General features: G+C 44.5%; 2 protein-coding genes and 1 non-coding gene across 4 annotated transcripts; 1 reads left to right on the top strand and 2 right to left on the bottom strand.

The window, feature by feature from the left end:
• Positions 1-3,129: 3,129 nt before the first annotated feature.
• PLA2G2E (phospholipase A2 group IIE) lies at positions 3,130-8,231 on the top strand. The gene is made up of 4 exons (XM_032301211.1): positions 3,130-3,218; positions 4,595-4,807; positions 5,009-5,115; positions 6,978-8,231. The coding sequence occupies exons 1-4, from the start codon at positions 3,130-3,132 to the stop codon at positions 7,118-7,120; spliced, it is 552 nt and encodes a 183-aa protein (XP_032157102.1). The 3' UTR covers positions 7,121-8,231.
• Positions 8,232-13,824: 5,593 nt separating this feature from the next.
• OTUD3 (OTU deubiquitinase 3) lies at positions 13,825-43,769 on the bottom strand. 2 transcript variants are annotated; one of them, XM_032300655.1, is made up of 8 exons: positions 43,511-43,769; positions 36,029-36,177; positions 32,108-32,220; positions 28,964-29,086; positions 22,022-22,153; positions 21,446-21,542; positions 19,833-20,017; positions 13,825-18,863 (listed from the first exon to the last, which is right to left on the bottom strand). In XM_032300655.1, the coding sequence occupies exons 1-8, from the start codon at positions 43,729-43,731 to the stop codon at positions 18,690-18,692; spliced, it is 1,194 nt and encodes a 397-aa protein (XP_032156546.1). In that variant the 5' UTR covers positions 43,732-43,769; the 3' UTR covers positions 13,825-18,689. The 2 variants fall into 2 exon arrangements, with proteins under 2 accessions (XP_032156546.1, XP_032156547.1); XM_032300656.1 differs by having other exon boundaries at positions 22,046-22,153.
• A 17,292-nt stretch (positions 43,770-61,061) lies between these two features.
• LOC116566684 lies at positions 61,062-61,180 on the bottom strand. The gene has a single exon (XR_004275967.1). It is a non-coding gene; the product is annotated as a 5S ribosomal RNA (ribosomal RNA).
• Between the last annotated feature and the right edge of the window lie 7,300 nt (positions 61,181-68,480).

Genomic DNA, 68,480 nt, shown 5'->3' with positions numbered 1-68,480 from the left:
GATGGTGATGGTGATGATGATGGTGATGGTGATGGTGATAATGATGATGGTGATGGTGAAGATGATGATGGTGATGGTGAAGATGGTGATGGTGATGATGATGATGGTGATGGTGATTATGATGATGATGATGTTGATGGTGATTATGATGATGATGATTATGATAATGATGGAGATGGCAATGATGGTGATGTTAATGGTGATTATTATGGTGATGGTGATGATGATGATGGTGATGGTGATAATGATGTTGATGGTGATGATGATGATGATTTTATTTGTCCATTCTCACATTGTTATAAAGGAATATCTGAGACTGAGTAATTTATGAAGAAAAAAGGTTCTCTAGGCTGTACAAGAAGTATAGTGGCTTCTGTTTCTCAGGAGGCTTCAGGAAACTTACAATCATGGTGGAAGGTGAAGGGAAAGCAGTCATGCCTTACATGGCTGGAGCAGGAGGAATAGAGGGAGCGGGAAGGTGCTACACACTTTTAAACAACCAGATCTCATGAGACCTCTGTCAGGAGGACAGCACTAGAGGAATGGTACTATATCATTAGAAACAGCCCTGTGATCCAATCACCTCCCATTAGACCTCACCTCCAGCATTGGGGATTACATTTCAATGTGAGTTTTGGGTAGGGACAGAGATCCAACCCATATTAGTGATATTGATGGTGATAAAGATGATCATATTGGGGATGATGATGATGGTGATAGTGATGATGATGATGATGATAATGGTGATGGTGACGTCTAAGCTAAAAGGGACAAGTTTATACCAAGAGGAAAAAGATATCGCTGAAAGGCTGGCCCTGTTTCCTCCACTTACCTCCAGCCTAACAACCCTCCATCATGAATAAAACCTGTCAAGTAGGGACAGTAATCCCTTCAAAGAGCTGGGAGCCCTGGGCCAGCCGCATGCTATACCACAGTGGGATTGAGTGCCTTGAGCTCTTCGGACAGCATCTGCTTCCTCTGTGGCCAGGGAAAGGAGAAAAGGAGGGACCCAATATTTGTGGTTCCCAGGCAAGGCCTCCTGCAAAGGCTTTACACATTTCATTTCCTTTTCTTCTGGTCTGCGACCTTGAAAGGGCAGTCTGGTTATCTCCATTTTATGGATGATGAAGCTGGGCTCAGAGAAGTGATGGGACTGGCCAAGATCACACAGTCCCTAAGTGCAGGAGCCGTCACTCAAGCCTGGTCTTGCTGATGCTTTCTACAGCATTGTGCCAATGGGTGGAGACCATAAAATCAATTACCTTTCCCAAATGTCTGAACTGTCCTCCAAGTCCAAGTCCTACCAACACTCCAGCTTCAAACCTCAACAGAGAGCACCTCCGCCTGGAAGCCTGCCTGGCTTTTTCTGCTTGGCTCTGGCCCTACTGTCTTCACTTTTCTGCTACAGGTATAGACCTGCAGGGACTTGCAGAAGCCCATTCCTGGCCAGGCCAAGATTCAAAATGGGTCAAAAAGGGATCGTCTCAAAAATCTGGCCCTTCCTGGGAAACACCCCTTATGCCACCGCAGGAATGGCCGTGGGCCAAACCTCCCAGGGAATCGACGCTAATTTTCAGTTGTTTAGAAGGTAACTCCTCAGTGATTCACTGTTTGGGCTCTTGTAACCCAGGCCAGGAGAGCCAGAAGCTGCCAGGAGATCAAAAGGAAATGGTAAACAAAGGTCTCCCTTCTCAGGACACCATGACTCACAGCTGCTAGATGATCCTGGGCAGGTGGACTCACCTCTCTGACCCCTTCTCCCCGCAAGCCTTCTTTGAAGCAGGGTGAGAAGAGCCCAGCGTGAAAGGAGTCCCAGGAGGAGTTATGAACAGGAAATGAATGGAAGGGGCAGGAGACAAGTGTTTCCTGAGCTTTACTCTTTTTTTTTTTTTTTTTTTTGAGACTGAGTCTCACTCTGTCGCCCAAGCTGGAGTGCAGTGGCGTGATCTTGGCTCACTAAAACCCCTGCCTCCTGGGTTCAAGCAATTCTCCTGCCTCACCCTCCTGAGTAGCTGGGATTATAGGCATGCACCACCACGCCTGGCTAATTTTTGTATTTTCAGTACAGACAGGGTTTCAATACGTTAGCCAGGCTGGTCTCGACCTCCCGACCTCAAGTGATCCACCTGCCTCGTCCTCCCAAAGTGCTGGGATTGCAGACATGAGCCACGGCACCCAGCCTCCTGGGTTTTGCTTTTGTGTTAAAAAACCTTTTATCTGCCAGATGTGGTGGCTCACACCTGTAATCCCAGCACTTTGGGAGGCCGAGGGGGGTGGATCACCTGAGGTCGGGAGTTCAAGACCAGCCTGACCAACATGGAGAAACCCCGTCCCCACTAAAAATACAAAAAAAAAAAAAAAATTAGCCAGGCATGGTGGTACATGCCTGTAATACCAGCTACTGGGGAGGCTGAGGCAGGAGAATTGCTTGAACCTGGGAGGCGGAGGTTGCAGTGAGCCAAGATCATGCCATTGCACTCTAGCCTAGGCAACAAGAGTGAAACTCCATCTCAAGAAAAAAAAAGAAAGAAACCTTTTGTCACAAATCACAGTTGTGGGATCCCTCCCAGTCAGCCCTCCTCTCCTTACTCCAAGGCGAAACCTCCCTGGGCCTCTATCCTCCGGCTGGCTGGGGTCCGGGAATTTGTGTCAGGATTCCCTCCAGCCTGTAGGGTGAGACCCAGACTCGGTGGGTTTAGTCTCCTCCCCTGGAAGGGAGGCTGGCCCTGGGCCCCAGACCAGCTCCTGATGCCTGGGGCCTGCCGACGACACCGGGGCTGCGGCACAACCGCTGTCACAGGCCCTAAGCACATTGGACTGCGTGGACCCTTCCTCCATATAAAAACATTAAAAATTAAATGTTATGACTGTCTTGGTTTGAAGACAAATATAATCCAGGCCGGATGGTACTCATTTTTCTCCTACCTTGATAAGAAACTGAAGCATTCTCTCGGGGCTGCTAAAAGTAGCATGGGTGCTAGGCCCCGCCTCCACCTCGTGCTGGGTAAGTTGGTCCAGGTTAAGCCCTTTGGGTTGCCTGGGTTTAAAATCTAGCTCACCACGTGTGCATGTGCCTCGGTTTCCTCCTCTGTAAGATGGGGATGACTGCAGCGCACACAGGATGGGGCTATGGTCCTGCTCGAAAGGGGCCTGGTGCATAGCAAGCACTGGGCCGGCGGCTTGGTTGTGTCTGAGTTTTCCACTCACCTGTGCAAGAGGCAAGGGGGATGCCTTCTATTCCTGCAATACAGGCGGGAAAACCGAGGTTCCAAGCCAGGGAAAGGACCTGCCCAAGGCCACCTAATATGCCGTAGAACCAGGACTCCAAGGCCACACACCCAGTGACTCCCTGGCCCGGAACAGTGACAGAAGTGGACAGTCAGTGATCCCAGTCACAGACCAGAGCAGGAGGGTGGTTCTGCCTGGGTGGAAACTCAGAGAAACAGGATGGACTTGGCCCTGAGCACTTCCCGGCTGTGAGGACTGAACTTTCTCGCCTCTCTGGGCCTCGGTCAAGTGGGAATGAGAAAAAGACACCAAGAATGACCGGCACCCGCACAGCCGGCACCTCACAGCGTGGTCAATGGATGATTTTTTGGAAAGGGTGGGCGATGAAAAGGGTATGAGAAGAAAGAGCCATGAGAATACCTGCCACACTGCCTGGAAGCAGAGCCCACAGGCCCCAGCTGGCCCCTCCCCAGGCACTTGGCCAAACTGTCAGACCTGAAAGAATCATTGCATCACTGGCACTCAGGGGTTAATCACAGGGAGTGGACTAATTGGGAGGCGTCCTGTGATCAGAGGTGCCCCTGCTGCAGTCTTCTGCTGCCTCGTGTGCTCCTCAGCCCCTCACCTCCCTTCCCCGCAAGCCCGGGATGAAACCTCCCCACGTGCTGATGTTCCTTTGCCTCCTGGGTAAGTGACCTTCATGACCTTCAGCCTTCTCCTGCCCCATCTGGCAACCCCAAGCTCCTTGGATGCCCCTGAGCCTGGCCTACCGAGGGCATGGTGGATGCCAAGCACTGGAGGCCGCCCCCTTCCTGCCACCAGGGTGACCCTGAGGCCAGTTTTGCCTGAGCCAGTGATGGCAGGAGCAGAAGGGAGGAGAATGCAGCCTGGGAGAGGTGAGGGGCATGGGCCAGGAGCTGGCACGTCCTGGACAGCACACCCTGGGCTCCCTCTCCTACCCTAGCTTCCATTTTTGGCTCCAACCTGCCAAGGTGGGCAGGATTCAGCCCCACAGCTAAGTCGGGAGCATAGGGAGGAACTCGGGGAGGTCAGCTGAGGCAGTCAGGAGACACGTCCAGTGCCATCTGACGAGACTTGGAGGGACAGAGTGTTCCTGGGTGAGACAAGGGCCGACACCTGGGGAGGACTCATGGCTGGTGGGGAGCCCCTGGAAGGGATGAACGAGTGACATCGTTGTACAGAGAGGAGGAGAGTGGAAGGGGACATTGGAGGGGCCGACACACTGGAGCTGAGGACTAGGGGATGGAGGTGCCAAGGATGTCACTGGCAATATTATTACTTATTACCACAGTTGTTGTTGAGAGTGGGGTGCTTTGGGGAGGTCAGCTTAACTGCACAACTGGAGAAATGCCTGCGATCGGATTTGGGGGGACATCAGGGGAAGTTGGCTGCAGAGAGTGGGGCCCTCCCTCTCCACAGTGGCCCTGGCCACCGGGAACCTGGTCCAGTTCGGGGTGATGATCGAGAAGATGACAGGGAAGTCTGCCCTGCAGTACAATGACTACGGCTGTTACTGCGGCATCGGAGGCTCCCACTGGCCGGTGGACCAGACTGACTGGTGAGGAAGTGGACTGCAGGGGGCCTCCCTGGGGATGGAGGAGCTGGAGGAGCATCCTGAGAGAAGGGGGGACCTGGGAGGCACCTGGGAAACGCAGGCTGACCTCTCCTCTGGGCTGCTTTGGGCTTGGGGCCCCCAGAAACCCCTGATCCAGCCCAGCCTGGCTCATAGGTCCTCCCAGGTCGACCATGACCCTTACAGGTGCTGCCATGCCCACGACTGCTGCTACGGGCGTCTGGAGAAGCTGGGCTGTGAGCCCAAACTGGAAAAGTATCTTTTCTCTGCCAGCACACGTGGCATTTTCTGCGGTAAGTGGACCGCCCTGAAGTGACCCAGACACCCTGTGGTGAGGTGGGCAGAGGCAGCTGAAGGCAGGAAACCCCTCTGGGCCTTATCAGACCCAGACCCCAGTCTGGAGGCATGGGGTTTCCAGTCACCATAAAATAGTGGAGACCCACATGTTTACCGGGTACCCGGGCCAGAGAAGCCGGTGGCCCACCAGTGCAGTGCTCGGGTCCAGGCATCTCCCTACCCACAGGCACCTCCCAGCTCTGGCCTCTCGAAAGAAGAGCAGAGGGGGCTGAGTCTAGCCAGGGCCCAGCAGGGCCTCAGCAGGAGCTAAAGGTGAAGTCCCTAGGACAGAGCGAGCTGGGGCTTTGACTGGGGACAGCAGACGTGGTTTCCAAAGGCTGACTCCTCACTGGGACTGTCAGGCTGGTCTTATCTGCACAACTTTGCCATGTCCAATGCCCACTTGGACCAGTTAGCTTTCCTTTGGTCCCGGGCCCAGGAAAGGAGCCCAAACCAAGTGAAAGTGTGGAGGGACACCTGATGAGAGAACCAAGCTTTCTCCCTGCCACAAGGCCAGGAGCGGCCTGGGAGAAGGGCAGGGCCTGGTGGGCGGGTGGTGCAGCATGGAAGGGTTCGGAGGTCACAGGAGAAGACTCGGGTCTCTCAAGTGTGTCCTGGGGGCGGGGCAGAGCTGACCAGGACCACAGCGGCAGAGCTGGCTCCGTTTCTTCTGCAGCCGTCCCCTCGGCAGGGCGATGTGCTAGGTGGTGAGCTCCCTGTTGCTGGGAGTCCATGCGAGGCAGGAGCAGCCACCTGCCGGGTAGGGCTGAGAGGCTGAGTTAGAGGAGGAAGCAGATGGGTAGAGACGGGCTCCGGATCCTACCCTGGGCTTCACCTTTTACCAGCCTGTGACTTTGGACAAGTGATGTAATCCCTGGAAAGCCTGTTTCCTCATCTATAAAATGGAAAGGATCTTACCCACTTCCGCAGCTCAGTCCAGCTCCTAGAAAGAGCCCCCCAAAAGAGGCTGACCCGCTCAAGGTTGACCCGCTTAAGGTTGACCCACTCAGCAATAAGTCCCTTCCAGCCCTGAGTGTTGCTGACACAGCAGGCGTGGGCAGAGCCCTGGTGGGAGGCGGAGACCATCCTTCAAGCGGGGAAACGAGGCACCTGGCCTGAGCTGTGAGACACAGTCACGGGGACAAAGAGGAGCCAGAGCCGCAGTGGGCAGAGGTGACAGAGGCGGCTACAGCAGAAAGAGGAGGAACTCTGGGCCCCGACAGAGCTGATGCCAGCTGGCTCTTGGGAGGGCAGGTCAGGGCAGAAGTCTGATTCCCAGGCTGGGCAGGGCAGACAACTGGGGTCTCTCTACTCTGATGAGCACAGGAGAGGGCCCTGAGCAGACCCCAGCTTTGGTTCCAATGGCCTCCGACCTGGGCCCACGTCGCTCTGGGGCACACATAGCCATCAGATTGAGTTGCTGTCATTTCATAGCTGTCCTCTCTGCTTGATGGCCACAGTCTGCCATCAGCAACGCATCACACAGGGGTGCAGGGGTTGCCTAGAAATCCCCCTGGCTGGGGGCAATGACAGTTAGTGAACCAAGCAGTGTCCCTAAGGCAGGGGAGAGCTAAGAGCAGTCAGCGTGGGCTCGGGAGAGCAAGGAGGGACAGCGACGGCAAGCTCCCAGCCTCCCCTGTCCTGAGCTACAGTACGCCCCGCCCTTGTCTCTTGTCACCATCCCTGAAACAACCCGGGACCTTGGGCTTCCATCAGAACGGAGTGGTCCAGGTCATGAACGTGGACCTAGGAGCAGCCAAGAGCTGTCCCATTCGTGTCCTGAGCCTCTTTGGTTCCTGACTCACTTTGTCCCATCCAGCCGGCAGGACCGCCTGCCAGCGGCTGACCTGCGAGTGTGACAAGAGGGCTGCCCTCTGCTTTCGCGACAACCTGGGCACCTACAACCGCAAATATGCCCATTACCCCAACAAGCTGTGCACCGGACCCACCCCGCCCTGCTAAGGCTGTGCTCAGCCTCCTCCCTGCCCCTCAAGGTCCCACCTCAAGCTGCTGTAGTCCCAGGCCTGGGGAACATTGACGTCAAAGGTCCTCCCTCTGGAAAATTCCCTTCCTGCAAACCCATCCCTGCCTGAGAGTTCAGAGATGTGGCCTGGACCATCACTAGCCTCCCAGGCTACCCCTCCTCTGCAGAAAGAACCCTGCCCCAGGAGCCATGGGCCCTTCAGCACCCAGGAGACTGTCACCCACTCCTGGGATCTCAGCTCCCTCTTCTGAATAAGTGAATAATGTTTTCCCATAATTCTAATATTCTTCGATTCTTAGATTCTATCCATCGTTCTAGGATTTAATTCCCTACAGTTTCATCCATTCATTATTTCTCTCATCACCTACCTTGTGCCAACAATGTGCTAAGCCCTGGAATCAGTGGGAACAAGTCTGACACGGGTGGCCCCGCCTGCGATTCCAGCATCAAATTCTCTTCATTTTCCATGACACTAAGTTTCTGTGACTCTCTTTTTCTAACATCCTACAATCTTATTCAAGATAATGCAGTCTCTGGAAGGAATATTGCTGGCCATATGGTTTAATGTGAAAAGCATGAAAAATACCAACCTAAAAATATTGTCCCCACTGTGTCATCAGGCCTCAAATCCCCCCCACTGGCAAAGATTAAGAGTGAGAAGCAGCTTTAGATCGTCTTATCCACACCCCTTCTTTGATATACAGGCCCCTGGGGGCCAGAGAGGGGACGTTCTACCCGAGGGGGTGTCCTCACTCCCTCCCTGGCCCTTCGTTTCTTCACGACGTTGTCCTCAGCCACCCACGCTCTCGTATGGCCGTGTTAGCCAGGCCTGCTGGTTGTCATCTTGGAAAGACCAGCGTGTCCAGGGCAGTTCAGCTGTGAGGACACAGGAAGAGGAGGAGGAGAGTTCAACATGGAGGGGCTGACTCCAAACTCCTGATTCTGAAGCCGTGAAGAATGTAGTGCACCCAAGGATTCCCACCAGGAGGAATGTAGCCTATTCCGGAAGCAATTTATTTCAGCAGATGTTACTTCCAAAGATGGAATTATCTATTATACGCTGATGAACTCTTAAGGGACTGGGATTCGCCTGCTCAATGGCACAAAGCACCTGCCAATGCACTGAACAGGGCAAAGCTCACACTCAACAAATGTCCACTCCCCTCACCCTTCCCAGGGCCTGCGCACAGCGTTCAGGACTTCCAGGGCAGGGAGGAGAGCAAAGAAAATCAAAGGGATGTATCGTCGTGACCTTTAAAAGGTGAAGAAGCTCTGTGCTAGCAAAAGAAAGGAGGAGACGAAAGGGAGGACAGGCATGTGCACTTTGCCGTTGTAAATGACTCAAATCCTCCGCCAAGCATCACCAGAAGACCAGGTCTTTTTTTTTTTTTTGAGTCATAGTTTCGCTCTTGTTACCCAGGCTGGAGTGCAATGGCGCGATCTCGGCTCACCGCAACCTCCGCCTCCTGGGTTCAGGCAATTCTCCTGCCTCAGCCTCCTGAGTAGCTGGGATTACAGGCACGTGCCACCATGCCCAGCTAATTTTTTGTATTTTTAGTAGAGACGGGGTTTCACCATGTTGACCAGGATGGTCTCGATCTCTTGACCTCGTGATCCACCCACCTCGGCCTCCCAAAGTGCTGGGATTACAGGCGTGAGCCACTGCGCCCGGCCAAGACCATGTCTTAAAGCAAAACCAACCGGTGTGGGGGAGGAGAGCAAACCTCGTCTGCAGGGAAAGTGGTCCTGAGGCGCCCTCTGGTGTCAATTTCATTCAGGCCACTAGAGAGAAATTTGCCCTTAGCTTAAACCTCCATTTCCCTACATCAGGTGGGCAAAGCGTCCTTCTGGGCTAGTGAAATTGGTTCCCTCACATTTTCATTAAATAACTATGCTGAGAAAATGCCAAAGAAGGCCATACAACCACCTGAGGGTAATGACCTCTGCAGAAACAGGAAACACAGGGAGAAGGAGCTGATGCGGGCAGGTTGGAGAGAGGTGACATCCGGGGCATGACGGATTTAAGGCACCAATGGGACTGATGATCTTACAGTTGTGTAACTTTCCAACGAAACAAACATTGAAACCTAGGAGCAAGACTCCAGCGCAGGCTGCTGGGACCCCTGCCCGCCCCCACCCACTCAAACACACCCAAACCAGGCTGTGAGCTTTGGCCACAGCCCAGCTTTTACCCTGTGCTTTCCCAGGGCTCAATAAATGTTTGATGACTGCATCAAGGGACCTGTCTAAATCCCATTTGCCTATATCTAGAGAACAATCACTTGACTCCCAGCAGCAAACTTGCAAAGGGACTGAAAAAAGGAAAGGAGAACCCTGAACTTGAAGTCAGAGGTTCCAGGAAAGAGCTTTGTCCTGCCACTTGGCAGCAGTGGCTCTGCTTAGACCTTTGCTACTCAGTGTGGTCCATGGGCAGTGACGGCAGCAGCAGCAGCAGGGATCCTGTTCAAAATGCAGAATCTTGGCCCTGACCCCAGACCTCCCAAATCAGAGTCTGTAAGTAAACAAGCCCCGCCGATAATTCGTGTGCACATTGAAATCTAAGTGCTGATAAATGGTCACAGCCTCAGTCTCTGCATTTGTCAGATGAAACATTTCACCAGCAGGTTGGTTGTGGCAAGGTTTGAGTTAGCATGTATGATAGTGCACACATAATGGCTAGCACTTAATCACTGGTGTTCTATGAATGAATGAATGGTCGTAACAATAGCTAACATTTGCTGTTCACTCAGCATTTGCCAGGCACGGTTATTAAGTACTTTATGTGTGCTAATTCACTGGATGAGTGAACTAGGCAACGGGACTGTGTCAAAGCTGGGAGGGGACATTGTCACCTAAATGTTTCATAGTTTTCCTCTCCAATTTTGATGACAGGATTTGGATTGGTTTTGCTTTTGTTCCTATTTAGCACCTAACAAAAGCTATACATGAAATGCAAAAGTAAATAACTTGCTAAATAAGCGATCAGAAATCACAGTGAAATTCTCAAGTTCAATGAAGAGTCTGATTAGGATTTCATGGACATTTGTCTGCTTCACTGGGGTTCTTTGCAATGTCACCACCAGAGAACTGAATACTAAAATTCATTCTTTCTTCAATATGTTTAATACAAATTGTGCTTCTGGTTTTTTGCTGGATGCTGGAGATGGACATGAATCAGACAGTCAACCAGCAGGCAGACAACAGCAATTATTCTACACTAGCAAGTCATGTAACACCCCTAAGAAGACAGTATCAGGACTAATGGTTCTTAAACCCTCCATCCTTCATTGCATATCCATCCTGTCCACCAATGCCAGCTTCATTTTCCCAGAGCCTGAATGTTATTGTGTCACTCCTCTGCTCCAGAACCATCAGTGGCTCCCCACTGTCCACCAGCCCTTGGTATTCAAGGCTTAGTATCATCTGCTTTTCCAGCCTCTTTTATGCAGCCATATCTATTTAGTAAGCTCCTCTGCTTTCCTGCCTTTATAGCCTGGTGCGATAGCTTCCCTCAACCTAAAAGTCTCCCTTGCTAACAGGCTCATCACGTGAAGTGAATCTCAAATGTCACCTTCTCTTTTAGAGACAAGGTCTCACTCTTGCCCAGGTTGGAGTGCAGTGGCACCATCATAACTCATTGCAGCCTTAACCTCTTGGGCTCAAGCGAGCCTCCCACCTTAGCTTCCCAAGTAGCTGGGACAGCAGGTGTGTGCCATCGATTCTGGCTTCTTTTTTTTCTTGTTTTAGAGACAGGGTCTCGCTGTGTTGCCCAGGCTGGTCTCAAACTCCTGGCCTCAAGCAATCCTGCCTCAGCCTCCCAAACTTGGGATTACAGGCATAAGCCACCCTGCCCACCCCCAAATGTCACCTTTTCCGTGATGCAGTTTCAATTGCAGCAGATTTCACTCTCCGTGAACTGCCAAGCTGTGTTTATACTTTTCCTAGCACTGCTTATCCTGTTATTTGGGTCCTTGCGTGGTGGCGGCAGACTGCTCTGGGTTCAAATCTTGTCTCTGCTACAAAGCTGTGATCTTGGGCCAGTTATTTATTCCTGCATGTGTAAGATGGGAAGAACCATCAGCCTCACAGGGTGGTTTTCAAGTTCAAATGAGACAAAGTATCCAAAGTGCCCGGGGCATGCTAGCTCCTCCATCTATGCTTGGCCACCTTCTGTATTTTTGCTCTCCAATTGCAACTGTCACACAGTAGACGCTAAACAGGTACCTGTTGGACTGAATCCTGCGCTGATGTTCCCCAGAGGCAGAGGTAGATGGTGTAGCATTTTTCCAGGCAGGCTGCTACCTCTAACATTCCCAGGTCAGAATGGACACACAGGCCAGCTCCAGACACTGAAAAGCAGTCAAGAAGGCCTTTGTTGTTTTGGGGTTTTGAGACAGGGGTCTCATTCTGTCGCCCAAGCTGGAGTGTGGTGGTATGATACAGCTCACTACAGCCTCAAACTCCTGAGCTCAAGCGATCCTCCTGCCTCAGCCTCCTGAGTAGGTGGGACTACAGACAGGCACCCGCCACTACATCCCGGTAATTTTGTGTGTGTGCATAGAGACAGGACCTCGCTAGATTGACCAGACTGCTCTTGAACTCCTGGGTGTAAGTAAGCCTCCTGCCCCAGCCTCCCGAAGTTCAGGGATTACAGACGTGAGCCACCGCACCCATGCCTGATCTTGAGAATTCATTCAGCAAGCACAGCATTACCCTTCCAGTAGCAAAAGGCACATGAGAGGTGTCTGAAGAAGTTCCCAATCTTTCTCCAAACTAATTGTGCATCAATAAGCAGCTCAGTGATAACACCTGGCACATCCCACTCCTGGGTTTTGCTTGCACTGGCCGTTCAGTCCAAAATGCTTTCGCTCCCTATTTCTGCATCCCGTCTCCCCTTTCATGCCTCATCCAAATATCACTTCCTCCACCAAGCCTTCCGTGATTTCTCTGAACTCAGAGCCCTCTCATCAGTACCTCTTTCACGGCATGTGCTCTCTCCTGGGCCAGTGACATGTTCACTTTCATTCCTGGACAGAAGGCTTTTGGAAGGCAGGAAACATGACTGTTTCAATGCCCAGAAATAACGACCCACACGACGTAGAGGTTCACTAGATGTCAGATGGATTCTTGGCTGTTTGGATGGATGAATAAAAAGAATAGAAACAATCCTCTTGGGATACCCAAGTCCTTCTACCACAGTGAGGTTCAGACAAGTTTTCTCCAAGAAGGCAGGAAATGTTTCCTTCTGCCAGCCAGAATCTGTGAAGTGACAGACTGGCCTCAAGCCTTTGCAACCAAGTTTTAAATCTCTGCATCTAAATGGTCTGAGAGTGCCCATTCTGTCAGCAAAAACCTTTCTGTCCAGCCAAAACCACATTGGAGCAGGGCTTTTTATGAACTAAATCTCAAGACATACACACTCTGTTTCTGTGCATTGGAGGAAGGGAAAGGCCAGGAGCTTGTGGTGGGGTCCGGCTGAGGCAACTCTGACCACCCAGGTTTTCAGCCGGCTTTCTCCAAGGTGACCATGAGCAGTTACCAAGAAGGGACAAAGGCACAGCCACTTGTCCCTACCTGACTCAAGAACACAACTCTGTCCTTAAAGACTCATCCTATCTCCCACACAGGGTCTTACGAGTCACCTGGTCCAACGCTGCTCAAGCGGGAAGCCCCTCTAACCCCTAACAGTGGCCACCCTGCCCCAGCTGAATCCCCGGAATGGAATTAAGGCCATGGAAGCGTTCCAGTGTGGGGGCAGCACCTAGATTAGGACATCACTTTGGACCATAGCAGGTTTTCTGAAAGAATCTCAGTTGGGTTAATGGGACCTGTTCAATTGCATCCAGGTACCTTCATATCTTCAGACTGAATCTGGGCCTCATGGGCTCAGGAACCAGACAGTGTCTGTCTTCCCAGAGATGATCCGTCTCTTCAGTTGTGGACTGAAGAAGAATCGCACAGGGAAGATCACTTGAGAGACTGTGAGAGAATCTGCTTGCAGGTGCTGGAATATTCTTGACTTTCATCCAGGAAACCTTCCAGTCCTTTTTGGGATCAAGGCACCAGGGAGCCAATGCAGAAGGCTGCTTGTTGAGTACAAAATCGGAGAATGGGGAGTCTCACGGTCAAAATCATGATATGGTGAGGTCCGGGACACCTCGACTGGCCAGAGCCCTTGTGTGGATGGGGCCCCTGCTGGACGTACTGGGGGACTACCCTTGCTCTGGTTTCCTGTGGACCCTTCTAGGTGAGTCATGCCCCAGACGGTGCTATCTGTGCCTTGGCAGGGAGCCACCTCCTGGAATGGGGTCAAACAATCCTGAGAGTTCTAGAGGAGCCCAAGGTGGCTACTGACAAACAACTGCTCCACATTTAAACAGTTTCAAACTATCAAGAGATGCTCTCAGATATTAGGCAGAAATCTTGTGTGTGGTTCTTACGAATGGCCCCGCCATTATGTGTGGTAGGTGCACTTTCCTGCACTACAGCAAAAATCAGCTGTTCCAAGCTTAGCCAGATCCCAAAGGAGTGTACACCTAGAATACTCAATCACAAACACGAGTGCACTTGCATGCAAACCTCCCACACAAAGGTCTCTACAAAGGACACTTCCCAGCATTCCACTCAGTCTCCCTGCATTCACTCAAACGGTGGTCAGATGCTGATAAAAACAACTTAAAACTTTGTTTTTAAACTAGAATTTATTGGTATACAAAACTCCATTTCATAGATAAAGTGGCACATCTTTGCAGCTTCTATTGCACCGAGTATCGAAGATTAAAAACACAAAAAAAGAAACATTTGGTTTTGAAAACACTGCAAATAGCCAAGTACAGTACTTTGGTAAATAAAAAATAAAATGGTTTGGATGAACACAATCTGTGGAAAGAAACGATCTAGGGGGAGGGAACTATGGACGTCAGACAACGGTCACAATTCTCACCATCAAGCTCCATAGATAAGGCAAGACTTGCTAAGTCTATGGATCATGACCCCATGGAGGTCTTAATATCTCCAAACTGAAGCTAGAACAAGTATAGTGCAATTAGAAAAAGAGAAGGCCCCTTCTCCACAGACACAGCCGCCCCTCTGTAAAGGGGACTGACACACGCCAACACTTCTACATGGGAAAGGGGAGCCCCCGGGTGTGACATCTGACTCCTGGCTCTTCTCTCCTCTGAGCTTAGTGCTGGTGGAGGCCGCTAGAAGAGTCACTGGGGAGGCCAAGGGCCCTTCCTGCTATGAAAAGTGAACCGTAAGAGTGCGAAAATGTGGGGAATCTCTTACCAGCACTGCTCGAGGGGCCTGCCAGAGATCAAACCGCCAGCTGAGGTCTGTGGCTGGGCTCACATGATTGTCATGGAGGGTAGGCAGCCTGCTGCAGGCTGACACACCGAGGATGAGAGCCAGGCCACAGAGGGTCTGTCGGGCAATCACCGCCAGCCACAAGGACTGGCAGTGAGCAGAGGTTGCTCTGGATCATGGCTATGCCCTGCTTAGAATAAATTCCCTATGCAAAAGTTCGTAGTTTTACAGAAATACTCTTCACACTGGTACCAACCCCTTCTCAAGTAATTCTACAGGGATGCTAAACATTTTCATGGAGCCAAAAAACAGTCCTAACAAGGACGGTAAGAGACGGGCTCTACAAAGCAGCTGCTTCGAAGACATAGGTCAGAGCCTGAGGTTTTAAAGGAATTTCACCTTGGGACAGAAGAGGGTAGGGCCAGCCACAAGGCACAGCTTTCCGGAGGCCCCGTATTAGCAGCGCATGGGAAGCTCCGCACTCCACGTGCACTTGCTGACTGGTGCTCCACGTTCTCTCCACATTCCAAAAATGACTGTCCCCTTTCTAATATGTGATGGCAGATGTTATAATTTAAATATGCCATCTACAGCTTCAATTCAATGATGTCATTAGAAAAATACAATTTATTTTAGAGCCAGGAAAACACACCTTATAAAAAGTGCCATTATTACATCACCTCAGAACAACTGTCAAAGGCCCCAGAGTTTTAGCAACACTTGTTCTGAAAGCTGTGATGAATGAAACTGAGTAATGAGAATGGCAAAACAGACAAACTGCATCAGACTCTGAGTCTACAGATTTAACATGGCTAGACAGAGCCTTGAGGTAAGAAGGTGAAGAGCTATGCATCTACTCAAAACGGGAGTCGGAGAGGGCCACCCACGCGACACACTAAAATCAGGAAGCTCCGATCTCTTCCCCCTGCAAAGATCCTTTCAGTCACAGTAATTCTTAGTCACTTCTGACTAGGAATCCAGGTTTCCTTTAACTGACTGAATATTTCAGAGGTAAACTGATAGCATTCTATGCTGACCCAGTAAAACCCAGGCAGTCTACAGAGTTTCTCAGAATTAGAGAAATTGCACATTGACTACAGGGACTCAACTACAAGTACAGTTCAGTGCCAAAGTCCAGCTGATATTACCTGTGTAATAGTGAGCAACTCTCTCCCCGACTGACGGTGGCCCTCCTCCCATCCCACCCCACCCCCACCTCCACCCCACCCCGACAATCACATCATTTCATCATTTCACACCGAAGGAGCTCCCTGGGGGAAGCAGGGCAGACATAATAAATCACCCACAGAACCTGCTCCCTCCATGCCAGCTCCAGCTGCTCCACAAGGGAGATCCCACTTCCCAAGCCCTCAGAATCAAATTGGCATGGGAAGTGTTTTCAGAGCTTAATAAAGAACTATAGACAACTTCAATTAACATTTAAAATTCTTTCTGCCACAATTTCTCAACCATACATTGCTCCTGAAAGTGTATATTCACTATTATTGAAAAACGAAATATGCATACACATTCTACCTTTCTAGTATCTCCTAGTGGCAACTACAGTATCTAGAAGTTATGGTTCTATGTTGTTTTAATACATCTACCTCTCTAGTTCAAAGCTGTTGCCACTAAAATTGAATTTATGTTGACCTCTAAAAAAAAAAAATCTTTTAAAAATCCCTAAAACCTTTATATATAGTTTCTAAGAGCAGTAAGCAGCTTTGCACCACTGCTCCATCCGCTTTCTCCTGACCACACTGTAAGGCAATCCCATGTAACATGTAACACAAATCTCTACCAGCCAAGCTGTGACACAGGTTAAGACACATTCAGTTCCTAATAAAGAGTTCACAGGAGTACCTGTACTAGAGGAACAGCTCTGACAACAGTCATCCAGGACTAACATGCCGGGCCTCCACTCAGGAGGCCGGTGAAGTAACTTTCAAGTGCACACTGAGGCAACTAAGCATATCGATCCCAACTATCTCATGCGCTCCAGTGAGACTGAGGCAGTGAAGTCTAAACTCAAACCATTACCTAAGGGTATCACTGAAGTTGGATGCATGTATCCCATTACTAATCATTAACACACTAAACACAGACCAACTGTAAGTGAAAAGCTGTGAAATAGTAATAAAAGAAAATGACTAAAGCCATTTGATTATTTTTTTAAACCACCGTTAATATACTCCAGAAATGCTGAAGCCTATTATCAGAATTAGGTAATTTATAAATAAATGTTCCCCATATTCTTTAATAACTTTTTAGCAGCTTCTAAAACTTCTAAAACCCAACAGGGCCCAAGGCCACCTTCATTAACCAAGTTAAATAAGGCAATTCTATGACTTCTGACAATGAGTCTCTCTTAAGTGACTGCTAATCTGAATTTCTGGCAGACAATCTTATCTTTATGAGAGGATCTGGCCTTCTGCACTCAAGCAGTACAAAACAGACAGGGAAGTGTGTTCATTCAGAAACACCAAGCCAGTCAGGAATCTGCCCAGAGTTGAAAACCAAGACAACAATAGGTACTAAAGCACTGGCTCCCACCCCGTAGAGTAAGGCAACAGACACCTTTCGTTTGGGATGAGTAGAGTAACACAGCCTCAAGCTCAGGACTCTGTGATGTGCACAGAAAAGAACGCTCTACGGTTTTTTTAATCTGCTAAATTTTACAATGTACTATACCCAGGGAGAAGCCCAAACCACAATGTCCTAGGAGCAATTCCAAGAGACTACTGATGCTTCAACTACAAAAAGCCACTAAAGTCAAAAAACAAAAAAAAGACATCAGTAAAACTGAAGAAAGCAAATGGCCTGCTGATAAAGACAATCTCTGACAACTCCAGGGCCTGCCAACATTTTTCTAATTCTGAAACGTGAGGGGTGGAGAAGATAAAATCAACTCAGCATCAATTATTTGCCCAAGTATTAGGTTCCAATAGACAAAGACTGTCCAAGATGAGCCACCTCATACATTACGGTTTTTAAGTTCACATCCACATAACTCAGTTTTAGGAATGACATCTCTCCACTGCCCAAGTCTGTCTATTTCAGAACTGAAGAGTCATTCGAAGGTCTTAACCAAAGTATGTTCTCTTCCCTGATGGTCCAACAACTTCCGGCAGATGTTGGAGATTTCCCAACTTTGAAATGCCAAACAGGGCTTAAATAAAAAGAAATAAATGTGGCATTTTATAAGACTTAATTTCCACAATACTAAGTTTAGCGACCTGTGAGGTCAAGTTACCATGTATCTCTCTGAAGGCAGCTAAGTCTAGAATAGAAGGGAAAAAAATTGCTATTTAAAATGTGAACATGAAAAACCTTATTCTTCTAGGTTTCTCCTATAAAAACATTTAATTCTTTAGACTCCTCTTAGGCAAAACCCCAGGAGTTTTTCCTGTTACAACTACAGACCCTGCTCTACAAACTCTCAGAATTCCAGAACTGTAACACAAGCAGTAACATGCCATCTTCTCACTGTCAGGAAACAAATACCAAAACCCAACACCACGGTCAACTTCCCAACAGGACCTAGGCCTAATTAACAGTCAGCTGCATTTATCATATGGCTTGAGTGCAAATGAACTAACAGCACCTGCATCCCATCTGAAAGAATCAGGAAAGACAGAAATGCAGTTGTTTAATTTCCATCCTGACTGCAGGCCACAGCCCTCATATAACTCTAGGAAAACAATTCCCGAATTATTTTCTCAGTAACTTGGATTAGAAGAAAGTAAAATCTAAACATATTCCTGAGTTGGAGATCATTTATAAGCTACCCTATATGTTAGTATCTGTTTGAAAATGGAAGAGAAACTAAGGAAACTTGTCATTCTGAATTTCTAACAATTATTCTAAACTACATCATGAACGATTACAGCAAAACTCACCCCAAATGTTAAGAAAAGATCCTAGGGTCACTGAAGTCTTTTCAGGACAATAAAGCCACCATTTAAAAGTTTTTCCTGACCTATCTGCCCCTAAAACTTAGTATTTTAATTTTGTATTACAGAATATGAATGGCTTCACTGCATTTTCATAAAACAAAACATACCACTAATAAAACTTTGAACAAAAAAGAGGCAGCTCGAAGGAAACTAACTCAGGGTTGTGAGCTCATGTGTGAGCTTTGTTGGTTGTGTTTCATTTTATAAAAGGACGGCCTCAGTGGAAAGTCTGGCACACAGCACTCCTTTTCCAGCTGCTTCTTAAAACTCCCAGGATGCCAGAGAGTCAGATGTTGAGAGCAGCAAAGGTCTTCACCAAGGTGACCTGCGTGTTCGCCTCTGCTTCACTTCTGTTGTCCCTGTGGCTGCCTCTGCTCTCCAGGGCTTTGTGGCGGTGCCTCTCCTCCTGACGCTTCTTCTTCTCCAGCCACTGCTGTTCTCGCCTCTGTTTGTTTGTGACCTGAGAGAGAAGGCCACAGTGATGAGTAGGCAGCACGGTGGACTCAAGCTGCCAACTGCTAGGATGGAGATGGTGGCAAAGGGCACAGATTGCTTTTCAGCAGGAACAGGGAAAACCAATCTAAGAAGCCAAAATGATTTACTGTCCACTGCTGCTCAAATGTACATTGAAATTTGTATTTCCTTGCTCAACTAGCAAACAAAATCAATTCCATTCTTCTCATAAACCAACTCAAGAAGACCTAAAGAAGCCAGCCCTCATCCAGCGGGAGGTAACACACACGTCAGAGGACACCTTTCCCCAAATAATTTAATGTCCCAGGTAATTCTGACAAAATCCTCAGCAGCTGATTGCATCTTTGCCTCTGCTGTGGCTTTTTAACGCTGTGTGGCATTTTGAGCTCAGAACTTCCTGGTGAAAATCTTTAAAATGATTCCAAATTCAGTAAAATGGAAGATGTCACATACTACCTGTGGGAGTGAAGGGCGGGGAGGGAGATGTACCTTTCTGGGAAGCACTTGACAATTTAACAAAAGCCTTTAAAGATTCATATCCATAACCTTTAACCTGTTCATTCCTCTTCTGGGATTTTATCCAAGAAAATAATGCAAAAGCCAAAGATTTACACACAAAGCTGTTCTCTGCAGATCATGGCATTTATAAAAAACATGGATAAACAAAGGAATAGCCCGCATGTACAGTAATGTTAGGTGGGAAAAGGAGGTTTTTCATGTGTACACTGAGGACAATTTTAGGGTATATTTCCTTCCAATTGTCACTGCATACACCAAACAGGACAGCTGAGGTCATTCCGCTTCTTGATCAATCGTTATGCATTCCCCAGATTTTCCACACTAACTACTTTTATAAATCATAAGGAAAATACAAATAAAATGAATCTCAAGTTCCCACCACTGTCACAGAATTACACTGGCCCACCCCCTGCCCTTTCGACCCCATCTCACATACCTTTGGGACTTGTTTTTTATTTGCTTTGTTTTCTTCACTAGGGCTGGCCCGTGCCTTGTTATTTTCGGTCCTGCCTTCATTTAAGCCCTGATTTCCAAAGATCCTGGCACCACTGCCACCCTCCTCCCATAAAGGGCCACACTGCTTCGGCACTCGACCACTGGGCTCAAGATTCTCTTCTGCACCTTCCAAAGAAAGATATTGCATTAAAATTGAAAAACAAAGAGAGTTCCACAGGGTGATTACTGTATTAATGATTTCAAAATTACCTGGGTCCCCAGTTCAGTCAAATGGCAATTAAGTTTCCTTGAGATAAATTCTAATGTCAAGACAGTGGGAAACATAGGAAGAAAAAACTGGTAAAACTTGGAAGATAAATTTTAAAATAACCCACTGACCAGCCTTTTGATCAGCTTCCTACCAGCAGAGTGCTTTATTAAATTATGTTTTAACATGAATTTTTATGGGAAAATCTTCCATTTGCACCCCAAACCCAGAAAAGAAACAGGCTCTGTCTGAAGCTATGCTGTCCAATGTATTAGCCACCAGCTATATGTGGTCATTTACATTTAAATCAAAATTAAACAACATTTAAAATGTAGCTCCCCAGTCTCACTGCACACGTGATAGGTACATACTATTCTGAACAGCACAGATCACTGGTGGGTACTGTTTAAAGTCATAAAGACCAAGTTACTCACAGATTTCTAAGAAAGTACAGCCAGTGCATAGTAGATAATAAAGCACCCAATCACATGGAGAACTATGATGCCAGAAAGAGTATCTGGCATATAATATCTGGCAATCAGTATTTATTGATATCATTTTAAATAAATGACTTGAGAAATTAACAAGATGTTACATCTCTTTTTTTTTTTGAGACAGAGTCTCACTCTGTTGCTCAGGCTGGAGTGCAGTGGCGTGATCTTGGCTCACTGCAACCTCCGTTTCTCAGTTCAAGCAATTCTCCCGCCTCAGCCTCCTGAGTAGCTGAGAATACAGGCGTGTGCCACCACGCCCGGCTAATTTTTGTATTCTTAGCAGAGACAGATTTCACCATGTTGGTCAGGCTGGTTTGTGATCCTCGCACCTCAGCCTCTCAAAGTGCTGGGATTACAGGCATAGGCCCCCAACCCAGCCCGGCCATTACATTTCTTTTCTTTTGTCTGAGTCACAAATTAAACTTGGTTCAAGTTAAAAAACAAAATCAAAATTATCACAAGTTAATAGAAATCTAAATATTTCTATCAGAAAAACAAGGCATTTCTCTCTCCATTTTATTGTGGTTATCATTTTAGTCTTCTAAGGGGATCTTATGTCTAAACAGGACAATTCTTCCCTGATGCATCCCCCAGCACCCTGTATTCCCACCCCATTATGTACTATCACACCATTTTACCATCCACCCTCCACCCCTAAACCATACTCTCCCTGAAGCAGGGCCAGGACCTAATAAAAAATGTCTACACACACAAGGTGCTCAATAAATAACTCCTAAATGAATGACAGAACAATTACCACCTGTGACTTGTGTGGCCTGATTAAAAATAAATATTTGGAAAATTACCAACACAACCATTTTGAAGGCTTATAAATATTAGTCATGGACTTACTATTTCTCTTCCCCTGGTTCATCTGAAGCATGGCAATTATTGCAGATTCAATATTATAATTTTCAGCTTCCAGGTTTTGGACTATTAAATTAAAATCCTATCCAAGAAACAAACAAAAAAATCACTTCAAAACTCTGGGTATATTTTTCTACCTAGCTCTACTTCAATAATCATAAAGATGTAATAGTGAGAATCAACACAAGGTTTCAGAAGCTTGTCCATTTAGAAAATATCAATTTTCACTAAGGTTGGTCCCTTGAAATAACCATTTAATGCACATTTATAAATGAATTCCCTTTATAAGACTGCATTTGTACTACTGTAAACACTAGTCAGGAAAAATTAAACCCACAAACTTCCTGAGAATTTTGAGCAGTACTGCCTGAAGTCTAGCAAACAAGAGGGAAGTGAATAAACAGCTCTCATTGAGCCATACAAGCTAATCGAACTACAAATTTCATGGGCCTGTTTTGGCCCACAAGGTGCTAATATGCTGGAGGTGCTATGAAGCTAGGACGTAAGCTAGGCACAGCAATGCTTGCTTCTGAATCACTCCTGCATAACAGAAATACTAACTGAACATCCAGTGGCATTACAAACTTTCTGGACAGCATCCTCCACTTCGTCTCTCAGGTCGTCTTCAGAGTCTACTCCCTTTGTCTTGATCTTTTCTCTTTTATTTGATTCATCTTGATGAAGCATCTGAAACTAAAGGAAACAAATAATAATCAGGGAACTATGTTGAAATCAAAGTATGTGCAAAATCTTCAACCTAAGACACTCTAATCTCAAAAAATTCAGATATATAGGGGAAAACATCTAGAAACAACCTGAAGAGAACAGCAATGACTAGGCTACATTTTATCCACTCATTGTGCTTCAAGTCACAACACAGGAATTGAAAAGAAAGGTCCAAAAGACAGAATAACTGCTCAGCAAGAAAGGCATTAGCACTCCCAAGGTTTCTAGATGTCAACACTGTCAGTGACTGCTGCCTCTGACAGCACACTGTTGTCTCAGCTGATTTTCAGAGCCGTGAGCTTCACAGAAGAGGATCCTCTATACTCGTACCTGATGAACTTTTGCACAAAAACGTACTGGTCTTGAAGAAACCTACATACAACTTCCCTCTGGTCCCCAAGCCTTATTTGATCATCAGCACACTTAGAGGTACTGAAGCTCTTGTTTCAGCAGGACAGCCGCAGGTGAGCATGACTCATCTAACCTCTGGTCCATACTACCACACTCAGGGAAACTTGTCAATCCAAATCCTAAAGCCACAAAGAACAGTTCACTTGGGGTCCATGAGACCTTTACAACCTGGGCCTTAAACCAGAAAAGCTAAAATCATCCCTATGTAGCTGCTCAACCACCTTCTTCTTCGGTTTCCCATTGATGCAGGGAGATAGATAAATGGGCAAAGACAGTTCTATTTCTCGAATGTAAGAGTTTAGTGGAGGCCAGCAATGTGCAGTATATTCCTTAGAATGTTAATACAAAGCATTCTATTATAAAATTAAACCCTAACAATTTGACAAAGAGTTACAAGAGTCTTTGACCCAGCAGTTTAACAGCTTTGACATCTAGCCAAAGGAAATAATATCAAATACAGAAAAGATTTATGGGCCTGGCACGGTGGCTCATGCCTATAATCCCAGCACTTTGGGAGGCTGATGGGGGTGGATCACTTGACATCAGAAGTTCTAAACCAGCCTGGACAACAAAGTAACACCCCATCTCTACAAAAAAATACATAAAGTGATTCAGGCATGGTGACATGCACCTGTAGTCCCAGCTACTCAGGAGCTGAGGTGGAAGGCTGGCTTGAGCCCAGGAGGTGGAGGTTGCAGTGAGCCAAGATCGCACCACTACACTCCAGCCTGGGCAACAGAGCTAGGCCTTGTCTCAAAAAAAAAAAAAAAAAAAAAAAAGAAAGAAAGAAAAGAAAAGAAAAAGAAGGAAAAGGGTTATGTAAAAGTGCTCACAACAGTGTTACTGATAGTGGTGAATAACTGGAAACCACCCAAAGGCTTTATAATATGGATGTGGTTAAATAACCACTGTAAATACATGGAATGATGTCTTCGTTCCCACTAAAGGAAGTAGCACAACAATCACTCCCACCATTATTACTTCACAGTATTTTGGAGGTAACAGCCAAAGCAATTAGCCAAAATAAATTATAAGATTAAAAAGAAAAAAGAAAAGTAATCTCTTTGTAGATGATACAATTCTATAACTGAAACAAACAAGAGAACAAAAAAACTACTGCAAACCAAAAACATATACCTGATAAGAATCTAGCATGTAAATATATACATAGCAATCATACACCTGATAAGAATCTAGCATCTAAAATATATATATATTGTGTGTGTCTGTGTGTGTGTGTGTGTGTGTGTGTGTGTGTGTGTGTGTATTTTTTTTTTTGAGATGGGGTGTTGCTCTGTAGGCCAGGCTGGAGTGCAGTGGCGCGATCTCAGCTCACTACAACCTCTGCCTCCCGGGCCCTGGTTCAAGCAATTCTCCTACCTCAGCCTCCCAAGTAACTGGGATTACAGGCACAAAAAATTGTGCCTGTACCATGCCCAGTTAATTTTTTTTGTATTTTTTAGTAGAGACGGGGTTTCACCATGTTGGCTAGTCTGGTCTTGAACTCCTGACCTCATGATCCACCTGCCTCGGCCTTCCAAAGTGCTGGGATTACAGGCATGAGCCACCGTACCCCACCAAATCTAGAATATATTTTAAAAAGCTTTTACAACTCAAAAACAAAAAGGCAGAACCCAATTCAAAAACAGGCAAAAGGGCCAGCAGCAGTGGCTCATGCCTGTAATCTCAGCACTCTGAGAGGCCAAAGTGGGCAGATCATGAGGTCAGGAGTTCGAGATCAGCCTGACTAACATGGCGAAACCCCATCTCCACTAAAAATACAAAATTAGCCAGGTGTGGTAGCACACGCCTGTAATCCCAGCTACTTGGGAAACTGAGGCCAGAGAATCACTTGAACCAGGGAGGCGGAGGTGCAGTGAGCTGAGATTACACCACTGCACTCCAGCCTGAGCAACAAGAACCAGACTCCATCTCAAAAAAAAAAAAAAAAACAGGCAAAAGACTTGAATAGGCATTTCTCCAAAGATATACAGATGGCCAAAAAGCACATGAAAAGATGTTCAATGTCATTAGCTATTAAGAAAATGCAATTCAAAACTTTAAGATACTAACTAGGATGACCATTTAAGAAAAAAAAAACAAGTGTTGGAGATGATGAAGAGAAGGCAGAGCCTTCATATATTACTGGTGGTAAGTAAAAGAGTGCGGCTGCTGTGGAAAAGTTTCGCAGTTCCCCCAAAAGTTAAATTTAGATTTCTCATACAACCCACGAATTCCACTCTGAGGTATATCCAAAAAGACTGAAAATAGGTTATTTGTACAAACACTGTACACAAAGACTCACAGCAGCACCATTCTCAATAGCCAAAAGGTGGGAACAACCTAAACACCCATTAACAGATGAATGAGTGCACAAAAAATCATCTCTCCATACAATGGAATATTATTCAGACATAAAAAACAATGAAGTACTGATACATGCTACACCACCAATGAATCTCAAAAGCATTATACAGGGTGAAAGGAGCCACAGAGAAAAAGTCACATACTATACAATTCCATTTAAATAAAATGTCCAGAATAGGCAAATTCATAGAGCAAAAAAAGGCAGACTGGTGATTGAAAGGGGAGAGGGGAACTGGGAGTGACTGCTTACTGGGTATGGGGTTTTCTTTCTGGGGTGATGAAAATATTTTGGGACTGTTCAGAGGAAGTGGTTGTACAACAACCATTGTGGGTGTACTGAGTACCACTCAACTGTATACTTTCAAGTGATTCATTTTATGTTATGTGAATTTTGCCTTAATTTTTTAAAAGAGAGGGAGTTCGGTGGGATACCTAAAGATGTAATTAACATTGTGTTAATTAACAGCTCTCATTGACAAATGATAACCAGCTAGAAAATATAAAAGATCTCTTTACAACAGAAAGAAAAACCACAAAACACCTAAGAATAAACTCAACAAAAAATGGGCAAGATCTATATGAAGAAAATGTTCCTATGGATGACAAAGTCAATTAAACAATAAAAGACTCAACATCAAAAAGATGTCAGCTTTTTCTTACTCTATTAACTTAATGAGATTCCAATTTTTAAAAACTCAATAGGGCCAGGCACAGTGGCTCACATCTGTAACCCCAGCACTTTGGGAGACCAGGGATCACTTGAGGTCAGGAGTTTGAGACCAGCCTGACCAACATGGTGAAACCCCGTCTCTACTAAAAATACAAAAATTAGCCAGGCATGGTGGCCAGTGCCTGTAATCCCAGCTACCTGGGAGGCTGAGGCAGGAGAATCGCTTGAACCCAGGAGGTGGAGGTTGCAGTGAGCTGAGATCGCACCACTGCACTCCAGCGTGGTGACAGAGGAAAACTCTGTCTCAAAAAAAAAAACTCAGTAGGATTTATTTTGAACTACATATTGATTCTAATATTCATTAAAAAAAAAAAAAAGGCAAGAACATATGAGGAAACTCTAAAAAAGAAAATTAATTATGAGTGAAAAAATTCCACCAGATTTTAAAATATACTAACTAAAACAATGAGGCATCAACATGTGAACAGGGAGATCAGTGGACCAGAACTGAATGTCTGGGAATAGACCTATATTAGTACACGGGGAAAGAAAAAATGGCATTTTCAATAAGTGGAGAAAAGATGTATAATTAATCAATGGTTTGGGTACAACTAGGTAATCACAAGGGAAATATAAAGTTGGATCCATAGCCTCATACGCCTACATGAATATAAATGAAGCCAAGATGTAATTTTTTTTTTTTTTTTTTAAGTGAAAGTATGAGCTGGGTACAGTGGCTCACACCTGCAATCTCAACATTTTGGGTGGTCAAGGCAGGTGGGTCACTTGAGTCCACGAGTTCGAGACCAGCCTGGGCAACAAAGCGAGACCCTGTTTCTACAAAAAAATTAAAAATTAGCCAGGCACAATGATACACAGCTGTGGTCCCAGCTACTCTGGAGGATCCCTTGGGCCTGGGAACTTGAGGCCGCGGTGAAACATGATCATATCACTGCACTCCAGCCCAGGTGACAGAGTGAGATCCAGTCTCAAAAATAAATAAATAATTAAGTGAAACTATGAAAGTAATAGAATAAACTATGGGAGAATTCTTTTTAACCTCAGAACGGGTAAGATTTTCCTAGTTATGCCCCAAAATCAAAAGGGCATATAAGAAAATTATAACAAATTTAACCACGTAAAAATCTAAAATTCTTTCACAGCAAAGACCAAAGAAGAAAGAACAAGAAGACAAATGACAGTGCGAAAAACTATCTGCAACTCATATCACAGACAGAGCTTAATTTCCCTAATATATAAACAGCTCCCCCAAGTCATTAAGACAACTCTTAGGGAAGAAAATGAATACCGTTTACAAAAAAGAAAATAGAAATACGCCTTAAACACAGGACAAGATGCATAAATAAGAAAAATGCAAATTAAAACTAGGTAAGGTAAACAATTTTTGCCCTAACAATGAAAAGGATTCAAAAATTTGGTAACACTATGTTGTCGAAGGGACAGGAAAAGAGCCACATGCTCCAAGTGGGAGTTCAAACTGGTGAAATCTTGTTAGAAAGTAATTTGACAATACCTATCAACATCCTCTGATGCGGCAGGGACCTTCTAGAACATGTCCTGCAGGCACGTGTGTGGAATGAACATTACTTGTAATAGCAAAGGGTTAGAAGTCATCCAAAAGTCCATCAGTAAGTGACTGGTCAAAAATATTACAATGCATCTACAGAACAGAACTCTATGTAGCCTTTAAAAAGGATATAGGAAGTTTCTTACGTACTACCATGAATTAAATCCCAAGACATGTTAAACTTAAAAAGCACAGTGCAGCATGTATGTGTGGGATGTGTAGTATGTGTAGGATGCTACAACTAGTGGTGGGGGAGTGTAAAATGGCAAAAGTGGAACACGTGCACATACACGTATACTTGCTTGGTATGGGAACTACAGGAGATTTTATGATATACTGATATCACTAACTGCATCCAGGGAGAACAGTGTGCCTGAAGACAAGGGTAGGAGAGTGACTTTCACAATACATCCCATTATGTATTTTGAATTCTAATCCATGGACAGATAGGACCTATTCAAGAATTAAAATTGCCCAGCACTGTGGCTTCCAACATGCTGGGAGGCCAAGGCCGGAGGATCACCTGAGCCAGGAGTTGGAGGGCTGCCTGGGCAACACAGTGAAATCTCACCCCTCAAAAAAATAAGAAAATTAACCAAGCATGGTGGCACACACCTGTAGTCCTAGCTACTCAGGAGGCTGAGGTGGGAGAATCGCTTGAGCCCAGGAAGACGAGGTTGCTATGAGACATGATGGTGCCACTGCACTCCGGCCTGGGCAACAGAGCGAGACCTTATCTCAAAAAATAAATAAAATTGCTTAAAAAACAATGGCTGTGGATACTGTGTAAAAACATGAGAAAAGATTTATGTGATAATGTTGATTTTTAAAAACAGGAAACAAACCTATATAAATACAATGTCAACCATGTTTTAATGGATTAAATAACTGAAAGGAAATCTACCAAAACAGTAACAAAATTTACATTCCGTTAGCTGAGTTGACTTTGTGTGCTTTTTATTTTCTTCTTTACCTTTACTATATTTTTTAGATTTCAGATAAGAAGCATGGATCAAGGCACGTGTGGTGGCTCACGCCTGTAATCCCAGCACTTTGAGAGGCCGAGGCGGGCAGATCACCTGAGGTGAGGAGTTAGAGATCAGCCTGACCAACATGGAGAAACCCCGCCTCTACTAAAAATACAAAATTAGCCAGGCATGGTGGCACATGCCTGTGATCCCAGCTACTTGGGAAGCTGAGGCGGGAGAATCGCTTGAACCCAGGAGGCAGAGGTTGCAGTGAGCCCAGATCAAGTCATTGCACTCCAGCCTGGGCAACAAGAGTGAAACTCCGTCTCAAAGAAAAAAAGCATGAGATGCCAGATGTAGGTGATGGGGAGGAAGGCAGCAAATCACACTGCCACGTGTGTACCTATGCAACAAGCTTGCATGTTCTTCACATGTACCCCAAAACCTAAAATGCAATAAAATAAATGGAAAAAAAAAAAAAAAGAAAAAAGCATGAGTAATCTTAAAACACAAAAATAATTTTAAAATTCTATGTATCTTATACGCACACAATCGTACCTATCAGCTATTAGGGAAAGCTAAAAAACAACAAGTAATTTTATCTGTCACTCTCACCTAAAATAAAAAATAAAAAAAAATTTTTAAATCAGGCCCACAGGTTCTTAATGCCAACTTTCCACAAAAACATCACTGGCTCTTAGCTCCAAATAGACAGCTCTTGACCTGTTTCCTGTGGGGCTGAGAATGAGGAAGAAAACCGAGGCCTCACTCACATCCGTCTGGAGATGTGCAGGTGCCTCTGAGTTGTCATTGATCCTCCGAACACTGTCGTAGTGCTCTCCGTACCGATACGCGATGTGTAACTCCCTCACGCTGCTCTTATCTGTACCGCGAATCTGTAGACAAAAAAAAGGGGGCCATGCCAGTGAGGATCTGAACACTGTCAACTTCTGACAGTAGCCCACCTGGACTACTGAGGAAGCCCAGTCAGCAGTTCTATGCAGAGACGAATTGGGAACATGCCTGGGATATGTCACAAGCAATGTCCAAACTATCTCCTTCCTATGCCTGTAGGCTTCTATGTGCTTATTTAATATGTAATTCTATGGACATAAATCCATGTAACAAATTCAAAAACCAGGGGCAGACCTGCAATGAAGTTAAATAAGCTTAAGCTTCAGAGGCTTTAGTACCTCTTAGCCCCTCTAACGCACAAGCCCCTTCCAAGGCAGAAGGCCCAGGGGCAGATCCAGATTTGTTGAGTTTGAAGCCCTATGTGAAGGCTCTCTGAAGAAAAAAATGCAAAATTACAAATATAAAATTGGTGGAACCTCTCCCAAGACCTAGAAAGGGAGTCATACAAATGAGTGGCCTGACACTTCATTAGCTTCAAGGTAAATCCACCCCTTTCATTAAAATGAAAACAGCATTTTCTGTTAACCAAGTAAGTGAGAAACATTATCAACAACAAACCCAAATCTCTCACCTACATCAACTTCAAAACAAAATTATATACCGTAAAGTGGTACTGCTGCACTGCTCAACCCTGGAGGCACCACTCACAAGATATTCTATGAGAACTACACCCCTGATGCACCCAAGAATGGGGCTCCCTAGAGTCATGCAGTACAGAAGCCTTAAGGTCTGGGCATACCCCAAATAAAACAGCCAGCTCCACAGAAACTCTCATTCTGACTTTGTCCCTTAGAAAGCCCAGTAACTTTGTTTAAACTCCAAAACATCAGCACATTCTTTTTACTGAAAGTCACAGGTAGTAAGATACTACCCTTAATTTAAACAGTATCCGTGGTCTAAAAACACACCAAAAACCATGGAACAGGAACTACATAAGGCTAGATGTCAGTAGTATGGAAGGTTTTTCCAGTAGAGTATGCAGACCTCAAGTGCAGACGGTCTGGTTTAGACACATACAAAATATAGAGAGCACCATTTGTCTCCCAGAAGAGCAATGGGAAAGGAAACAGTTTATTAGAATCTTTGAATGACATCATCTCTAAAGCACTTACATACTTAATAATATACATGCATTATGAATAGAAAAAATAACTGGAGGAATATTCACCAAACTGTTAACTGTGACTTTCATGGGCAGATTACAGAGGACTTGCATGTTCTATGTTACACACATCTAGATTGTTCACAGGAGCACATATTCCAATTATAACCAGAAAAAAAATGTAGGTTTCTATATCTCCATTGTGTGGGTATAAGTCTACTCTTTATTAATGCAAGAGCTCATAACCATGACAGTAGCAACCAATGGGGTTTCAGTTCTTAAATTTTATGAGATGTTTCACTGGGGTAGGAAGACACAGGAGGTACCAATGGAAACATTAATAAATTTATTTTAAATATATATACTTTCAATGTTCAGGAATTTATGAAAGAGAACACTACAGAAATAAATTTGAAAAAAAATTACCTATGCAGAACTGTCTTCCACAACTACCTAGGTAACTAAGAAACTTTGGGAAAAAAATCACCAATGGAGGAAAAGGCAAGCTGATTACTGAGTTGGTGCTATTTTCCTTCAAAATGAGGATCACTATGCTGTGTATTCAAATGATTTTGGTAACTTCTGCCAAAGAGTGTAAGTTTAATGACAAAAAATTAGAACAAAGGGGTAATCAGTATTCTTGCTCAAACATCACCCTTAGAAAAGAGAGCCCCACGGAAAATATGATAGCTCTATCTGGTGTGGTGTCAGGACATCCGCAACACTGCCCCAAAGAACACACACAGATACTGTTTCACTCTTGCTCATTCTATCCCCATAAGGTAAAACTTCTCACCATCCCTGGAGTATCTTATTTTGTTGTGGCATAATTTTGTTAAAAGGACACTGTGCCAGGGACAAAAGGCTAGTTTAATATGACATTCTGGAAAGGCAAAACTGTGAGGACAAATCAGAGAACAGCTACAAGAGGCTAGGTATTGGGGGAAGGGGCCCGTGACCACAAAGAGCCTGGAAGTGACTTTTTGGAGAGTAGACTGGTCTCTGTGTTGATAGTGGTGGTGGTTACATGACTGCGTTTGTCAAAACACAAACACTCGGGAAAGGATGAAGTTTGCTACATGTAAATTTTATCCTTATAAACCTATTTCTAATCAGCAAACGCTGTGACGGAGCAATTTACAAAGGAATATATGCAGGTGCCATATTAAAAAAAAAAGGCACTGTTACCTTTATGCTAATAATAATATATAAGGACAAAGAAGTGTGTGTATATATGTGAATATGGATACATGTGTGTATGTGTTTTAAATGTGTATAAAAACATTGTGGTATGTTCCTTTCTAGTTATGTATCAATGTTTTTATAGCCAAGTGTGTGTGAAAGACAGGAATACTCACTAAAACATTAACAGCAATAATCTCCCTCTGGGTGATTTAGTAAAATTTTAAATATAATTTTTAATAAAATATTTTTCTTGCCTTTATGAGCTTTTTCAATTTTCTAACTTTTCTACAATTATTGTATTTTAACCTTTTTAATTAGAAAAAGTGAGAAATGGGGGAGTGGTGGAGCAGGGCTGAGTGGGTGGGAGATGAACTGAAATCACATGCCCAGTCTTTAGGAGCTGAGGTACAAAGCAACAAGCAGCACTCCAACTTTAGGGGGTGGTAGCCTGTGTTTCCACATTAGGTTCTCTGTCCTCAACTTGCCCAATTAGCTGCCTGTCGAATAATATTTAGAGCATCTATAAAGATTTCTAAATTATACTCCAGACTCCATTTGTACATAGCACAGGGATTACTTCGGAGCCACCACAAGATTCCTGTCTTTGGTTACTCTGCATAATTCAATGTCACAGGTCAAGCCCCATCATCTTTGGATATTCCAAAGATGATTTGTAAATACGAGCTTAAGATAAATGTTTAAATAGGTGACCTACCTGCCACAAAGGGGCATTAAGTTGATGAATCACTACATTCAACTGATGATTTCTTGCAAAGGCTACAATTGCATCATTGCCAGCAAAAGTACCAGGCTTTGCCAAACTGGCCACTGCATGGAAATAGAAAAGAAAAATGAAGGCTTTATAGCGGAAAAATCCAAATGCAAACATGCTTTGGTATTTACTTATGTTCCAAATAATGAGAGACAAGGATATATATCTGAAAAGTCCATTAATTTTGTCAGAGTCTAGGAATTTAGCTAGTTGAACAATACAAAGACTGCTACTCAGAAGAACACTAGTCATTCATAAAGCAAGGACCCATTTATTTATTCCTTCAATGTCTACTGATTACTTCCAATACACTGCTAACTCAATAAAAGCCAGTGGAAACATAACAAACACAATCATCTTAGCAGCTTGCATCAGAGAATGGTTATTATGTGTCAAGCACTGGTCTAATCAAGTCTCATAGACAAGTACTATTATATACATCATTTTATACAAGAGGAAACTCAGATGCAGAATAGCTGAAAACTGTGCCAAGGTCACAGAGCTGGTACACAGCGGAGGTGAGGTTTCACTGAGGCAACCTAACGCCAAGGTCCTGGCTCTTGGCCACTCGATCAATTTTCCCTCATGGAGTTTATAACCAGTGAGGGGCAAACAAGATAGGCAATAATGATGCACAAGTGCCTCAGGAAGGGCATGTGTAGTAAGAATCTGGCCTTGCCCAAAGAGAAGTCTGGCCTTTATCCTGGGCTCCTGGGAAGTCACTTCTAACCCTCCAGAATTCCCAAAGGTGATGGGAGTGTCTGCTATTCATGATGGGCCCCTCCACCACACCTGGAATCAGCCCTTTGTGGTGGTGATGGGGTGAGAGGGGAGACTGAGTTCAACCATTCAGACAAGCAATAAATCAATAAGCAAAACAAAACAAAAACCTCTGGACACCAAAGTTGGGGTGAGCTTCCCCAGGTGACAATATTCTGTGTGTACCGTCACACACAGATGCCAGGAGGAGAATATGCCCTAAAGACAACAGAAGCTTCTAGTTTGGAGCCTTTCCAGACTGGCCTATGCATCTCTTTCTTTGGCTAGTATTGATCTGTACCCTTTCCCTGTAACAAACCACAACAGCTTTCAGTGAGTTCTGTGAGTCCTATTACCGTATTATGGAACCTAAGGGTGGTTCTGAGACACTCCCAACTTGTAGATGGTATCAAAAGTTGAGGGAAGTCTTGCAAGGACTGTGCTCTCAAAACCCTGCAGTTTGGCTAATTCCAGGTGGTGAACATAAGCCAAAGTGGAAGTGAGGAGGGGGAGGTAAGGTGTAGCAGATGAGCTTCTCGGCTGAGACAAATAAGCTAATACTCAAAGGACAAGGAGGAGTTAAGACAGGAGAAATGGATGATGTTCCAAGAAGGGGCAAGACAGGCAGGAAAGGGACAGAGAGAGAAACTCTAGTATGACAGGAACTGGGCATGCTGAGGTGGAAGGGTGGAGGAAGTGAGAAATGGGGGGAATGGCAAGAGCTGAGGACTGAGAAATAAGAAAATCCCAGGCCATGAAGAACTAAAAAGTCTAGGCTTTATCCTGAGGTCAATGGGGAACCACCAACAGGTTTCAGACAGAGGAAAAACACATTTAGAGCCCACTCTGGTTGTAATGTAGAAAACAGACTGAGGGAATCAAGAGACAATGATACCAAACAGTACTGAGGAAATCTAAGCAAATGGACACAGAGGTCTGATCTTTCAAGGTAGTAGCAGTGAAAGAAAAACTACTGAGTTACAGTGATAAGATGTAATGAATGGGTTTGAGAAGGGAGGAAGATGAGCATTAAGAATACTCAGGTTCTGATCCGGATATCTGTACAGTTGGGGGAAAGATGTTGCTGATTCTCCGAAACCACAGTCTACAAAGAAAGAATAATCCTAAAGATACAGCCAGATGCAAGGGCGACCAGGTCCTCACCAGTCTAGTGAACCATTCATTTATTTATTCATTCAACAAATACTTTATGATGCCTATCAGATGCCGGGCACTGCCGCACTGCAAAACAAAGACATGGTCCCTGCCCTCAAGAACCTCACAGTACACGGTAGGCAGACTGACATTAAAAACAGGTAATTATGACTCAAGACTGATAAATGTAACAAGCCAAGCCTTCAACTGACACACAAAGAGAATGTGCAGACTTCCGGGTTTCTTTTCATTTCTGCTCTGGTCGTCAAAGCCACTTTTCACTTCTGTGATGCTAAAACTCTTATGCAACTCCAAGCAACAGGCATGCGTAGAGACATTTCAAGAAAACACCTTTCATTGTTCATCTAAAGCAACTATCACCTTGGCAACTGAAAATTTAAGTTCCCTATCCTGTACACCCCCAAATCCACCATGTCATCTTCACTGACAGTGTTCAAAGTGGAGTTTCACATCACAAACTAAAACCCTGTTTCATCCAAAATGATGTTTTAATTGAATTAATGACACAATTCATTTCATACAGCACTAAACTACAAAATTTGTCCCATATATATATACATTTAATTTTTAAACTGCTGACCATCAGGTAAACTATGTCTATCTGTTAGCCAAAAAGTAATCCCAGGAAGAGGGACCACCTGAACTCAGTGACTGGCACAAACTGCCCACTGGTAGTTTTGCTGCTCTGTGTCTGGTGCCTAATGAGTAAGTTATTTCCTAGTGAGGAATGGGAAAGGCTTTGTGATCACTGATAGCTTTCCTCCCAAATGTTTCCCACCTGCTGGCCTCCCTCTTGCTTACAGCCACCTACCCATTCCCTAAGAAGCAACTTCAGAAGGACTCTTGTCTCCTTCCTCTACCCTCCTCACCTCCAATGCGTCCTGTCAATTACACTGCCACAGTGTGACTTGGTTTGGGCCTTACTCATTATTCTGACTTGACGGAGACTTCCTCTACTCTCATCTGGCCAATGTGGAGAGCCTTCTAACTAGTCTCCCTTCTCAGTCTCTCCCCATCCATTCTTGACATGGCCTCCAGAGTTAGCTCTCTAAAACACAGGATCAATTCTCTTTCCTGATAACAGACAGAAAAGTCTATAAGCCCTGTGATGAAAATGCCATTTGTAAAACGTATCAGCAGCGAGCATAGTAGATCCTCAGTAAATATTTGTTGAAATTAGAGTTTACAAGTTCATATGCATTTTCTATAAAATCTGTGCCTATTAAATAGGAACCAATTAAAATCACTGACTGACTTGCCCCAAAGAAAACAGATTGTGTTTGGGATTTTGGTGAGAAATTAACATGACTTTATTGGTTTTTCTAATTTTAAAAGTAATACATGATCATCTAAAAGTCAGAAAAAGTCTACAGAAGATAATTTAAAATACCATAGTTCTACCATCCCCAGATGGCTAACGCTTACTAAGAGCTTATTTTAATTTTGTTATCTAATTTAATCTTCACCAAAAAACCCTATAAGATAGATGCTATTATTATCTCCCTTCTATAGAAATTTAAAGAGAATGAGTAATTTCTGAAAAATAAGTGAAGCTAAGAACTAACAAACAAGTTAGTATCTTCCAGACTTTTTCTACTGTGCATGTATGTGTATACCTTTTAAAAATAGGATCAGTCTGTACACACTATTTTATAGCCTGCTCTTCCCACCCCACTAAGAAGTCATCAAAAGCTTTTCAGATCAATTAACATCACCATGTTTATTAAGGGCAAACACAGTAATAACTACTGATCCCCAACTACCTAGCATGCTGCCAATGATCGAGTAGGCAAATAAATATTTGTTGAATAAATGAATGTCACGATTTATATAACCAAACACACTTGGCTGGGAGTGTGGAGGATGCTAGGGGACTTAATTCCCCAATGCGGGACTCCTGAAGGATCCAATATCCCACAGTGAACCTACCATGCTTCTCAAAAGGAATGTCATCTTCTACAAAGGGTTCAAAATCTTCCCGCTGCTTTATCATGTAGTCCACCGTCTCCTGCCTGTGCTTGAGATGATTTCGTGAGTGTCCCTCCAATTGATCACCAAGAGCTCTGAACAAGCAATTGCTGTCAAAACAACAACATGTGTCAAGACCTTTCAAAAATGAACTTAGTTCATCTAAAATATGCTTCATGCCAATTATCCATAGAAATATTTTGTGCCCACAGATATAAAGCCTCAACTCTAATAGTCCAGAATTCTTCCAAGACCCAGGGGGACAGCACAAGGGCATATTCAACCATATTACCTCCTTGAGAGTCAGCAAACAAGGATTTAATTCCCCATGTACCAGCTGGCTGACTCAGGAGAGTCATTAAACTTCCCCGGGCCTCAGCTGCTTCAACAAGTGGAGCCGATGATATACTAACCACCTGACTATAAGGTCCAGACCTTATAGGCCAGTCCATGTCTAAGGGCTATGATTCACAGATCCTCTTCCAAAGTGATGTCTTAATACTGCCTCTTTTCTAAACCAAGTTCTGCTACAGCTGCCCAGCTAAGTAATCATTCATTTAACAAAGAGTACCCAAAAAACAACAATTTGTCAAGCTCCCGATACAAACAACTGAACTCAACACTCTGGGTCCTGAGAACATAGTGGAGAAAGCCAGGAGAAGGAAAGCACTTGGACAACAGTTGCACGGTGGAAAGACACTTCCTCCTTGCCTCCTGACCTGTCACCCAGAGAGCAACAATGCCATTGTTATTCCTGCCAAATGAAAACTTTAAACACCATATTTTGTTTCTCTCAAATTAAAATAGTGGTAATACACAGTAAGAGTTATCTTTACTTTCAAACCCCTCAAAGGCTTCTGAATTCCAAACTATATCACACAGAGGCTCAGATAGAGACTGAAACAAGACAAATACAATCTGGTATCCTTAAAACTATGGAAATAAACAATTCTGAAGCCAAACAGTTGCCTAGTTTTACACCAAACTGTTTATTCTTCCAAATGAAAAACTATGATACTCTAATTCCAAAATATAAACTCATCACTTTCAGAAAGACTTCATGTCTAAATGTGTAGGAGAAAAGGAGGTTTTGTTTTTCAACTCAGAAAAGTGAAATCTCAACAGAAAGCTATAGAAAGGCAGGAATCTCTTCTAATGTGTAAGAATATATACTCTTTTTTTTTTTTTTTTTTTTTTGGCAGGGGAAGGGAGATTCTATAAATTAAAAAGCAAGAAGCTTTGCAACAATCTAAGATAAGATTCTAGAAGGGACTGGAATATAGAGTTCTATAGGCTAGACAGAGGTGTCCTACTAAAATCTGATAATGGTAGTCTTTTTTTAACCACGGAGAAAAGTAAGCTAATGGATAAAACAATTTCAATATTAAGCTTTTCTCTGAAACTTTTCTTAAACCTTTAGCATCTGTCACCACTAGTCTCTTCTCGAATCTAGTTTAAGAGATGTGATTTATCACAAATTTATGTATTTAGTTATTTTACATTTAATGTACCAAAATTCATGGTATTCTACAGTTACACATTTGCTAAGAACTTTTAACAACATGAGCAAATGTTCTCCAGAAAAGCCAAAAAAGTAGGTGTAAAACTGTAATATGCCACATGAGCTCAACCATGTTCATCTACACGCTATATACAAACAGGCATAGAAACACACACAAATCTATGCCAAGAAAATACACAGAAACAACCACTTAAATTGTTCTTACAATGTGCCAGGGACTGTTCTAAACACATTATATGCATTAAACATGTTTAGTCCTCACAACTCTGAGACAGGTCCTATTACCAGCTCCCAAGGGAAACCTGCCCAAGGTCCCAAAGCTGGTGAGTGGTAGGCCCAGGATCCAAGTCCAAACAACCTGGCTCTCACTCAAATGTCAACCCCAAAATGATAGCCATAGTTGTCCCTGGGTAGTAGAATGAAGAGTAACGTTTAAGAGTAATTGTTACATTTTTTAATATGCTTTTCTATACTTCCCAAACCTTGAGATCACTAAAAGCAAGTCAAAATAGACATATTACTTCCTTTTCTGACAGGATTACAAGGTAATGAACAAATGCGACAGTGACCTGGGTTTCCTTAGGGGAGCCCAACAAGAGCACTCAAGAAACTCATGAGATCAAAGCACCACTGCCTGGGTCACTTCCTGAGTTCACGATCTCACCCACAACCTACAGCAGGGCTCCTCACTCTCCATGCTACCGACGTTCCAGGATCGTTTTTTGTCATGGGAGGCCATCCTATGCACTGTACGAAGTTTAAGAGACTACTTGGCCTCTGCCATTAGCTATCAGTAGCACATCACTACCTTCCTCCCCAACAGCTGTGACAACCAAAAATGTCTCCAGACATTACCAAATGTCCCCTGGAGGGCAAAATCACCCCTGCTTGAGAAGCACTGTGCTATAGGGATATATGTCAGGTCTTGCATTTGAGTTCACAAAAACAACCAATTACCTGTACATAAAGAGCATGCAAATGTTTTGAGTGCACAATAATTTAGTATAAGACAATCCTGCAACACAGGCACCAAAAAACCTAACGTGCTCTCCAGGCTGCAGTAATAATAGTAAATGTGCAGGAAAAGGAGAAGGTATTGTTCTATTCTTTGAGGTCATACCACAGTTAGGGTACTGGGTACCATTCTAGCTACTGTATTTTACAAGCGGTATGTTCAGATAAGATGAAGTGGCTTTAAATACAATATGAAGAACTATTAGTGATGTTTAGCCTAAAGAAGGCCCAGGGGGACACGATCAATACCTCCAACTGTAAGGTGAAATTAAAATTATACTTGTATAATAAAACGAAAACCTGGAAGCCATAGAGACATAGACTTTGGCAAATAAAAGGTAATTTTACCTTAGCTCTATAGAGGTTGACTATATAGACTCATGATTTTGCAAATTTCTATAACTAGCAATTCACAGCAATTGTCTAGATATGTGTTAATTGTGACTGCTAACCGCATGTAACTACTGAGCACCTGACGTGGCTATTCCACAATGAGACATGCTATCAGTGTAAAATACTAGATTCTGAAGAGGTCATATAAGCAAATATGAAATCATTAATCATTTTTATATTGAATCCTATGTCAAAAATAGTAATATTTTAGATATAACAGCTTAAATAAAATACATTAAAATTAATTTCAACTGTTTCTTTTTAATGTGGCTACGGGAAAAATTTAAATCACAGATGTGGTTCACATTCCATTTCCATTGGACAGCACTGATCTAGATCACTGATTCTCAAAGTGTGTTCCTTGACTAGGAATATCAGTATCCCCTGGGAACTTGTTAGAAATGAAAATTCTGGGGTCCCACACAGGCCTGCTAAATCAGGCATTCTCGGGTTGGGGCCCAGCAATCTAGCCCTTCCAGGTGTTTTCCCTAGCACTCCAGGTGGTTATGTTGCATGCTAAAGTTTAAGAAACACTAGTCTAGAATCTAGACTCTAAATCAGTCATTCTCAATTATAGATGCAGATAAGAATCATGTGTGAACCTTTAAAAAAAAAAAAAAAAAAGTCAATAACTAGGCCCCCACTCTAAGATTCTGATGTAGTTGATCTAGAGGAGAGCACAGGCCCAGACTTTTTTCAAAAGTTCCTCCCCAGATATTCTAGTATGGCACCCAACTGAAAACCACTGATACCACTGCTGTTCAGGTGATACAGGCACTAATTAGACAAGATGACATGTGAATGCCCTTCTACTATTATGACCCTACAATATTAAAAACAAAACTAAAATTAAAAAAGCTACTTGTTAATAATCGAGATAAATAGCTAAAATGAGTGACTCTTCAACATTTTAATTTTAGAACACTGTTAATGAGTAATGTAATTTAGAACTACGTTTAGTGAGGCACAATTAGATATAGTTCAGAGGGATAATATCGCCCTGCCTAACAGTTATACATTCTTTTCACACTACAGCCAATCATGTTTTCAAGGACAATGTCAAGGTTAAACTAGTTCTTGTTTTGAAAAATGAATGCAATTTATGTGGGTCTACCTCCAGACAACACACCAAACATGAAGCTGGTCCAGGACGCATTACAAAAGCCTCTAAGTAGCTCCCTAATTAATCTATGCTAAGCTGACTCAACTCACGTAAAGGCTATATTACAAGATACTGGCTAATTCATCCCTAAACTTACTCTCAGGTTCCAGAATGCTACCGGTACCATTCTGCCAACAATGAAGATGCCTATAGCTAGATACCATACCAGGCTACTCCAGACTGCACAGATCTGAATGACAAGAGGGAATGCTAGAGATGTCAACTATTTTCGAACAGTCTTTAACTTCATTATATTTCACCCTGAGTCCTTAACAAATATTAATAAAAGAATCTGTTGACACCTGCCAACCCACCACATACATAGGAAACACCATCCCCTGCAGTGATAAAGTCTGTCATCACCACATTCGAAAGGACTACAATACTGAAGAAGGCTGAACCACGGTCCATCTAATGGTACACAGGTGGGGCACTTGTGAACAGAGGGTGGTTAGCTTCATGAAGCCCACACAAGAGGAAATATCACTATCATTTTATCTAACATTGTCCAAAGAACAGGGACCTTGGAAGAGAGACATAAGCGCTCCAGTCAAACTGGTCTCTGCAGCCTAGCTTCATTGCCCGTTACTTTTACTCTTGTGCCCTACACTACTGTCACCCTGAACAACCTGTGGATCTCCCAAAAATAACATGTCCTTGTGCCTCTGTATATACTCCTCCTCAGATGGGAACGTTCTCTTGGTGTACTCCTATTGGTCCTTCAGGACCCAATCAGAGTATGATCCACTTTGAGAGGCATCTAGCAGTGTATTCAATGAATATTTACCAAATGAATGAGGAGGCCTTCCTGACCAATTCATAGAGTGGTAGCCTTTTCCTTCTCAATAATACCACTATAATCAGTCACTGTTCCTAAAAATATATCAAACTATATTTTAATTATTTGTATCATTTGTTCTCAAAGTGTGGCCCAAGGGACTGGAGATGTGAGAAGGTCTCTGATACTCTTTCAGGGTATCTATGAGTTGAAAACTAAGATGTAATTAATTTACCCTTTTCATTCTCATTCTCTCACAGGTGCACAGTGGAGTTTTCCAGAGGCTACCTGATATATGAAGTTATCACTCTGACAACTAATGGAATGTGTTGTGTCTTCTTGTGTTTTAAAACTTTTACTTTCTAATAACTACTCATAGCTATAACCCATATAAAGAAAAGCTCTTTGGGTTCCTCAGTAATTTTTAAGAACGCAAAGAGATGTTAAGACCAAAAAGGCTGAGACCCATTGTTACAAGTTTCTACCTTAGGCTATAAATGAAGTCCTTAAGTATCCTAGTTATCAACATATTCCCAGCACCCTACTTAAGGTGTGCTCAATTAACTTGAGAAGTATGCTCTGTGTGTATGGGGGTGTGGGGGTAGGGAGAAGTAGTACTCCCAAAGTTTCCCATAATCTTAAGAAAGCCCCCTCAAGAGTCTACAACTCCCTGTGCTGATTCCTCCCTCTTCAGTAATCACCTGCTGAGCACTTCAGTTTCCTGGGCACCCTGACATTGAGAATACCATACCCAGTATAGCAGACACAAGCAATCCAATCATTAGCAAGGAAAAGCCCCCATGTCCCATGCTAATTTCATTGTATTCAATTGGTATTTTAGCTTATATAGCAGCGTTTTGTGCTCATGCTTAGGCTAGCTGGCCTCCCTCTACTATATAGTATATATATATATATATATATATATATATATACATATATATATATATATATTTTTAGATGGAGTCTCGCTCTGTCGCCAGGCTGGAGTGCAGTGGCCAACTCACTACAACGTCTGCCTCCCAAGTTCAACCGATTCTCCTGCCTCAGCCTCCTGAGTAGCTGGGACTATAAGAGTGCACCACCATGCCCAGCTAATTTTTGTATTTTTAGTAGAGACAGGGTTTCACTATGCTGACCAGGATGGTCTCCATCTCTTGACCTCGTGATCCCCCTGCCTCGGCCTCCCAAAGTGCTGAGATTACAGGCGTGAGCCACTGCGCATGAACTATTTTTATATTTCATTTAGCAAAAATGTACTGACTGCCTTCTATGTACCAAGCGCTATGCCAGGTGATGGCGAATAAATGCAATCAAGCTCCAATTGCATCTTAAGCAAAAACAGCAACGCAGCAGTGTGGTGAATTCTTTGTGAGCAAAAAGAAATCCAATTTGCCTGAAGCAATGAGCATATATTGGAAAGGTGGGGAAGTTACATTAGGATCAGTTCACAGTCTTAACCAATAAGCTGCAATGTAATGTGAAATTTTTAAGAACACTTTCTTCCGCAGTTAATATCTAAAGCCATTCCTGGCCGGTGGGTGGCAGCTCATGCCTGTAATACCAGCACTTTGGGAGGCCAAGGCAGGAGGATCGCTTGAAGCCAGGAGTTCGAGACCAGCCTAGGCAACGATCCCCGTCTCTATAAAATAATAATAATAATAATGAACTAAGGCAGTTCCTTACGGTCTTTAATTTCATTTCAGTCTTCCTTCTGCTGGACCTGAGCACTCAGATATGGGGAGGAAAAAAACAAAAGCTAGGTTGTTATTAACACTCTCTTCCAAACTGACACATCTGACAATCAGATCCCCTTTTACCTGCCCCTGCAATGGGGATCCTAACTGTTCTCCCCTCTTTCTGGCCCTTTCCCTTCTTCCGTCCATGTTCCTGGAGCCATATCCCCTTTCTTGAAGCTAATTTTCCTCCTCCCCACCTTCTCCCTCTGCGTTCGCTAAAGAAAGCTGGATCTGGATTCGGTCTAAGTCCCAAGAAAGCCTGGGTAAGTACCTTTGCTTAGAGAGAAACTGAGGCCCATGGAAGCAGGAATTAGAGAAGCTGCCTTCAGTTCAGTAAACAACAGGCCCTCACACACCTAATTTCACAAATGTAAATGGAGGCAACACACAACCAACAAGGACTCAAAGGAGTCAGGGCGTTCTACCAGGAGGGGCTTACTTCTCCTTCGAGTGATCTTATCGTCATGATGACTGTTTTTCCAATGCCTGGCTCCATCTCATTCCTTCAGAACTCAGCTTAAATGTCACCTTTCAGAGAGCCCTTCCTGGCCGCAATCCAGTGGCCCCGCTCCGGCATACGCTCTTAGGACCCACTTTCTATTTCGCTCGCGGCGTCTGCCACGATTAGGACCCTCTGGGATCCCAGCGAGTGCCTCGGAGCGAGGGGCTTGTCCGCCTCGCTCGCAGCTGGACGCCCTGGCCTCGGAGCGTGGCTGGCTCGCGGGAGGCGCCCGGGCCGCCCGAATGAATGGATGGATGGACCCGAGCGGGCGACGGTGGCCAAGCCGAGCCCGGCGCGTCCCCCGGCGCCGCCTCCCTAGCTCCCGGCCCGCCTCACCCGTCCCCCGGCACCTCCCGCAGCTTCAGCCCCAGGGCCTGCAGCTGGTTGGCGAAGCTGACGAACTCCTCCTCGCAGCCGCCGCCGCCGCCGGACTCCGGCCGGTTCCGCCGCTCCTTGGCCAGGGCCCGGCGCGTCGCCCGCTCGTCCCGCTTGCGCTCGGCCTCGGCTTTCCGGCTGCCGCTGCCCGGCCGGCTCTTTGCCGCCTGCTTTCGGGACATGGCCAGCAGTCCCCAGCGGCGGAAAGGAAAGCCGCAGGACCCACCGGCGGCCGCCTCAGGTGTCCAGAAGGCAAAACAGTGCGAGCGACAGACCCCGGCGACGACGACGCTGCCACAGCGCCTGCGCCGGTGCCCGGCACCACGGTCACGTGGTAGAATCCCCGCCTCCTTCGCGGGGGCTCGGCGAGCAGATGCCATTGAGAGCTAGAGGGACACCCATCTTGGTTTGTTCTATTTCGCCCTCTAGCGGTGGGCGGTACTCAATGTAAGTGGCAGGAGCGACAGGGGAGGGACTGGAGCGAACAAAGCATAGAAAAAGTCAAGGAGAGAAATTAAAGATGATAGAAGAGTGGAACACAGAGCAGCGGCAGAAGTTAGGACAGGAGATGAATAAAAACCATTTAAACTCTTGTAGCCTACTACTTGGAGAGGCAGTTTCAGACGGCTCATTCTTGTTTAATTATCCCCACGTTACAGGAAACTGAATCTGAGAGGTTAATTTCAAGATGACAAAGCTAAGAGGCAGTGCTTTGCCCCGGCTCCAAAGCCCGCACACTTGTTTATTTCATCCTGCCCTTCATCTCTCCGCTTTCCTTCATAACGCAAGGGAGAGGCCGCCCTTCTGTCCAAGAACACTGGAAATCCTGATTCTATCCTAGAGGGACCCACCTGGGTTTGCCTGGACTAAGGGTTTTCTTGGGATGCAGGACTTTACGTTTTAAAACTGAGACAGGCGGGGTGCGGTGGCTCACGCCTGTAATCCCGACACTGTGGGAGGCCGAGGCAGATCACCTGAGGTCAGGAGTTCGAAACCAGTCTGACCAACATAGTGAAACCCCATCTCTACTAAAAATGCAAAAAATTAGCCGGGTGTGGTGGTGGGCGCCTGTAGTCCCAGCTACTCCGGAGGCTGAGGCAGGAGAATTGCTGGAACCGGGATGTGGAGGTTGCAGTGACCCGCGATCGTGCCATTGTACTCCAGCCTGGGCAACAAAAGTGAAACTCCGTCTCAAAAAAATACAATAAAACAAAACTGAGACAGTCCTAGGAAAACCAGGATGATTGGTCAGCCTAATCCATATCCCCCTGTTCTGGAACCTCCCTCCAGTAGTGGTCCCCTCTGCTCCCTCATCCTATTTCTTTCTTTTTAACCCTCTCTTTTCCCATAGTAATGCCACTTCCTTCTTCTCCTTTTGGTTCTTTAACCAATCTTACCATCCCTGGGAATGTTTCCAATGTTTTTGCCCTTAATCATCTTATTCTCGGCCCGGCACGGTGGCTCACACCTGTAATCCCAGTACTTCCGGAGGCTGAGGCCGGCAGATCACCTGAGGGCGGGAGTTCGAGACCAGCTTAACCAACATGGAAAAACCCCGCCTCTACAAAATTAGCTGGGCGTGTTGGCACATGCCTGTAATCAGCTACTCAGGAGGCTGAGGCAGGAGAATCGCTTGAATCCGGGAGATGGAGGTTGCAGAGAGCCAAAATCACACCATTGCACCGCAGCCTGGGTAACAACAGCAAAATTCCATTTCAAAAAAAAATCTTATTCTCTCACTCTGCCTACAAGTTCCCGTTTGGCAATAGCCTCCACTTTCTCAATTTCAGCTAGCATCTCTATCATCAATATGTAAATAACATAACTCTCATTTCCTGTGCTGGGTGTCAGGTATAACACCCAACCAGAGAGACCTAATGATTGCCGTCAAGGAGCCCAGAGTCCAGTGGGGGATACAGGCAAAGACAAAGCCGTTACAATACTGCATGACAAATGCTATCAAGGAGCACAGTGTGTCTGGGGAAGGTGAAAAGTGGAGTGAAAAATGCAAATGGCGGCCGAGCTCGGTCGCTCACACCTGTAATCCCAACACTGTGGGAAGCCGAGGCGGGTGGATCACCTTAGGTCAGGAGTTCAAGAACAGCCTGACCGACATGGTGAAACCCCGTCTCTACTAAAAACACAAAAATTAGCTGGATGTGGTGGCAGATGCCTATAATTCCAGTTACTTGGGAGGCTGAGGCAGGAGAATCGCTTGGACCCAGAGGCGGAGGTTGCAGTGAGCCAAGATTGCACCATTGCACTCCAGCCTGATGACAACAAGACTGTCTCAAAAAAAAAAAAAAAGTTGCTTTCTCTCATCACTGGCTTGCCCTTGAATTCTTTCCTGGGTGAAGCCAAGAACCCTCCCAGACTAAACCCAATTGGGGACTTACCTGTCCCACATCAGGTTGAAGGGAGAATGCAAGGTAGGAGGCTCCTGTAGGTGTCCAAAGATACGTGATGGTGACGACTTGGGCTGGAATGGAGAAGAAGTGCAGATTGGAAAGGCAGATATCACAGGTGAGTAAAAGTTCACAAAACAGAGTTCGCAAAAGTTCACAAAATTGCACTAAATCATGGGCTGTTTCACATTTCACGGTTTCTGAAATTCCTCCTCTACAAATTCTTCCTTTGTTCTCAGAAAGAGAGAGCGTGCATTGTCACTGGCCTGGCCCTTTTCTGCACAGACATCCGAGGCCTCCACTGACCCCTCAGCTCACATTTAGTAAAACTGGGAGGCGGTGTTGGGAATGAAAAACTCCCTAGACAGGGTGGCAGAGACCTAGGTTCTGGTCCAGGTGTGTCAGTGACTGACTCCTTGACTTTGGGTTAGTTGGTGAACCTCTTAGCTTCCGTTTCTTCACCTGTAAGATGGGAATAATGACAGTGAACACCAAACACAATTATAATCACAAGACTTTATGGTGTTTACTATGTGCCATGCACTACAAATACTATCTTCTTTTTTTTTTTTTTTTTGAGACGGGGTTTCACCATGTTGGTCAGGATGGTCCCCAACTCCTGACCTTGTGATCCGCCTGCCTTGGCCCCCCAAAGTGCTGAGATTACAGGCATGAGCCACCGCACCCAGCCAAGAAATTTTTTTAAAAAAGAAAAATGTACTACTCATCGCCACTTTATAGGTGAGAAAACCAAGGCACAGAGAAGTTCAGTAACTTGTCCAAAGTCACATAGTTAGTACGTGGCAGAGCCAGATTTGCAGCCAAGCCATCTGGCTCCAGGGTGTGTGCTCTTAACCTCTGCATATGTGATTTTCCATAAACCGCAGTGCGTTCTACATAATACATACATTAATGCCATTATTATCTTACACAACCCTTACTGGTTGCTGTCTTTCTACCATCTCTGTTGTCTCGTGTCATGATTGATTTTCTGTTTACCTTTCTCTGCATTAAAGTGGATCACAAATATTTAAAGCCGGATTGGCCTGCATTTTCATCCCCATTTCACCTTAGGCAAATTATTTGACTTCTGAACCTCTGTTTGTCTCTCTTTTGTTTTCAACTTTTATTTTAGAATCAGCGTGTACACGTGCAGGTTTCTTACAAAGCTATATTGCGTGATGCTGAGGTCTGGAGTACAAATGAATCTGTCACCCAGGTAGTGAGCAAAGTACACAATCAGAATACTCTTGTATTCCCCAGAGTCTGCTGTTCCCATCTTTGTGTCCATGTGTATCCAATGTTTAGCTCCCACTTATAAGAACATGAGGTATTGGTGGGGTGTGGTGTCTTATACCTGTAATCCCAGCACTTTGGGAGGCCAAGGGCAGCAGATCACGAACTTGGGAGATAGAGACCATCCTGGCAAACATGGTGAAACCCCGTCTCTACTAAAAATATAAAAGTTAGCTGGGCATGGTGGCATGTCTCAGCTACTCAGGAGGCTGAGGCAGGAGAATCACTTGAACCCGGGAGGCAAAGGTTGCAGTGAGCCAAGATCACACCATTGCACTCCAGTCTGGGCAACAAAAACAAAAGTCTGTCTCAAAAAAAAATATATATATATACATATATATATATATATATGTATTTTTTTTTCTTGCATAAACCCTTAGCCTTTTAGCCTACACATGGATTTTGAATGGGATAATTTCTCTTCTCTCAGAAGAGACCTGGGTTAGACAATGTCTTTAAGCGCAAATCAATGCTGCCTATGAATTATATTTAAAGGCCAAAGGGAAGGAGTATAGTACTTGTGAATAAAATGAATGCTCCGCCCACTTCACTAGAGTTAATTATAAGAATCACTGGAGGCCGGGCAAGGCGGTGCATGCCTGTAATCCCAGCGCTTTGAGAGGTCAAGGTAGGGGGATCACAAGGTCAAGAGATGGAGACCTTCCTGGCCAACATGGTGAAACCCCGTCTCTACTAAAAATACAAAAATTAGCTGGGCATGGTGGTATGCACTTGTAGTCCCAGCTACTTGGGAGGCTGAGGCAGGAGAATGGCTTGAACCTGGGAGGCAGAGGTTGCAGTGAGCTGAGATCGTACCATTGCACTCCAGCCTGGTGACAAAGCAAGACTTCGTCTCAAAAAAAAAAAAAAAAAAAATCATTGGCTTGCACAGTGGCTCATGCCTGTAATCCCAGCACTTTGGGAGGCTGAAGTGGGAATATCGCTTGAGCCCAGGAGTTCAAGATCAGCCTAGGCAACAAGGTGAGATTTCCCATCTCTACAAAAAAAAAAAAAAAAAAAAAAAAGTAATTAGCTGGGCGTGGTGATGCACACCTGTAGTTCCAGCTACTTGGGAGGCTGAAGCTGCAGGATCACTTGCGCCTGGGAATTTGAGGCTGCAGTGAGCTGTGATTGTGCCACTGCACTCCAGCCTGGGTGACAGCAAGACCCTGTCCCAGAAAAAAAAAAAAAATCAAACCTCATTGGATGGCAGTACAAATTAGTAAAATGTGTGACTAACAGACTTTTAGTGAAGAAACGCAGTTTTAGGACTTTCAAGAACATACCATCAAGAATGTGGGAAAATGCGAACTCTTGAACACTGCTGTTGGGAGGTAAGTTCATCCAGCCACTTTACAGGGCAATTTGGACTGTATTTAGTAACTTTTTTTTGAGACGGAGTTTCACTCTTGTCCAGGCTGGGGTCCAATGGCAGGAGCTCAGTTCATGGCAACCTTCACCTCCCAGATTCAAACGATTTTCCTGCCTCAGATTCCGGAGTAGCTGAGTTACAGGCATGTGCCACCACACCAGTAATTTTGTATTATTATTTTTTTTTTTTAGTAGAGAGGGGGTTTCTCCATGTCGGTCAGGCTGGTCTCAAACTCAGGAGGCGGAGGTTGCAGTAAACTGAGATCGCACCCTTGCACTCCAGCCTGGTGGCAGAGCAAGACTCCATGTCAGGTGACAGAGTGATCCACCTGCCTCAGCCTCCCAAAGTGCTGGGATTACAGGTGTGAGCACTGTACCCGGCTTTTTTTTTTTTTTTTTTTTTTTGAGATGGAGTCTCATTCTGATCTCAGCTCACTGCAACCTCCGCTTCCCGGTTTCAAGAGATTCTCCTGCCTCAGCCTCCCGAGCAGCTGGGATTGCAGGCACATGCCACCAGGCCAGGCTAATTTTCTTCTTAATTTTTATAGAGACGGGATCTTATTATGTTGCCCAGGCTGCTCCTGCTTCAGTTTGCCAATGTGTTCAGGTTATAAGTGTGAGGCACTGTGACTGGCCTTTTTTTTTACCCTTAAAATGAGGAAAAGGTCACTCTAAGCTAAACCTCCAGCCTAGCTGTCCATGTGGGACCCTGGAGAAGTCCCTAGCTCCCCCAGGGCAGCATTTGCAGCTAATAGCTTCTTGGATTTGGGAGCTGATTGGCTGGAAATTGGGGAAGCTACAAGAAGAATAGGGGCTTTTTGTTCTTTTTTCAGGGCTGTCTGGGACAAATAGCAGGAACTTGTAACCTGGTCTGCTGGTATCCAGTGGTACCGCTTATCTTGCAGAAAAGTTAGGTGTTGGTGCAAGAGGGTGCAAAGGAAAGGGAAGGAGCCCTCGGACCTTCACACAAGGGGACAAGTCAACATGGCCTCCTAACCTTACTTATCCTGCCTCAGAAGGATGTCTAAGGCACGATAGTGTGTAAAAACAAATAACTAGAAACAACCTAAATATCCATCAATAGGAAAATGGCTTCTTAAATTCTGGAACATACTATACAGTAGCTTAAAAGAATGAGGTGGTGGATAGATGACAGGTTGACAGGTGCAGCAAACCACCACTGCACGTGTATACCTATGTAATAAACCTGCATGTTCTGCACACGTATCCCAGAACTTCAAGTAAAATAAAAAGCAAAAATAAAAAAAAGAATGAGATGGTGGAAAATGAGGTCAGTCTACATGGTCTCACATCATTAGCTCTCCTGGGCATGTGGTCAAATGAATCATGAGACAGAATGATCCACCCAGTGCAGCCTTTATGTAAAACTCAACAACATAAAACACAACAGAAGAATTACAAGTTTTCTGCAAGTATACGTGTGTACTTTTTTTTTTTTTTTTTTTTTTTTTGAAACAGGCTGTCACTCTGCTACCCAGTCTGGAGTGCAGTGAGGCAACTATGGCTCATTACAGCCTCGAACTCCTGGACTCAAGCAATCTTCTCGCCTCTATCTGCATACTTAGATATGTGGAAGATGTTCTGAAAAGATATATATCAAATGGATCGGAATAAGGAGAAAGAAAAGAGTGAAAGTGACTTTATCCTTATTTCACATGTATTTTTTTTTTTTTTTTGAGACAGAGTTTCGCTCTTGTTACCCAGGCTGGAGTGCAATGGCGTGATCTCGGCTCACCGCAACCTCCGCCTCCTGGGTTCAGGCAATTCTCCTGCCTCAGCCTCCTGAGTAGCTGGGATTACAGGCACGCACCACCATGCCCAGCTAATTTTTTGTATTTTTAGTAGAGACGGGGTTTCACCATGTTGACCAGGATGGTCTTGATCTCTTGACCTCGTGATCCACCCGCCTCGGCCTCCCAAAGTGCTGGGATTACAGGCTTGAGCCACCGCGCCTGGCCTGTCACATGTATTTTTAAATAAGGGTATTGCATTCATGTATTGTGTGTATCACTAAAATTAATAAAATTACTATTATTATTATTATTAGAGACAGCATTTTCGCTCTTTTGCCCAGGCTGGACTGCAGTGGCACGATCTTGGCTCACTGCCACCTCCGCCTGCTGGGTTCAAGTGATTCTCCTGCCTCAGCCTCCCGAGTAGCTGGGATTAAAGGCACCTGCCATCATGTACAGCTAACTTTTTGTGTTTTTAGTAGAGGCAGGGTTTCACCATGTTGGCCAGGCTGGTCTTGAACTCCTGACCTCAGGTGATTCGCCTGCCTCAGCCTCCCAAAGTGCTGGGATTACAGGCATGAGCCACCACACCCAGCAAAATTAATAAAATTATTAATTTTTCTTTTTTTGAGATGAGGTTTTACTGTGTTGCCCAGGTTAGTCTTAAACTCCTAGACTCAGACAACCCTCCCATCTCGGCCTCCCAATGTGCCGGGATTATAAGCATCAGCCACCACACCTGGCCAAAAAAATTATTTTTACCAGACTAACAAAATCTATTCTTTCCCCCACATTGAAGCCCTATAGAGTTCTCTTAGGATCTACTTTATCAGCTAAAAGGAATTTGCACTAAGCATGAAGCTTTCCCCTAGAAAAGACCTTTTCTATTTTTTTTTTTTTTTTTTTTTGAGACAGAGTCTTGCTCTGTCGCCAGGCTGGAATATAGTAGCGTGATCTCGGCTCACTGCAACCTTCGCCTCCTGGGTTCAAGCAATTCCCTTACCTCAGCCACCTGAGTAGCTAGAACTACAAGCGCACACCACCACGCTCAGCTAATTTTTGTGTTTTTAGTAGAGACGGGATTTCACCACGTTGGCTAGGATGGTCTCGATCTCTTGACCTCGTGATCCGCCCACCTTGGCCTCCCAAAGTGCTGGGATTACAGGCGTGAGCCACCGCACCTGGCCAGAAGCAGACATTTTTAAAGTCTTTAAGAGTTCTCAGCATTTGCTCTCCTGCCCTTCTCACCATATCAACCTCTCTCTAATCAATCTTGATTTTTATTCTTAATTTGCTCTTCTTCTGAGACAGGGCTCTTTAAGCAAAATTAAATATCGAATCAGCCATGTCCAAACTGTAGCAGATTAAGAATTACTAGAATTTGGTGGGGTTTTTTGTTTTTGTTCTTGTGTTTTGAGATGAAGCCTCACTCTTGTTGCTCAGGCTGTAGTGCAATGACACGATCTCGGCTCACTGCAACCTCCACTTCCTGGCTCATGCGATCCTCCTGCCTCAGCCTCCCAAGTAGCTGGGATTACAGGCATGTGCCACCATGCCCAGCTGATTTTTGTATTTTTAGTAGAGATGGTATTTCACCATGTTGACCAGGCTGGTCTCGAACTCCTAACCTCACGTGATCTGCCCACCTCGGCATCCCAAAGTGCTGGGATTACAAGGTGTGAATCACTGTGCCCAGCCAGGATTACTAGAATTTGAATTCATAATATTTCACTCTATTTGTTGGGCACAGGGGACATACGTAGGCATCAAATAATAGGACAAAAAACATCCCCTCGCCTCACCACCCAAACCTACTCCACAAGCGGACTTGGCACAGTTAGGGGATGGGGTGCTCAGCGCAAGTGGTTAGCTGGCAGAACTTGTAAGAAGGATAAATTCAGGGAGGGCAGTGTCTAGTACAAAAGACAGGTCTTTATTTCATTTTATTTTACTTTATTTTATTTTAGAGACACGGTTTTGCTCTATCTCCCAGGTTGGAGTGCAGTGGCATGATTACGGCTCACTGCAGCCTTGACCTCCTGGGCTCAAGCAATACCCCCACTTCAGCTTCCCAACAGGCTGGGATTACAGGTGTACATCACCACACCTGACTGATTTTTTTATTTTTTATTTTTTGTAGAGATGGAGTCTCACTGTATTGCCTAGGCTGATCTCAAACTCCTGGCCTCAAGTGATTCTCCTACCTTGGCCTCCAAAAGTACAGGGATTGCAGGCATGAGCCACTGTGCCCAGCCAAGGCCAGGCCTTTTATTTCATCATTTGTTCCTAATGTTGGGAAAATGCAACATGGTTTGATTACTGTATTAGTCCATTCTCATACTGCTATAAAGAACTGCCCAAGATTGGGTAATTTTTAAAGAAAAGAGGTTTAATTGATCACAGTTCTGCAAGTTCTGCACGGCTTATGAGGCCTCAGGAAACTTACAATCATGGCAGAAGGGGAAGAGGCACATCTTAGGTGGTGGTAGGTGAAAGAGAGCAAGTGTGCAAAGGAGGAACTGTCAGATATTTATAAAACCATCAGTTCGTGTGAGAACTCCTCACTATCATGAGAACAGCATGAGGGACACTGCTCCCACAATCCAATCACCTCCCACCAGGTCCCTCCTTCAACACATGGGGATTATGGGGATTACAATTCAAGATGAGATTTGGGTGGGGACACAGAGCTACCGCTTATGACAGTATCCCAGTAGGCCACAGGGAAGAAAGTTACTCAACAAATGTCTTTTTTTCTCTCTTTCAGTCATCCTGTGTTTCTGCTTATGCTTAGATGATGGTGGTGGTGGCGATGGAGTTAGTGATATTGAGGGCATGTGTGTTTGCATATACACGCACACATACGTGGAGTTCTGTGACTCCCATGTCTCTCTCTCTTTTTTTTTTTTTTAAGATGGAGTCCTACTCTGTCACCCAGGCTAGAGTACGGTGGCACAATCTCAGCTTACCACAACCTCTGCTTCCTGGGCTCAAGTGATTCTCCTACCTCAGCCTCCAAGTAGCTGGGACTACAGGCACATGCCACCACGCCTGGCTAATTTTTATGTGTGTATTTTTAGTAGAGATCGGGTTTCACCGTGTTGGCCAGCCAGGTCTTGAACTCCTGACCTCAGGTGATCCACTTGCCTCAACCTCCCAAAATGCTGGAATTACAGGCGTGAGCCACCACTCCCAGGCTCCTCCGTCTCTTTCTGCTTGTGGTTCCGGTTCTTGGTGGCAATTGGTCATCCTCCGGGGACCTCTGTCTGTCCCACTTTCCCTCTCCAACTTCATCCTCTTCCTCTGCATTTCCAGTGCTCCTTTTGTCTCATCCACTTAGCATTGGGTGGACCAAAATAAAAAATAAAACAACCAGTTTTGGAGTGGTCAGACAGAATTGAGTCCAAATCCCATTTCTTACAAGCTGTGTGGCCAGTGGTGTTTTCCAGAACCTTTCCAAGCTCTAGTTTCTTCGTGTGGAAAAATGAGAGCAGCTGGGCTTCTTCTCCGGGTTGTTGTAAGGTGTTGATATCACAGCTCCAGTAAAGGGCCTGGCACCATGAGTATTAGTTTCCCTCCTCCTCTTTCCCTTAACTTCTGGGTGCTTTTTTCCTTCGTCACCACTGCCCATTCTCTCTCTCTACTTTCTCCTAAATGGCTGTAAGACCAAACTATATTATATATACTAAATTATTCATATGTGTAAAATGAAGAGTTTAATATCCTTCATCATTCCTTTTCCTAGCCACTACAAATTGCTGGAAACCTGGCCGGGCACGATAACTCATGCCTGTAATCCCAGCACTTTGGGAGGCTGAGGTGGGCGGATCACCTGAGGCCAGCCGCTTGAGACCAGCCTGGCCAACGTGGCGAAACCCTGTCTCTACTAAAAATACAAAAATTAGCTGGGCATAGTGACAGACGCCTGTAATCCCAGCTACTTGGGAGGCTGAGGCAGGAGAATCACATGAACCTGGGAAGCAGATTTTGCAGTGAGCTGAGATCGCACCACTGCACCCCAGCCTAGGTGACAGAATGAGACTCTCTCAAATAAATAAATAAATAATTTTTAAAAAAGATTGCTAGAAACCTTTAGAAACAGAACATTCTGCATTGCTCTCAAGGACAATAAAACATCAGCTACGAGGCACAAGAACTGCTTGAACCTGGGAAGCAGAGATTGCAGTGAACCAAGATCATGCCACTGCACTCCAGTCTGGGAGATGGAGCGAGACTCCGTCTCGAAAAAAAAAAAAATCAGCTATTGTTTGTATGTGACCCTCACTTGATCCATTTCATCAGTGGCCTTTAATGGGGAAAATATGGTCGTAGAGTGGCAGTGGAGGACTCCTCTTGTTCCTCATGCTCATTCAGTGCACTTGCTGGACCTCGAGCTACAGGATTTATCTTTTACAGCTCCATAGCAACATCTTTGTGTCTCTAATGACCCACAGTATTTGCAGTCATCGTCATCCTGTGTAAACTCATTACCTACAGCTGCATCATCAGCACCTGTGCCAGAACCCCACCCTGGGGCCCAAATGAACTCACCAGGGAGGTGAAGGGAAGTGGAAGCCTGTTCTGCCCGGCACACGAGGGGGCAGCAGAAAGACCTTTTGTGATGCGGAGGTGAGCCCTTTTCAACTCAACTTTCCCCCACATCTAAGGGAATAGACTCGGCTTAGAACAGAAATGGCTTATAGAACCAAAAAGCACATTGGAAATGATCCTGTTCCAACTCTGCTGTTTCGTAGAGGGAGGGATTGAGGCCCACAAGAGGGTTAAGTGTATGTGATCTGTTGGTCACATCAGCTGATTACTAGCAGAGCAGGAACTCGAACACAGCCCTCTGTCCCCTCATCATCCCACACTGCTGAACATGAAGTCCCATCCTCAGGGTGGGCCCAACAACTTTCTCTCTGTTCTCTCAAATAATATACAGGGATATTTTTCTGATAGGTAAAATCCATGTTGGCTGGGAGCAGTGACTTATGCCTACAATCCCAGCACTTTGGGAGGTCCAGGCAGGTGGATCACCTAAGGTCAGGAGTTCAAGACCAGCCTGGGCAACATGGTAAAACTCCCTCTCTACTAAAAATACAAAAATTAGCCAGGTGTTGTGATGTGTGTCTGTAGTCCCAGCTACTCTGGAGTCTGAGGCAGGAGAATCGCCTGGGAGGCGGAGGTTGCAGTGAGATTGAGATTGAGCCGTTGACCTCCAGTCTGAGCCTGAGAGAGAGACTCCATCTCAAAAAGAAGAAAAATACATGTTCATGATAGAAAACCGAAAAAGATATTAAAAATTTAAAAAGAAAACACAATTACCCATACTTGCACTCGCAGAGATAATGATTGTTTCCATTTTGATGTATTAGGTTGAATATCAAAATGAAAAATTACTGATATTTGACCATTTTCAACCCAAAAAAAGGATAATATGGTCTAAGCTAATATTTCCTCCCACCTTTTCTCCACCATGAACATAAAACCATGTTAAAACACAAAATGAGACTACGTACATGTGTATATTTGTATATATTTGTTTAGAGCCTACCTTTTTTCTTTTTTCAGATGGAGTCTTGCACTGTCACAGGCTGGAGTGCAGTGGCATAATCTCCATTCACTGCAACCTCCACCTCCTGGGTTCAAGTGATTCTCCTGCCTCAGCCTCTCGAGTAGCTGGGATTACAGGCGCACGCCACCACGCCTGGCTAATTTTTTGCATTTTTAATAGAGACAGTGTTTCACTACATTGGCCAGGCTGGTCTTGAACTCCTGATCTCATGATCCACCAGCCCTGGCCTCCCAAAGTGCTGGGATTACAGGCGTAAGCCATCGGGCTTAGCCTAGAGCCTACCTTTTAAAGTTAAATATTAGTAATTACAAACATATAAAGAGAATAATGCCACATACACTCACATGTCTCCCACTCTTCCCCTGAGAAATAAGATGTCATATATACAATTGAAGCCCGCTATCCACCTCTCCCCAACAGGAGTTCCTCTCTATCACCTTGAGGTAACCATTGGCATCAATTTGGTATTTATCACGCATCGGTTTGTAACACTAAATAATATGCAGTATTGTTTAGCATTTTTAACTTCATATAAATGAGACCAAGGTAGATGTATCTTCCATGACTTTTATTGTTTGTTAAGCATTATATATATTTTTTAAGACAGAGAGTCTCACTCTGTTGTCTAGGAGTCTGGTGGCATGATGTCGGCTCACTGCAACCTCCCAGGTTCAAGCGATTCTCCTGCCTCAGCTTCCCACGTACAGCTAGTGCTCGACTTACGATCACGGTCGGGACCCGGACTGGCTGTAACACGATTTGGTCGTAAGTTGAGTAGGCTATATGTACAATTGAAATGGTGCACGCAGAGATGGTAGTGCTGCCAGAAGCTGGTCCACACTGTCGTACGCCCAGCTGGGCAATGTTTGCACTGCCAGACGCGGAGCAGTCATAGCTAGCGACTGTGGTCGTAAAGTCGAATGGTTGTAAGTTGCATAGGTGGTAATTTGATCAATACCTGTAGCTAGTATTCCAGGCACATGCCGCCACACTATGCTGATTTTTGTATTTTTAGTAGAGACGGTGTTTTGTCACGGTGGCCAGGCTGGTCTCAAACTCCTAACCTCAGGTGATCCACCCACCTCAGCCTCCCAAAGTGTTGGGATTACAGGCTTGAGCCACCGTGCCCAGCTGAATTATATATTTTTGAAACTTATTCATGTTGATGATCCACGTAGCTTTTGTTCCCTCCCTTTCACTTTTTGCTCTTAAATATTTAGGTTTATTATCTGCCTGCCTCCATTAGACAGTCTCTTCCGTGTTGGGGACTCTGTCTTAGTTATCCGCGGCACCCAAGAGGCCTCAGAAATGGCCTCAGAAATGGGCGTTGAGTGAAACAGACAGATGCAGGAAGTGAAAAGCTGAAAATCACTGTGCCAAATAAGCCCAGACCCACCTGTTGGGCACTCAAGGCAGACAGCGCTGATGATAAGAAGGCTCTTGTATCTGGGAGAGGCAGACATCAAAGCTGAACGTTTCATTATGTCACTTCTCTCATGTGACAGACGTAGAGTTCTAAGGCATCTGATCCAGAACTGGAGGGGAGAACGGGAGGAACAGGAAAAGTTTCCAGAGAGTCCAGAGCTCATTGCTGAAGGATGAGTAGGTCCCTCTCATCATGGCAACCAGAACCAGAGCCCAGATTTATTTTTTACTTTTTATTTTTTTAGAGAGTCAAGGTCTCACTCTGCTACTCAGGCTGGAGTTAAGTGGAGTTTTTTAGACCATTAACATGTATGATTGGTAGAAAAATGGCATTGCTGGAGCCATAAAACACAGACAACGAAAAATAACAACTCCTTTGTCAAAATCTACCCACCTCTGATGAACTCAAAGTTACAGGAATAGTAACAAACCACAGTGGCAATGAGGCAGAGAGACAAGAGTTTAGGGGCTCTGGAATCAGATAGTGCTGAGTCAGAATCCTGTGTCTTCCACTTCCTAAATGTGTGAACCTGGGCAAGTCATCCACCTCGTCCAGTTTCTATCTCTCCAACTGCAAAATAGAGACACAAATGTCTACCTTGCAAGTTGATGGATGTAAACTGCCTGCCATATAGTGTGTATCCTATAAATGGGAGGAAATCCTGTGATCAGACAGGGTTGCTAGGGAATTGCCTTTGACTATTGAAGGTGGACATGGTTGTTGAGAGAGTGAACTCCTCATAGCCTTGAAAACCCCGCATCTCACTGTGACTGCTGATAGAAGCCACTCATCCTGGATAGTAGCTGGGAATCATTTCCAGCCCTCCTCAAGAACACGCCTGTCCTGTGAAGAAGATACATCTGGGCCGGGCACCGTGGCTCACGCCTGTAATCCCACCACTTTGGGAGGCCGAGGCAGGTGGATCATTTGAGGTCAGGAGTTCAAGACCAGCCTGGCCAAGATGGCAAAACACCGTCTCTACTAAAAATACAAAAATTAGTCAGGCGTGGCGGCAGTTGCCTGTAATCCCAGCTACTTGGGAACCTGAGGCAGGAGAATCACTTGAACCTGGGAATTGCAGTGAGCCAAGATTGCATCATTGCACTCCAGCCTGGGTGACAGGGTGAGAGGCCATTTCAAAAAATAAAGAAGGAGGAGTAGGAGGAGGAGGAGGAGGAGGAACAGGAGAAGACACATCTGCTGATAGCCCAGGAACTGCTTTGGCTCTGTGTCCATTTCTCTTTTTGGAGAAGATGAAGGGAATAAAGGGGTGTATATTATATCAGTAAAGTCTAGGAGACACCCAGTCCTACAGAGAGGATCTCTCAAGTAAAGCAGAAGGTTTCCAAGTCCACTTAAAAGTTCGGAAAAATTTTCACATACAAAAGCATAAATCCAAGCATCCTGAAAGGAGGGGAAATCCGGTGTTTCCACCACCTGCTATTTCCCAGATGAATACCTCTATTGTTCTCCATTAGAAGAAAGAATTGAGGTCACAATGACCCCCTTGCAGATCTATTCAAAGAAAAGAGCATTTAATTTTTGTATTTACAGCTAATCACAATATTTCACTCACCCTGTCCACCCACACACACTTTAAATTAACCTTTATTTCAATTTGCACAGCTTGAACTACTAGAGTTTCTCCATTTTGCTGGTGAAAAAAAGTGGCAAAAAAAAACCATCATTCTCAGTAAACTGACATAAGAACAGAAAATCAAACACTGCATGTTCTCACTCATAGGCGGATGTTGAACAATGAGAACACATGGACACAGGGAGGGGAGCATCACACACTGGGGTCTGTCGGAGGGAAATAGGGGAGGAACAGTGGGGGTTGGGGAGTTGGGGAGAGATAGCATGGGGAGAAATGCCAGATATAGGTGAAGGGGAGGAAGGCAGCAAATCACACTGCCATGTGTGTACCTATGCAACAATCTTGCATGTTCTTCACATGTACCCCAAAACCTAAAATGCAATAAAAAAATTAAAATAAATTAAAGCTGTACACCATTTGACTCAATACCTAGCCTCAGAAGTAATCATTAGGCGTGTACTTTCATGGGAGAGATGATAAGCAACTTCCACCCTAGAGGGGCTTTTTCAAATAAAGGAGGATGCCACCTCATCATAGAATAATCAGTAACCAATAAAAACAGTCTCATAGACCACGATAGATCAAAAGAAATGAAACGGTGTATACAATGTGTTATTGGGTGAAAACAGAAGTTTGCAAAGAGGTAAGGCTCCTATTTTTGGAAAACGACACGTGTATACAATGAAAGAATAGGCATCAAATTAAGCTGATTACCTCTGAGCTCTCAGAAATGGACATGATTTTTACTTTGTTTTGTTTGCATTTTTTGCATGTTTGTATTTTTCTGCATTTGAGACATTGAAACTTTATTAGTATGGTAATTTTTGTTATGAAAGGCATCCCAAAGAAGATGTGAATAACCTTTGGAACACCTGGCTCTTTGTCCTAAACCTGTTCTCTAAGCTTCCCTCAGCACCAGAACTCAGTAATGCCAGGGCTGGAACAGCCTCTAATGGGAAAAGATTAAATTTGTCATTCCTAACTTTGATTCTGTCAGGTATGTCATTCATTACGTTGTATAAGCATATTTACTGGTACCAGGAATTGGTGTAGCTGCCATACTTATTGGCTTGGCTTGTCCAAAAAGAAAACTAGAGAATACAAACTCAGATTTTTTTCTTTTTTTTTGAGGCGCATCTTGGCTCACTGTGACCTCCGGCTTCCGGGTTCAAGTAATTCTCCTCCCTCAGCCTCCTGAGTAGCTGGGACTATAGGCGTGTGCCACCACAGCCAGCTAATTTTTTGTATTTTTAGTGGAGACGGGGTTTCACCATGTTAGCCAAGATGGTCTTAATCTCCTGACCTCGTGATCCACCCACCTCAGCCTCCCAAAGTGCTGGGATTACAGACGTGAGCCACCGCGCCCAGCAACAAACTCTTTTAAGAAACATGTTGAGTACTGTTCCTTCGGGACACTTCACTCATGCTTACAGCTGTGACATTGGCATTGCTGTGTCATCAGGAATTTGAGATGGGCTGACCATCACATGGGTGGCTGAGTTACTTAATTATAGACTTAACAGAAGCTACCAGCACTTTGCTATGAACCTAGAACCTGCTCTTGCTCCCCCCGACACAGAAATGACTAGCCCACTTTGTGCCATGGTGAATCTATTGTGTACTCTTTAGATTGTCTGTAACATTCAGGAGCTTTGCAGTCATAAAATAGTAGCCAGGCTGGTCTTCACAACAGTGGTAGTTTACAAAGCTAGTGAGAGCAATGCATTTGGGAACAAATCAAGTGAAAATGCACAAGTGTCCAAAGAAGTAATATGACACCCCTTTCCCCAACCCAAAAATACTCCCTCCAGCTCTAACATCACCACTTACAGGAAGCCTTTCAGGATTTCACAAGCTACTCTTAGACTGAGAACTATCATCGATTTTTCCCCAGAGGAGGCCCTGGCTTTTGAGAGTCTACAAATGAGTGAATGAATGAATGAGTATGTGAGTCCACAAGTGCATGAGAGAATGAATGTGAGAATGAGTAAACGAATGTATCTGCTTCAGAGCACTTGTAGATATATCTGCTCATTTATTTCACAAAAATTGATCAAAGATTTGCTTTTTTTTTTTTTTTTTTTCCAAAGCCTACAGCACCTGGTGTTCCCAGGCGGTCTCCCATCCAAGTACTAACCAGGCCTGACCCTGCTTAGCTTCCGGGATCAGATGAGAGCAGGTGCGTTCAGGGTGGTATGGCCGTAGACAAAACATGAACTCAATGCCAGATTCTATGACGGGTACTGGCATACCAACAAGATAGAAAGGTCCCTGCTTTCAGGGTGTTTATATTCTAGTTGGGGAGATGGTCGACACACAAGGAAACAAATGTGTGTATGATTTCCGATGGTGAGAGCACTATGAAGAAAACACATGGGAATATATGAGACAGAGTAAAAGCAGAAGTTTGCAAAGAGGTAAGATTCCCATTTTTGGAAAAAGACACACACATACACACGTGTGTTGTTAGATAGGTGCTGGATGGCTAGAAGATAAGGACGGCAGGGAAGGCTTCTTTTTGAAGGTGGCATCTAAGCTCTGTCTTACAATGACTGTGTAAGCACTTTTTTTTGTTTTTGAGACAGAATCTTGCTCTGTCGCCCAGGCTGGAGTGCAGTGGCTTGATTTCAGCTCACTGCAACCTCCGCCTTCCGGGTTCAAGTGATTCTCCTGCCTCAGCACTGGGACTACAGGTGCATGTCACCATGCCCAGCTAATTTTTTGTACTCTTAGTAGAGACAGGGTTTCACCGTGTTAGCCAGGCTTGTCTCCTGACCTCAAGCGATATGCCCACCTCGGCCTCCCAGAGTGTTGGGATTACAGGTGTGAGCCACTGCGCCCAGCCTGTAAGCACTTCTTATGGGCATATGTGATATTACCTTTTTCCTGGGGGCTCTGGGGAGAATGATTACATCTTATTCATCATTGTGTGCTATCAGGTTACAGTGGCAAGCGTATGGAATTTGCAGTCAGATGACCTGAGTTCAAATTCTGCTTCTACCACTTACTAGCTATGGACCTCAGGTAAGTTACCTACCTAAGCATTGAAATCTCAGTTTCCTCACCCAAAAATGGGGACAGGGAATGATGATGATGATGACGATGATGATTAATACATTTCTAAAAGATATGGCTGTCTACCCAAAACTCATGCTTCCCTTTCCATAGTGTGAAGTTGTTGTTGAAAAGCAGCTACCCAAACCTGGGTTCCATTTTTCAGTTCTCTTGCACCCAGATGCAGCCATGGGACCAACTTCTGCCACTGGGACATGAACAGAAGTGATGTGTGCCAGGACTGGATCCCTGAGTCACCATATGGAGGAAAACTATCCCTTGACCAATAACAACTTCATTGGACTAAGTGAGAGAAAAATGAACTTCTATTATGCTAAATTTCTGAAATTTTAGGGTTTCCAAAACTTTAGCATCTAGCATAACATGAATTAACACAACCTTTAAGTGTTGTAAAAATCAAATGAGTGTGTCACACAATGCCTGTACAAAAAGGTCACCAGCAGTTGCCGGCATAAAACAACCAAGGATAGGGCTTTGGATCCTCTCAAATCAGCCTCATGAGATTTTGACCATGTACCCCTTCTTGTCTTTCTAGAAAGGGATGTTTTTTACTGAACTGGATATTTATTTCTGGGAAGTTTATTGATTACAGGAAGAGGAACATAAAATCCCTATGACCCTATGGCCTTGCAGACTTGTGCATCATCCAGAAAAATGTTTTAACTGCCTGAGCATACAAGAGGAGGTGATCCTGCTCAACAAAGTCATAGCTCTCTAATTCAGCCCAGAGCTTGGAGCAGAGCTTGAAAATCAAGAGCTTCTCCCAGGATATAAAACGCCTTTTCTCTTTCTCCTTCCTCTTCCTCCAGAACCGTTCTTCTATGATGAGGTCTCTGTAGTACTCAGGCATCTAAGAGTGAAGAGAAGAACTATATGCTTCATGTTTTCATCCATTTCAAAATGAGATAATGAATATAAACCTCCTAACACAGCCAATGACACATCATAAGAATTCAAAAAATGGGCATCCTTTTAGTTCATGTAACCCTCACTGTCAACTATGACATGCTTGATAGCTTGTCTCAGCCCATAACAAAATGACCCAATGAGTATTATGGACAAATAAAAAAAAGGGGAAAGGGACTCATGAGTTTTGGGTAGACAGCCATATCTTTTAGAAATGTATTATCATCATCATCATCATCATTCCCTGCCCCCATTTTTGGGTGGGGAAACTGAGATTTCAATGCTTAGGTAGGTAACTTACCCGAGGTCCATAGCTAGCAAGTGGTAGGAGCAGAATTTGAACTCAGGTCGTCTGGTTGCAAATCCCATTGGACAAATAAAAAAAAAAAACAGAGGCTTAGGGAGTTCAAATATATAGAATTATTGTGTCAAGAAATGTCTGATACATAAACTTCATCTGATTTAATTCTCACATTCATATAGAGAATGCATAAGATTGGTATTATTGTCCCCATTTTGTAGATGAGAAAACTGAGGCTCAGAGAATTCAGATAACTTTCATTCCTGGACAAACATTTTCTAGTACTTTTCTGTGTGCCAGGCTCTATGCTCAGATGCTGGGGAACCACAATAAAGACACATTCCCTACCATCCTAGAGCTCACAGTCTGGTGTAAGAGCCAAGATAAGGAGGGAATGTTGGGCCAAGTACAGTGGCTCACGCCTAGAATCCCAGCACTTTGGGAGGCCGAGGCGGAGAGATCACGAGCTCAGGAGTTCAAGACCAGTCTGGCCAACATACTGAAACCCCGTCTCTACTAAAAATACAAAAATTAGCCAGGCACAGTGTCATGTGCTTGTAATCCCAGCCACTCAGGAGACTGAGGCAGGAGAATTGCTTGAACAAGGCAAAGGTTGCAGTGAGCTGAGAACACACCACTGCACTCCAGCCTGGACAACAGAGCAAGACTCCGTCTCAGAGAAAAAAAAAAAAAAAGAACCATTGTCATGTATGATTTGCTAGAAAATCCAAGTAAGCCTAGGATGCTTTTGGAACAAAGAGGAGGGGCCCCCTAACTCAGAATTGGGAAGAGGAGGAGAAACATGAAGTATTTCTTTCTTTTTCTTTTTTTTTTTTTTTTGAGACAGAGTTTCGCTCTCGTTACCCAGGCTGGAGTGCAATGGCGCGATCTCGGCTCACCGTAACCTCCGCCTCCTGGGTTCAGGCAATTCTCCTGCCTCAGCCTCCTGAGTAGCTGGGATTACAGGCACGTGCCACCATGCCCAGCTAATTTTTTGTATTTTTAGTAGAGACGGGGTTTCACCATGTTGACCAGGATGGTCTCGATCTCTTGACCTCGTGATCCACCCGCCTCGGCCTCCCAAAGTGCTGGGATTACAGGCTTGAGCCACCGCGCCCGGCCAACATGAAGTATTTCAGTTTCCGTTAGATGTAAGATAAGATGTGCCCTTGGATAAGATTTAGCTAGAATGGATATTGTGAAACAATGTTCCAAGAACAGTGAATCGCTGGGGTAGTTTCATCATTAGGTGTGGATTTCTTCCTGTTTATTCTTGGGCTTCTTTAAACAAAAGAGAATTGTTGGGCTTCTTGTGTCTGTGAAGAGACAAGAAGTATTCTCATCTCTGGCACCTTTTTTAGTCATTATCTTCCAACGTAGCCTGTGTTCCATTGTCTTTTTCCTTCTGAGACTCTAATTAAGTTACACATTCCGTGTCATTTACTTCTTCCACATTTCCTGCCTTTTTAATTCCCCATACTTTATTTTCAAAGATTGTCTTTTGACCTGTGTATAGTTCGTTGCTATTCTTTCTTCAGCTGTGTCTAATCTAACATTAAAGCCATCCATTGCATTCTTAGTTTTGGTTCTTCTATTTTTCAGTTGTGGAATTTCTATTTGGTTCTTTTTTAAATATGCTATCACTTTTTATCACTTTCCCATTTTCTGGCAACATCTTCCAACTTGTATCTCCTTGAACGTAGTAAGCATGGTTATTTTCTTATTGGTTTCTGTTAATTCTAGCAACAGTAGTTTCTATGGATCTGTTTCTTCTGTCTGTTTCTGTTGACTCTTGCTCGGGGTATCTTGTCTTTTTTGTTTTTTGTTTGTTTGTTTGTTAATGTTTGAGATGGAGTCTTGCTCTGTTGCCCAAGCTGGAGTGCAATGGCACCATCTCGGCTCACTACAACCTCTGCCTCCCGGGTTCAAGTGATTCTCCTGCCTCAGCCTCCCCAGTAGCTGGGATTACAGGCATGTGCCACCTCGCCTGCCTAATTTGTGTATTTTAGTAAAGGTGGGTTTCACCATGTTGGTCAGGCTGGTCTCAAACTCCTGACCTCAGGTGATCCGCCCACCTCGGCCTCCCAAAGTGTTGAGATTACAGGCATGACAAGACAATGTCTTGTTTTTTCATGTGCCCAGATATCTTTCATTGCTTATTGGATGCTGTATTTTAAAACATAATTATTAAAACAATTTGAAGCCTAGGATGATGTTCTGTTCTTCCAAAGGGGATTGTCATTAGCTTCTGTCAAACACCTGAGGCTACTGACTGTCTTAGATGATTTAATCAAATTCAAAACATTGAGGTTTTCTGGGCCACCCTGATGACTCAAAGACCATCCACAGTCCAAGCTAGAGTTGGTTTACTTCCATTTCACCCTTTCTCCTGAAGTATGGGCTTTCTGGTTCTCAGCTAAAAATTAGGATGGTTTATCAGAATCCCTACCCTTTATGCGATTCAAAATCCTACTCTAGTTTCCTCTCAGATGTCTGAGCTGACAAAATTACAGCTCAGTCTTTCGGCTGCCTACTCAACATCAGCCAATGTTCCTGGACTGAAACAGCCTTGAGTATTGGCTATCCTCTCTGAGATCCTGTCTTTTCCCAGATCTCAACCAGTCCTCCTCAGTGTCTTCTTAGCTCTTTGACACTTTAAAGATGTTTTTATATTTTATACAGCTTATTTAGGTATCATCATCTTTTGGCCATTAGATACAGAAATTGAGGGACAGTATGTACAAAGGCCCAGAGGTCACAAAACTTCTGAGTAGTCAGGCACGATTGGAACTCAGGGTATAGCTGCTTCAAATCCCAGATTCTGACTTCTACACAGCACTGCTCAGTCCACTTTATGATCATATAGATGGATAGGCTGATGTACAGATGAATAAAAGCTAATACTTACTTACCAAGCTGTTACTATGTAAAGCATTCTGTTCAAGCTTTAGAATTTTATTCTTTCTTTTCTTTTTGAGATGGAGTTTCACTTTTGTTGCCCAGGCTGGAGCGCAATGGCATGATCTTGGCTCACTGCAACCTCTGCCTCCCGGATTCAAGTGATTCTCCTGCCTCGGCCTCTCGAGTAGTTGGGATTACAGGCGTGCACCACCATGCCGGGATAATTTTGTATTTTTAGTAGAGATGAGGTTTCACCATGTCGGCCAGGCTGGTCTCGAACTCCCGACCTCAGGTGATCTACCCACCTTGGCCTTCCAAAGTGCTGGCATTACAGGCATGAGCCACCATGCCCAGCCTAAGCTTTAGATTTTTTAAGCTCATTGAATACTGAAAACAATCCTGAGTTAGGTATTGTCATTACTTCTATCTTACATATGAGGAAACTAGGCTCAGAAAGATTAGCAAACTGGCCCAAGGTCACACAGCTAGCAACAGTTGAGCTGGAATTCAAACCTAAGAGTCCAACACAGAATGTGTGCCCTGACCACAAAGTTTTGAATAAAAGTTTCTTGTGGCCAAGGGCTTGAGAATCATTTATCCTACCACATAGATTCAGGTACAGCTGTTTACCCTAGGACCATTGGTTCTCCAAGATTGAGCTCCATACTGTTTCTATCCTACACTTGCCTAAGTCCAGATATAACAAAGTCTTCACTTCCAAGTATTGGGAAGCGTTGCTTTGAAATCTTCAGTCCCATAAACTGTAACCACCCTCACCGCCTCCATCAGATGTTTTTCTCCAAGGGAGACCAGCAACAGTTTACAAGCTAATTAGTTCCTGCCAGCCTCATAAATTGGTAGACAAGGTTGTGGCAGTGAAGTGGGAAATGCTTTATTATCCCCATATTGCAAAAGGAAGTTCTAAGCTAAAGCAGGTGAGTCATCCTCAGAGATCAGAATCCAACACCATTCTGTTCCACCCCTCTGAATTCCCTCCTGCAGTGGGGGACTTTACCCCACAGATAAAGCCACTTCTATTCTCTACTAAGAAATATGCAAAGTAGACTTTGGGCCTCCAGGAAGCCAGTGGTGGGAGACAGGTGTATGTCAGGTCCATGAGTTTCCCTAAGAATTGATTGGTCTCATATCCTGAATTTTCAGGGCATGAATAATGATCCAAGTTACTATTAATTAAGCATTTACCACTGCGCTAAAGCATTGTCATGCGTGATTTCATTTAATCCTCCCATAACCCTCTGAAGATTCTATCATTATCTGCACATTCAGGGTAAGAAACTGAAGCCTGGGAAGGTAAAGCATCTGCCATGGCCACCTACTTAGGAAGCAACAGGCCTTGGGGTTGACACTTTGAAGTCAGTCATCTGACATTCCTTCCCACTGTCTTTTCTTCCCACCTACAGATGTGCTTCTGAATATTAAGAGAAAGAGTCCAGGGCAGAGGATTTTTGTGGGATCTGTGTTCACTCAAAGTCATGGTCGAGGAAGGTGAACCCTAGAGCAAAGGACACCAGGAAGAGGAGAGGACTTCTCTGGAAACAGGGTAGGTGCAGGCTGACGTGCATGTTGACATGGCAATCTGAACACACCTGAAAACACCTGCTCTACCACCCCGATGGCCATGAATGGGGCAAGGGCTGCTGGGTCATGTTCTTCCCACTGTTGCTCTCTTCTCTTTTATGCAGAATTACACAAAGGTCAAGTCCTAGCAAGGGCCTCATCACCACCTTATCTCAGGCTGAAGCTGGAAGGCATCTTGGCACTGGGGCCCACCCTTTGGAAAGACACAACGAAAGCAGTGCCTCAATTGCATGATTTGAGTGACTTTGGGAGGGTATTCCTGTCCCCAAATAGACCTCCTCTCCTGACATGTCATGCTGGCCGAAATTCCACTATTGAGCTGTTCTTTTCAGGTAAAAAGAAACGAAACCTCTTTCTAAATGTAAACACTCCCAGAAAGGTACTTGATGTTTGTCAACTGTAATTTTTTCTCACATAAAGATGTTTTTTTCCAGACTTTAGAATTTCCTTCCATCTGTCTGCTGAGTCTGACTCATAAAAAACCCCCAATAAATATAGTATCTGTTGAATGCTTTAAAAGGGTTACACAAATAAACAAGTAGCAGCCCCAGATTAAAGACAAAATGCAAAGAGAGCCATGCTTAGTCTAACCTCTGTGTTTTTGTCTTTTCCTTTCTTTTCTTTTCTTTCTTTTCTTTTTTTTTTTTTTTAAAAGACGCCTGTTTTTTTATCAAGTTGGGGGTGCAATGGCGCAATCTCAGCTCACTGCAACCTCTGCCTTTCCA

Source organism: Sapajus apella, unplaced genomic scaffold (genome assembly GCF_009761245.1).
Source record: "Sapajus apella isolate SASKATOON/1434 unplaced genomic scaffold, GSC_monkey_1.0 scaffold43, whole genome shotgun sequence".
In the NCBI taxonomy this organism is placed as follows: domain Eukaryota; kingdom Metazoa; phylum Chordata; class Mammalia; order Primates; family Cebidae; genus Sapajus; species Sapajus apella.
This window is presented reverse-complemented; position numbering and strand designations above follow the sequence as displayed.

What these genes read in the sequence shown, in the direction of transcription:
- PLA2G2E (XM_032301211.1), top strand. Translation starts at nt 3,130, where the DNA reads ATGGTCCTGCTCGAAAGGGGCCTGGTGCATAGCAAGCACTGGGCCGGC. An exon ending in TCCACTCACCTGTGCAAGAG is followed by an intron (nt 3,219 to 4,594) that starts GCAAGGGGGATG and finishes GCACAACTGGAG; the next exon opens with AAATGCCTGCGATCGGATTT. An exon ending in CCGGTGGACCAGACTGACTG is followed by an intron (nt 4,808 to 5,008) that starts GTGAGGAAGTGG and finishes TGACCCTTACAG; the next exon opens with GTGCTGCCATGCCCACGACT.
- OTUD3 (XM_032300655.1), bottom strand. Translation starts at nt 43,731, where the DNA reads ATGTCCCGAAAGCAGGCGGCAAAGAGCCGGCCGGGCAGCGGCAGCCGG. An exon ending in CGGGAGGTGCCGGGGGACGG is followed by an intron (nt 36,178 to 43,510) that starts GTGAGGCGGGCC and finishes TTGTTTTGACAG; the next exon opens with CAATTGCTTGTTCAGAGCTC. An exon ending in TTAATGCCCCTTTGTGGCAG is followed by an intron (nt 29,087 to 32,107) that starts GTAGGTCACCTA and finishes TTTTGTCTACAG; the next exon opens with ATTCGCGGTACAGATAAGAG.